Source organism: Mytilus edulis, chromosome 3 (assembly GCF_963676685.1).
Source record: "Mytilus edulis chromosome 3, xbMytEdul2.2, whole genome shotgun sequence".
Lineage (NCBI taxonomy): Eukaryota > Metazoa > Mollusca > Bivalvia > Mytilida > Mytilidae > Mytilus > Mytilus edulis.
This window is the reverse complement of record NC_092346.1, coordinates 58522217-58594305: the sequence shown is the minus strand read 5'-3', so window position 1 is coordinate 58594305 and position 72089 is coordinate 58522217. Positions and strand designations below refer to the sequence as shown.

The 72089-nt window shown below is 31.7% G+C and overlaps 3 protein-coding genes across 3 annotated transcripts in view; 1 reads left to right on the top strand and 2 right to left on the bottom strand.

Annotated features, from left to right (window-relative positions):
* LOC139514901 (neuronal acetylcholine receptor subunit beta-3-like) overlaps positions 1-3670 on the bottom strand; it is a 13774-nt gene extending 10104 nt beyond the window's left edge. The window contains exons 1-2 of the mRNA XM_071304494.1: positions 3447-3670; positions 1459-1616 (exon numbers count right to left, since the gene is read on the bottom strand). Of these exons, the coding sequence (XP_071160595.1) occupies positions 1459-1616; positions 3447-3564 (276 nt within the window). The 5' untranslated portion in view covers positions 3565-3670. The remainder of the gene's footprint in view (positions 1-1458; positions 1617-3446) is intronic.
* Positions 3671-14061: 10391 nt separating this feature from the next.
* Positions 14062-31082, bottom strand: LOC139515335 (neuronal acetylcholine receptor subunit beta-2-like). The gene is made up of 7 exons (XM_071304900.1): positions 30930-31082; positions 25701-25776; positions 19041-19201; positions 17463-17507; positions 16888-17012; positions 15466-16001; positions 14062-14635 (listed from the first exon to the last, which is right to left on the bottom strand). Exons 1-7 carry the CDS (start codon positions 31080-31082, stop codon positions 14214-14216), a joined length of 1518 nt encoding a protein of 505 aa, XP_071161001.1. The 3' UTR covers positions 14062-14213.
* A 2766-nt stretch (positions 31083-33848) lies between these two features.
* LOC139515334 (neuronal acetylcholine receptor subunit beta-3-like) lies at positions 33849-69310 on the top strand. The gene is made up of 6 exons (XM_071304899.1): positions 33849-33963; positions 57424-57584; positions 62823-62867; positions 63279-63403; positions 66631-67166; positions 68198-69310. Exons 1-6 carry the CDS (start codon positions 33849-33851, stop codon positions 68599-68601), a joined length of 1386 nt encoding a protein of 461 aa, XP_071161000.1. The 3' UTR covers positions 68602-69310.
* The last annotated feature ends 2779 nt before the right edge of the window (positions 69311-72089 follow it).

Below are 72089 nucleotides of genomic sequence, written 5' to 3'. Positions count from 1 at the left end.
CAGTGGCGCTCAAATCAAAAAGTTTAAAGGCCAAATAAAGTTAGAAGTTGATGACCATTGAGAGCATAAAACTTCGAAACGTTAGGCAGTAAACAATAAACAGCTATGGTCATCAATTTCTGAGGTTGAAAATCCTAAGTATTTCGAACAAATCAATGTTTTGTAAACAGTTGAACTATAAAAAAAAAGTGTTGTCAAATCGTACAGTTTTGACTAACCGGTTACTCAGATTACTGTACGACCGATTAACCGGTTAACCAGTAGTTTAAGTTAATGTCCCAATGCCTTATCTATAGTACCTTACAAATGTAAGTTTTTATAATACAATAAATTGAAATTTGTCTTTTGGCATCTTGAGGCCCTGGCGAAGTTTGAATGTTTATAATCTAATACATCGTATCTGCTGAGGCGTTTGTAATAACTTCAGATTAAAAAATAAATAAATTCTTGATTTCTTTATGTCTCAGAAAATAAAGTGGAGTGTTTAGATGATTAAGCCTGATACTCCTATCATCAAGTATACATGATTAATTACTTTCATGTTGAGTTGGTATTTCATTTCAACTATGACTAAGCCTTGCACGATGGAAGGTTGCACATTCTGATGTAGGTCTACGCTATATTAGATCAAAAATAAAATAATGAAGTAAATTGTAAAACTTGATTGGACTACTGATTTAAAGTTACTGTTTAAAAAACAATGTTTACTAATTATGTTTACTTAATATCTTGCCCCGTGCTAATAGACAAGTTGTTTAAGTTCCAATTAATTTTATGTCGTTTGGATTAACAATAGCAATCAAAAGACTGTATAATTGGTCGGTCAAATTATTTACACGACAATATTTTTTATGTAGAACAAAAGTATTTATTGATTTTAATACACATTTGTAGAAAATCTATTGCATTAGAAAAAAGTCCAGTTAACCGAGCACCGTTTTTAATATTCTATATGCAGTTCTTCCAAGTAATCGGTGACAATACTAATAAATGTATGACCGTTAGTTCATGGCAACACAGAAGTGTTGATGACTGGACTATTGATACCTTCGGGGACGTACCCTTTACCATTAAATGTCATTAAAAAGTAAAATAAAAATTGTAAACGAAAAATCCCTAAGCATATGGCAATTTCAAAAACTGAAACACATCAAACGGATGGATAACAACTATCATATTCCTGACTTGGTACATGTATTTTTTTTATGTAGATTAAATCTGGTTTAAAAGCTAGCTTAACCTCTATCTTGTATGACAGTATCATGAAAATTACACTATATTAATAACGATGTGAGAACAAAAACAAATGATAATTGATAATAAGGTAAAAATGACAAAAATAGGGGTACCCCAGTCAACATTGTATTATAATCTTAATCAGTTCAATATCAAACAAATATGTAACAAAGAAAAAAATGCATGTTACTATATAATGTAAAATAATTTAAAATCGCATACCAAGTCGTTTACAGTTAAAAGACTAAACCTAACACCAACTTTGACTTGTTGGCTTGGTCTTTGTTGTACTGTATAGTTAGTAAACAACTCGGTCCTCAGAGTCTCTTCTAGTTCAATACTATAATTGTGTGGTGGAGAAATCATAGTATGTACAACACCTGTAATTTATAAAAATAATTAAAATATCAATTTATGTACATAATATAGTGTAACATCTGTAATCTGTGATTCATATTTTATACACAAATCTAAATTAAGAAAAAAGTGAGATGCAAAAGAAATACGACAATTTCAGACACAAATCATGCTTTATTTGAAGTAGAAATTGAACTACATGGGCAGAAAAATAATCGAAATTAAACTATTGTTTTTGCACCAGGTGCCATATATTTCGTAATCAATGTATTTGCAAGTCAAAAACCTAAAACAAAGGTTGACTAGCAAATCAAATAAAAATGGGAAAAAGTAAATCCTTATTATGCTTGAAGTTTTTTTGTTGTTTATCTCATTACTCTTTTTTCCACAATTTTTTTTATTACCCGATTCAAATTTTTTTGAAAACAATCATGTTATTTTTAAATGTTATTCTATTAAAATTCTGTTTTGTAGGAAGTATTATACTTCTGGCTATAATGACTTTAGATCTGTTAATGGTCAGATAATTGAGACATTGTATTAATTCAAAAGTTGGCAATTGAATGATAACAGATGTTGAGAATACTGATTTGGATTATTGGTCTAGACCAAGCACGTCACTCACGTAAATAGTTAAACAGATTGAAATCCAAAATAAAACTTACACATGAATAATAAGTACTTGTTCCTTTCTACAAAAAGCATATGTATAATATTCTGTCCCCTATTTAATCGGAATTGTAGACATCTGTGGTCAATCAAACATTTAAAGACGATATATAAAATACTGGTAGCTATACATGTCTTATTAGTTGAATGTTGTACCACTATGGGAACGTGTGATTTTCAAAGATATCTCAGAATGGTTCTACAACTTGTTAACTTTCATTGCTTACTTCTGGTCGATACAATTAGTTCATTCAGAATCTAATGCATTCTGGGAGCTATTGTCAAAAACGTTCACCAATATGTGTGATTTGTTTAAAACGTTCTAAACAATGGAAATTCAACCAATGACGTTACTTTATTTTCATTTTGGTGTACACACAGTGAGATAACCCATAGTCTTTTAGATTCGAAAAAAGGCGATTTGGTCGCTGGAATAGATCATCTGCTTGACTATGGTTTTGAGTTTTTGATTTTAAGATTTGAAAAGCAAATTTCAGATTTGAATTTTCATTGGAATTTGGTTTTTCTGTTATTTTACATTTTTTTAATATCAATATGTATTACTAGGCAAAAAGTCATCATAACGAGTTGAAAAAATATTTCTATCACTTATACGAGCAAATGCTTAAAAATATAAAACAATTGTTATTACAATTTTAAAAGGAGTATGTTTTATCAATAGTTTAAATAGCAAAACATTACAATTAATCTTTATTGCAAAATTACACCCATAAGGGTCAAGCAATACAATCAAACAATTTTATACAATACCATGTAATACAATACAATATATAGAATAATAGAACATATTAGAGTCAGTAAGATGCATCGTAAGTCGCTCTAATGAAGAAAACTAAATTTGGTACCTTAGCATCACTAAATAGACATTTATTGTTGAATCCTGACCGTAAAGAGGACACAAACAATTGAATTTTGAGCAATTGTTGATACCGCAATTCGTTAATGTTCTTCTAACACAATTGTATCATGAAGGGCATCTAGCAAATACGTATTCTCAAACTAGTGAAAGGAACGGTCTTAAACAATTTTGATATGTGTTGAAAACATCAGTGTGACTAGAACACGAAACTCGAAAGACACCAATCCAAATGGTGTTGATTTTGAGCCAAGGAGTTAATTATGATATTTACCTTTTTAATAGAAAACAATCCAAATATACTTACCAAGAAGTATGAATGTTATGAAAGTATGTATTTCCATGATCAATCGTATTCGGTATATGAGGTCAATTGGAAAAAATAGTATTTTAGAATAAGCTATTGATTGTAAAATTCTTGTCATAAATTATATACGTTTCACTGATGTTTTTTGCAAAAAACATAGTATTTCTAGTTCACTTGCTCGTTATTTACCAGAAACATTTCAATAAAAGTTATGCGTTATATGTGAAGGTTTGCCAGGAAAACAAATACTTATCCCCTGATACACATCTGTTCGTAATAAGTTAATGAATTATTGATTCAACGACTAATGTGACGGAAATTTCGATTAAGATAGATTGGGTTTTGAATAAATATTAAAAAATACTATTTATTTTTATTGTAATTGACAAATAAAGTTCAAGTCTCACATTTCATCACTAGCACGATTTATAAATTATAAATAGCTAGTTACATAATCAATATGATTTGATTTTATTGATAAGATTATTGGTACATGTTGGAGTGTGCTTTTCAATAAAAAATCGGCATTCCCAAATATTGTGCACTTGAACCTTATTCATATGGGTAGATTCGTATAGGAGTTTCTCCGTTTTTCAGGAGGAATAAATAGAAATTTGTGTTTTTCGTAAACTTCACGTTCCGTTACATAGATGATGTCCTATCAATTATATCTGAAGTTCTGACTCATTAGCACATTTAAAATGTTAACAGAGATTTCCAATAAATTGACATACGTACGCAACTTGACGTATGGACCTAATGGGATGGGTTATTTTCAACCATTGATTAAATACGTCGCTTAAACAAAGTATTCCAAGACTTTTAAAATCACAATTTTTGTCAATACATGTTTTGTCTTATCATGACGAAAAATGATAGAAATTGCATTTTAATTTATCACGAGGTTTTCCAGATTCCTGCCTTTATTTCACTTTCATGAGATCACGTATAAACACACGTATCCCATAACTATAAAACGTACGATTCGAATGATCTTTCATGGTTTTGATTAGGAAAATTATTTTTCAATAAATATACTTTGAAGATGAACGCCCCATAATACTTGTTTCTGTCTTCTTTTTTTTTACAATTTAACTATCTTTTTATTATATTTCTTGCGGGGAAAATATTTTGGAGGATATGTTGCTAACAATTCCAGAAATCTCGAAAGCAGAATTTATCAGAATTTGTCTCCTTATAAAAGTTCAAAAGTCAGATAAAACTATCGCCTCCATTTAATTTATAAACACAAGTATTTTTGATTTATTACAAAATGTATTGATAAAAAAATCCCTATTTAAGTTTTTTTTAAATAAATTTATATGATTAGGGATTTTTTGGTATTTTAAAACATGTTTAACGGGAATGCTATCGGAGTCCAAATACAAAAGATATTTCCAGGGAATTTATGTGATATCCAATTAAGTGTATTAACTTTTATATTTAAATAAGTTAAAGAGGGTCACCAAATTCATTTTAATGAATAAACTATTCCAAATAGGAAATGTGTAAGGTAAGTAACATTGAACAACATAATATAATAAGATGTCGTTGTCAGGTGCAGATCCAGGATGCATTCTTTTAAAAATATACAAGGTAGATACAAATGTCTTTTTTTCAGTAACAGACAAAGTGTAACTCGCAAAAAACTGATCCAAAAAGAGGTCATAACTGTACAACTGATATGATGATTGGTTATCTTTACAACGAACTTGTTACTTAGGTGGACAAAGTTTTGAACAGACACTAGGCATTCCTACATATTATGAAGTACTCTTCTATCTTGTTTAAAAAAAGGAGACTTATTAGTTCTCCCATTTATTTCATTCACACATGTTGACGAAAGCTAAACGTATAAAGTTAAAGGTCCTAGTGGATCTGACATTTAGTACTATCAAATCTGTACAAAAGCATTTGAAGGAGGTAAATAATTCTGTTTTTTTTTCAGAACCTATCTGAATTCTAATACCTAACTGAAAAATTAAAATTAAGCCTTTAACCAGAAGTTTCATTGATATATTTTGATTAAATGAGCACTAGAAATATTATTTCTTGATAAAATTCTACAACTCTGAATAGTTTATAGACAGTAGCTTTTAGCCATTGTATGATCTATCAAGAGTACGATCATCTAAACCAATTTTGCGATTCATATTTTCAATAAACCATCCACTCCCTACTGGCAGTGACGTGAGGCTTTAAGTGCCAAGATTCAAATTATTTGCCTCGATCACCAGAAATTAAAATTTCGCTACTGTCGATTGATTTTGCCACTAGATTAGGATTTATATCTAGAAATTGACTTTAGGGTCGGTTGAAAACAAAACTTTACGACGAAAGAGTTGATTTCAGCTTCCCAATAGTGAAGCATTAGAAAGCTGAAATCACCACTTCGTAAATTTTACGGACGCCATCACGAGTTGGTTCACCGTTATGGAATATCTGTTATATATATGATATCGGATATGTTCCTTATGTCGTAACTACAAACCCGATCCCTTTTCACGAATGTGACCTACCGAATTAGACTTTTTACCTTTATTTGTGACATGTTCACCTATTGTGTCTGCTTGTTTTGTTCACGCATCATTATGAATATTATCAAATTTGATGCGAATGTCATATAAGTCAGAGGTTTAGCGCTATAAAACCAGGTTCAATCCACCTTTTTCTACATTTGAAAACGGCTGTACACAGTCAATTCGTTTTTTATGTGTTTTATCATTTGATTTTCCCATGAATAGGGACTTTCCGATTAGATTTTACTTTTTTTATCGACAGTTGGATGCTGAATGTCCAATAACAAATACTTCTTGCATAATTAACGTGCACATAGCGTGACTAAAAGAGTCATAGGATTTAACCTCCTCATTCTGAACGGAAGGTACTGAGTAGTTGTACATCCCGCACATCTAAAAGGACTCCCCACTTTGGTACTTGTTTAATTGCCGATAGCAACAAGATCAATAGTGATCATATTTCTATCCCCTTGATCACTTTCGAGAGGTTACTGTCGAGACGAGTGTGCGACCAAAGAGAAAATTATGAATCTGTAAGATACATATACATGAACGTTTGTTAAAGAGTACATTTGCAACAAGAATGTGTGGCCTTAATACATATGATTCATATGATAATATATCCATGTTCAGTGCACCATTTCATCTTGGTCAAACTCATAGTTGGCATATGATTTTAAAGGTTCAATATTTTGAACAGAACGGAAGAACGGCAGGATGTACAGATCATATAATATAATATTCCCATGCTATCATACGTTGGTCATAAAACTAAAACGATCATCTTACTAAACAAACATTTAAGTAAATAGTCCGTCCATGTCTGCTTTTCATACGTATTTGTATAATTAAACGCCAATTTTTTTTTAGAAAAAAATAATAGTTTAAGAACATTGACATAAAATTGCGCCTACTTTTGTATGGGATCTTTCTAAAATCCATGGATCATAATAACTTTAACATAAGACAAAATTTAAACAAATTAACCGATTCAGTAAAGTGTTATTATAAAATTATTCCTGCAAAAGCGTCCTCATAAATTCCCTTTGATAAAATTCTACGGAAAGGTGACACAGAAATCTGCATCAGTGATCTGAGTTTTAACCTTCGACAAAAGTATCTCAAAATGAATTATAGAAGAATGCTAAAAAAGAAGTACAGACAAGTCGTACACCTTTTACATTCCGACGTGTTTGAACTTATCTTATAACTTAAAAATGAGAATATGATCACGCTTCAGATTCCAATATTTTTATATGTTCAAACTTAATTTTGATTTATGATCTTTAAGAATTCATCGATTAAGAGATAAATATATATATGTCAAGTGAATTGACGAAGTAATGATTGGTGTATTTGATTACTGGTATCTGAATTATATAAGTATTCCCTTTAAGGTTGTTGTCAATGAAATCAGCCAAAATAATAGCAAAATACGTAAAAAATAAAAAAGTAGTTCGTGCTAATTTTTCAAATAACATCTATTCCAACACAGTAATTGTAATCAACGAGTCAAAAATTCTATGATCCCCTCCGTCGTTCTCAGGGGTTGAATTTGAGCTTTTTTTTAGTGTACTGGCCAGCCGGACCAGTGAACTCAAAAATCTACTGGTCCGGCTTCAAATCTACTGGTCTGGCAAAAACTAGGCAACACTCAAGTTCCACCAATGCGAGAAGGCAAATCAGGCTGAATATTCGAATTCTCAAAACAAGCTTTCAATTAATTCCTATTAAGTGGACTAGTGGGGTACAAACAATACCGTCCTCCCAACGACGTATTCATCCTAGGATAATATGGTATATTCCTAACACCATATTTGTATGCTAATTCTAGACAATGAGCAAAACAGTGTATACCTTGTACTGAAGGTTAGCAATAACCCCATTGTTTTTCCCATCATTACATTCGCTCCGTCCCTCCCAAATCCTTATTAATTTGATTACCATCTGAATATTCCTGCAGAAATCATTGAAATACTGATAACTTTCACTTCCCCCTCGGCATCTGCTCGACTTGGGTTCACAACTGCTAGAAAAGAACTTTTGGTTATGCCATATAATTTCTTTCTCAAGAATTCAACTATCAATAGAACCATCACAAATAATTGAAATACATTTACTTTCATTTATATGATTTACCACTTTTTGAGATTCCACTTTTTTCAATGAAATTAACAAAAGTTACAACTTGCTATTAGACGTGGCATGGTACTTTTCCATCCCAAATTCATTTATTTAGTTTTGATGTTATATTTGTTATTGTCATCGAATTTTGTAGAATGTCTTAACGTTTGTAGTTATACATCTTATTATTTTTTTCTGTTGTATTCGTGTGTTATGGTAAAGATAATTGATCATAAAGTTCATTTGATAGATTTTAGTCTGGATCAATGAAATTTACACTATATACTTGGTTTACAGTTTGATTCGGAGGAACACCGACATAGCTAGATAGAGGGGGGGCAAGGGGGGTCCCAATAACAGCAAAACAGCAAATTGATTTGGCTTATAACAGATAACAAGGAATTAAAATGGACAAAAACAGATAACAGTAAATGAAATGTTAAAATAAGTCGGGTCCTTGACAAATCCAGTATTTCCTATTACGGGTTTAATCCTTTGTAATGAATTCCATTTTCTATGAACATGTTTTTAAAATTATGTATCTAGAATGTGTTTACTACTCAATATATTTTTATACGCTCGTTTACGAGACGTATTATGGAATACTGTTGTCCGTCTGTCGTCAACATGTCGAACATAATTCTCCAACACTCTTTAACCTATTAGTTGCATAAAACTTTGGGAAATTGTCTATATCTATTGACTTGAGCTCCCCTTCGTTTTTTATAAATTTCAGATTTTAATTTTCTGAGTAATTGGGTTTTATTTAATAAAAATGGTATTTTTTTTCTTCATTTTTCTGATAATATCTCAAAAATCCTTTCACAAATTTGCAAGGAATTTTAGTTAATTGTTTATATCTATTAACATAAGCTCCCTTTCAATTTTAGATTTTAAGTTTCCGATTTAAGGGGTTTGTTTTATTAATTAAAAAGGGGGGATTTTCCATTTTTCGGACATTAACACAAAAACGTTTTTTTTATACATATCTGATATCATCATGACAAAGAAGTTATCGAATATTTCAAAAAGGGCGACTGGCATATCATGCGCTCATGGCGTATATGTTTATTTGTTATAGAATACTTTGTTCAGCATTTATTGTTATACAGTTATAGAAACTCACACATGCTTGTAATTTAAATAGTGTTACTGTAATAAAATTAAGAATTGAAATGAGGAATATGTCAAAGAGACAAAAAAGATATCTAGTAAAAATTCAAGGGCAGTTTTGGTATCAACGCAGGTCCAATTGCCATAGTTCTTGTGTTTGTTGCTACTAAAAAATGACCTAAAAGAGTTTGAATATATATACTAATAAATGCCCATTTAATGAGGTATGTGAATTTTTCTTAATAAAACTATGAGGCAAAGTGGTATATAGGGTATATAAAAATCAAAAGCACCAATTATAAGCATGCAATTTATCAAGTACCTCGAACCAATGTTCACACTCCAAAAGTAATTTATTCCAATATTTTCAAAGGCTTAATTTGAACAATTTTTTATCAGGCTTTTGATTGCACCAAGTGTACTAGTAAGTAAAATACATAATTTAGAAGGGGAACAATGGATTGGAGAATTAAGAAATAAATGTTTGTTTGTAATGAGCTATGTGCAGCTTCGGAACCCAGTACATGGTTGGAACTTTCATTGTACAATGTGTTTGATTCTGCTTTGAAAAGAATCACATAGCTGAATCTATATACCATAGTATATAAAAGGCTAACTGGTCCTTCATTGAGATTCTTGTCAGATATTCCTGGCCATATGTGTTCCTTTAATAAGATAATTCTAAATACATGTTCCAAAAAAAAAATGGAATTTATTACAAAGGAATCAAAATATTTACTGGAATTGTCCTGGACCTCACTTCTGTGATGGGTATATGTTAATGGAATCCTTCTCCGAATAAGGGACCAACATATTAGTAGTGGTAGACCCCAATGTCCAATGATCTTCAATTACTACCGAAAATTTGCTCCAAAAAAAAAGTGCTAACAATTCAATTTTCAATAACAGTTAACAGCAAATACATTATCACAATAACAGATAACAAAAAAACTAAAAGCCCAATAACAGCTAACAAAGAATAAGACAATAACAGCTAACAGCAAATACATTTTCAGAATAACAGATAACAAAGAATTAAATTGCCCCATAACAGCATAACAGTTAAACCCCTTGCCCCCCTCTAGATAATACAATTGGTTGTCTAATTGCTGCTATACAATTTGATATTAATTAGTATTGTAATTTTCACTGGTAATAAAAAGCATTAGATAGGTCATACAAATCTTATCTTGAACTTTATCTAATTTCTTTCTTAATTTTTGGGAACTCGTTTTTTTTCATTCAAATGTGACGTCACTTTGAGCGTAACACTGGTTAGGCTAACAAGACAGTGAATTTTTGTATTTTGTCCGTTTTTGTTCTGTAGCTAGTCGTCACTTCAGTTTTATCCTGTATATCTATTGTATAGTCATTTTATACTGTTTGCAAAGGTATGTTTTATTCTAAATTCTAAATAATATTAAAGGATATTGTTGTCCCAGGTGGATAACCCTGGCCGTGTTGGTCGAGATTTATAAACTTTGGTCCTCGATGCATTTCAGCTTTGTACTTGTTTTGGCTTTTAAACTTTTTTTCTTCTGGGCGTCGCTGGTTAGTCTTGTGTGGACGTGGCGTACGTCTGGCGTATTAAATTTGTAACAAAGTACCTTTTGTTGGCTATTAATCGTTTGTGTCTCTGTCCTATATTTTCTCCCATTTATTTGTATTGTAGTCCTGTCATGTAATGTTGTCATTTTAATGGTATAATTAACATTGCCATTAAAGCGGGAGGTTTTGCATGCCACAAAACCAGGTTCAACCCACCGGTTTTATCTTAAAATACCCTGTATCAAGTCAGGGAAACGGTCATTGTTATATTATAGTTCGTTTCTGTGTATGTTATATTTTAATGTTGTGTTTCTGTTGTGTCGTAGTTCTCTTAAATTTGATGCGTTTCCCTCAGTTTTAGTTTGTAACTCGGATTTGTTTTTTTCTCTATCGATTTATGAATTTCGAACAGCGGTATACTGCTGTTGCTTTTATTTGTCATTTCTGTATATCTGTCTAATATCGACACCATTCATCTCGTTAAGTTCACAAATCCAAAGAAAATCTGTCAAAAAAAACAAGCGTCTTTTTTTAGCAACAGCATATACATTTCTAAATATGTTCACTAACCTTTTGAAAATTTTTGATTTAAAGTTTGAATGATTTTCCCTGCATTTGATTCCTCGTATGCTTTACTCTTCTTTAATCCTTATTCCTGTAGATTTTATGTGCTGTTCTGATTTTTCTTGAGTAAATACATAATCTAACATAAAGTTTGAAGATCCAGTTACAAAAATACATTTTTTATCTGGGTCTGTCACTGCAAGTTTTTCACATGTTAAACAATTCAAAACATTGCGATCGACTACATAATTTTACCATTCGCGATCTTTTGCCCAGGATTTTTTATATTTATGTGTCCTTATGTCAATTTCATAATCTTTATTCCGATCTTCCTTTTGAATGCCATTTATTTTTAAAAAAATTGTCCGCCGGTTTAATTATTTCCACAAATTTCCACATTTTGTGTTGTTGTTACGGACACTCACCCGGATATTAATTAACTTGAACTATTGTAATACTCAGTACCCCCCAGTATCGTGTTATTTATTTCGCAGGGATATTTTTCGGTAAACAAACCGAGAATTAATGTAGAAAGTTAAAAATACCAAGTACACAAGTAATGTAAAGGTGAATAAAAATAGTGAAACATGTATTAGCTTGTTAATTTCTTGCAAGTAAGAACGAATTTTGGAAATTCACGAAATATTTCTTTTTACATCTGACAATAATTGTTTTTACTAAAGAAAAAGATTCGACAAAAGGAACGATTCTAGCCTCTTCTAATTGTGTACTTTCCATTTCAATTAAGCGACATTCAAACATCACCTTCATATGGAATATATATTTCAAAGTTACTACGATCTTGCAGAGCTTGCGTCATATGGTAACTTTGATATAGAGTTGCTGCTTATCAAATATGCAATGGGAAACAAGTAGTCCTGATGTTTTACGGTCGCCAACACAATTCGTTGACCGTTATAAAATGTCTGTGTCACAAATAACTACGGATAAATGTCTTTACCACAACCACGTCCTCTTTCTCGATGTATACATCGACGAAAGAGACTCAAGATGATCAACATGACGATCCCACATGTGGAATAAGATCTTCTTACCTTTCCGTAGCACCTGAAATCACTCTTAATTTTGTTGGGGTTTTTGTATTCTTTAGTTTTCTATATAGTATTATGTGAACTTGTTTGTTTTTCTGTCTTATTCTGTTTTGCCATCGCGTTGTCGGTTTTTGGACATATTATGAGTTTTCTGCTAGACATCTTCCGCTTTTTCTGTTCAAATTCCTCCTGATTGAATCTTTCTTCAACAAATAGTCTACATCTTTCATGAAAAACCCCCCAAATTTTACCATATATAATGATATCAATATCTGCTGTATAAAGATTTCAGTCATTGAAATATTACGTTCATAATTACCGGAAACCGCCCTGCAAATACATGGATATCGAGCCATTTAAAAAATTATGCAGGATTCAACGAAAAATCGACGTTAATGAAAGAAAAATGAATAAAAAAAGAAAGAAAAAGTGATTCTGTTTATCTAACATTTTTGTATATGGAGCCAGGAGAAAATGTTGGTGTCTAAGATAGACATGATATAAGTTATTAATAACGTTGGAGTCTGTACGACTAGATTTAGGTGGTAAATTTTTTTCAATTTTCAATAATCTAGTTTGTTCACAGATATAGTTTCGTCTAATGATCTGTATGTATCGTTAGAAAATCTTTGAATCCTGTTCAGCTAGTTTTTTTTTTGTTAAGTTCAGCCAGATACTGCGATGAAATATAATATTTGCAAGCAATTATCTATCAAAACCATGATAAACTATAATAAAAAAATTTGGCCAACAGTTTCAGTAAATTTCAATTTTGCGTACGTTGAAATGTTTTATATTGAGGAGATAATTGAATCTACCACACACGATAAAGTTACAGCCACTTTATAGAAATAACATTCAAAGAAAGTAAACTCATTCTAGTTCATGCGATCATTTGAAAGTGTAGTTTACAGAGTAACGATATCAGAACAATGAACATGAAAGTTGTTTGTTCATAACTTCCATAGAGTATATTTAATCACAAAATATAATACTGCTATAATTATAAGCTTTGTCACAGATAATAAATATCGTTTTAGTTTGGATAATATTAATGTCTCCTGTAATGACATGGCCACAATGACCATATCTACAGTGTGAAAGTAGCCTGACATCAAAGGGGCAAACAAAAATTATAATTTGAAGTTATAAAAAAAAACCCACAGGCAACACAAAATAAAAACACCGACCAGAAGACCTCCAAACATAACAACAAGTACATAGAAAACTAAAAATTGAGAAAAAAAACATCCTAAAACCTAGTATGAACTAAGATGTTCCGGAAGAATAAGCACCCGTGTTGCTCATATAAATGAACCTTAAATTGTCGCACTTCAAAGATCTAGGAGTGGTGCTTTTTTTTTTAGATAATCGTCGTGTGTGGTGTATTATTGATTTTAATGCGTTATACACAGCATTTGTTTAGATTAGCTATATGAAAAACAAAATAATAAAAGCTAAATCCATCTTTTGCCAACTTAATTTCTTAATAATTTATAAATTTATAATCTATAAGGTTTACTTCATACTATACCGATTGAAAATTTCCTGATAAAAAAAATAGATGAATAAATTACCCTCTGATTTGTTTCCATAATGAAAGAGCAATCCGAAAAATTTCTGATAAGCTGTCTAATTCAAAGATAGGTAAAAAGGCGTCAAAAATATTTCACATTTAATATATCACCAAAATAAAATAAAAAGCATTAATATTTGTCACAATCCATTGAAAAAGATATCAGGGCAGTTTTCAGGACATCAGTTTTAAAGACATAACACATTTTTTAAGTACCGAATGTTTTAAAGTGTTCTTTTGCCACTCCATTATAATTAATATTCCCACATTACTAATTGTCTGCAGTATTATACCCAATTATTATTACTAAAAATAATGCAAGTGTAGATATAACGATGAGGATCATATAAATATTGTAAAATACTTTGTCCATTATTTCTGACAATTTTTTCCATGTAAGGTTTCGAGATTCGTCCTCATTTTCTGTCTCGATATCAGGATTATTTCTCTTCTCTGTAAGTGGTATGTCATCTGTTCTGGTTACATTTAAGTCCGATCCATTAACATTAACTGTGTTCCTCTTACAAGCACAATTTTGTTTCCAACAAGCCATTTTTATCAAGTATGTTGATGTAAATTTCTTCACCCAGTCAGGGATTCTTTCGTCATCTGTGCGCATGTGTAGATTTATTACAAATGTAGTTAAACACACAGCAATGGTAGCAAGGAACAATATGAAAGCAAGGTACATGGCTGAAATGTGATGAACAATAAATAATTAACAGACCATACAAATAAAATCAAGATATGTCTTTGAACTTTCATGGTGAATCATTTTAAAATATGCGTGCAACAATCTATTAACATACTTTCTTGCTTATGATATCAATAAAATGCATAATTGCCTGAGTGAAAAGAAGGCCATCGTCAGTGTCCAAAATTTTAACAATACTAGATGTTTTTGCAAAACAGCTTCAAGCCAGAGGTAAGACAGGTAACGTTTGGAATATTGATGTAATATAAAAATACAGAGGTTTGTATGAATGTATGACAAATAATAGCCCCTCAATCAAAGTGCTAGTACGTCATGTTGATGCCTTTTGGATGAAGGACATCCCAATATTATCGCACGCTTACATGTTTAAGATCTCCACATTCTTTGTGTGTCTGTTCAAAGTCATGAGCCTTTTAATCCTTGGTCAGATATACGCTATCCAATGGTTGCCGATGAACGCTGTCTTTTTGTTTTTGATTTATTGTTCTAGCGTAATTTGTCATGTCGGGACATTTAAAAGGTTATTTTATAGTATGAATATCGCTTGTTGTTGATCGCTGCGACCTATATTTGTTCACATCATCGTACTTTGTAGTCTGTTTGATGGATGTCAAATTGACAATACCACAACATCGCCTTATTATAATATATAACAGTTTCTTTTCTCCTAGATATATCCAAGTCAGAGTCTTTCTATTAACCTAAAATCAGACAGTGCATAAATATCTAGTTTCACCTATTTAAAGAGTACAAATGGGTACTTGCCTTGGGGTTCATTTTTTTTGTTAAACCTTTTAGCTTTACTTACATAACAAACATACTGTGACAGATGTACTGGGTATATTGTCCGAAATTAGCGTAAGATACACAGCATAGGATAACAGAACGGTTAACGAAAATCCAATCTTTTCACCGGATTCAACAGGCAGTTTGAACACAAAAGTTATCAGAATAGCCATCAGAGCTACTGGAAACAAAGTGTTCACCACATGAAACAGAAGACGTCGCTGAAGTCTGATCAAGAACGAAACTGAAGAGAATGCATTACCATCTCTAGTTCGTGCTTCCGATTTAAAACTTTCTGCAGAAAGCAGATCCCATTCCCCATTTTCAGTATAAAAGCTTATATCGATATTCTGGTCTTTGAAAACCAGTTCTATTTCAGCCTTAGTATATGCCCAAGCACTGACTTTCAAATAACATTCTTGTGTGTCCATAGGATAATATTTGGTATCAGACTCACAACTGACTTTGTATACACCAGCTGGATTCCATATAACTCTGCCATCTTGTGCTATTCTCATTGGCACTGACTTATCACTGATTATCGATATCCCATCAACGCTATATAAAATGATAAGAACGCAATACAGAAACAAATGAAATATCCTCTACAATATTAAAGCATGTAGATAAAGGGTGACCTTTGAAATATGCACACGTAGTAAATCAAATAATAAAATTTAAGAAAACTATGTATAAGTAACTTTTATTAGATACGGAAAAGTTTTGTAATTGTTTTAATTTATTTTGAGATTTTGTTATTTTTTTTTGTTGGTTATTTATAAAATATTTAGGTACTCTCATATACAGTGTGCCTGTTTTATAGAAAATAACGTTTTGTAAATTCGTTGCGGCCATTGTGTTTTTCTTGATTAACCTTTAACAAAATTGCTCAAACGAAAAAAAAAAATGAAATGCAAGGGTGTAAACATACCTAACAATTGAATAATTACTAGTATATGGCTATATGTAACCTTAACAGCATGATAGCTTAATCGATCTAAGGTCAACTTTGCAATATGAAGTTGAAATCTGTGAAGTTTCTTTATCATTTCTAATCTTTCAGCGGAGGATTTTAAACAGGTATGGAAAAAATCACAATAATACCGCAGCAAGTCCTATTATTGAGACTACAAAACATATGTCAAAAGCAAGTAAACCACCCTCCCCCAGACGCTCATATGCATGTTCTATTCAAGTCAGAAACCAAAATTGTCATTTCTCTTTTGTCATATCTTAAATGTATTCACATTTTCACCGATTTGTTGGGCATTGGAGCTTGGCATACTTAATATGGACCATATGTTGAGAAACGATAAAAGGACTTATAATTCATTATATTAGCATGAAATTGAAGTTTCCAATTTCCTCAAATTTTTCAGAAAGCAGTTTGCATTCACAAAAAGTATTGGTCTGTCTCACCTAATTAGTAAATGAAATCACTTACGCATTCTCTATAATAATTGCTGGTCTCCAAATATGCTCTTCTGTGGCAAATAGAAACTTAATGTTTGAATAATCTTGCGATGTTTTGCTTGATCTATCCCAGACCAACCTGGTATCTTTCCAATCCTAAATAAAACAAACAGTATATTATATTAACTCTTATTTAAAAAAAGAAAATATTTCATTAATTTTCTAATATAAGATTCCGGTCAATTGGTTTTAAAAACAAAAGGATAAATAATTGTATGGTTATGTACATGTTTTTTTTTTTTTTTTTTTTTTTTTTTATAGTTTTCATTGTTTTCATTACCCATTACAGTCGTAGGGGAAATATATTTGGTGTTCCCGAAGCGCGTTACTGAATTTACCGTGACCATTGATGTGCTGTTTGTATATCAACATCCGTTTTCATTAAACTTATTTATTTCTTCTTTCCTCAATTTTCGGATTTTCTTTGTTCATTTTTTCTCTTATCTTTATTCGCTATTCTGTAACCCTCGATCCATACTCCAGATACTGTTTGATACCATTGAACTGACAGAACAGATACACACACATTTCTCAGTACAAACTTACAAGAGTCAAATATCCAGATAATGACAAGGTCTGATCTTTTATATTCTGAAATTTAGAGGAAAAAAGTGCATTTGTGTAATTAAGTCTCCAGTAGAATAAGTTTTAAAATGTCAACTACTAAGTTTCTCTAAAAGAAAGAACATAACGTGTTACTATTCTTTGCTTCAAAAAAGGATAAAATTACATGAAAAGATAATAATTAGATACGTGTTTAATTGACATTACTAAACGTATATCTCATCTTATTTCTATTACTTTACACTGTCAGTTTTACTCAAACAAACACTTTTTGCAAGTTAAATAATTTTTCTGTCTTTTGATATTTTAGTTTCACACTTCTGGTTCCCTTTTCTTGTTTGGCTATACGATTTGACCTTTTGGTTAAATAAATCAACTTTTGTATTACTTTTTGTATTATTATTATTATTATTATTTGTTTTATCTAAATATTTCAGATTCGAGCATCACGGAAAATACATTAATTGTCAAAATGCGCAACTTCTCCAACAAGGGTATTAACATTGACTTTACACTATATTTCAGTAACTCTTACATCGGTACTTCAGTTATTCTGTTTCTTGTCAATCTTTCCACAAGATTTCATATTGTCTTTCAACAAGATTTTGTTTTATGTTCTTACACTACCGCAATGGGTTATGGAGGGTTTGGAGCTAAATACTCCGTTTTCTTAATGTGTCTGTCCCCAAGTCATGAGCCTGTTATTCAATGGTTGTCGTTGGTTGCTGTGAGTCCACTATGTCTTCCGATTATTGTTGTAAACATAAAACAGCAGTAACTTTTTTTTACTTAATTGTTTCACATTTTTCATGGAATGGTACTTTATAATTAGCTGTACGATATAGGTATAATTTACAGTAGAAAGCTGTATGTTAGACTATTTGTATGTATATCCAGTCCCATTCGTCTCTGGTGAATAGTTGTCCAAATGGCAATCGTGCAACATCTCTTATTTTAATTTTTATAAATGTTCAAAAGTAATATTTTCTCATAATTGCAGATAACTTTAAGTTTCATATTACTTTTATATTTTTCTTATTTGTCTTGACGCAGAACGTATTTCTACACACTTTTAAGTCGAACCAAGAAAATGTTACAGTTTTGTTCTCTGAAATAAAGCGTATGGTAAAAGTGTTAACTTTTTCATTATGATCAATATATAGTTTTTTTAGTTAAATTTGTTTTGCTTTTTTTGGGTGAGAAAATGGTGTAGCTAAAGTAAGAATATGTTACATGTAGGTTTGAAGAGTTGAAAAAAGACTGATCTAGTCCATCAAAGTTCTAGGTAAGGGATATTTGACAATCTGCTACCTGAAAACATTTATACAATTGCTTAAAATATCAATAAGTTATTGACAGAATCAAGTTGCAATAACTCTAGACCCATTTTTCAAATCAATCATCTTTTATGTAATCAACTGGTTATCAATTGAAAAATCTTTGAGTTATAATTCGCAATTATTTATCAAATACGGTGGATTTATTTCAACAACCAAAATTCTCAGTAAAGACATCAAAACATCATAACTTCTGCTATAAAGTTTAAAATGAATGTCATACCAAGTCATTGACTGTTAAAAGATTGAACTTAATGGCAACTAGGACTTTTTGGCTTGGTCTTTGTTGAACTGTATAGTTAGTAAACATTTCATTCCTGAGTTTCTCTTCTAGTTCGATACTATAATTCTGCGAAGGATGAGGAACAGCAGTCTGAACCACACCTGTAAATAGTTATATATTAATTATAATAACAATAATGATACATCTACCCTTTAAAATAAATGAATATATAAATAGAATAGAATACATGAAAACAAACTGTGCTATAAAGACATTTATCTTACCTCCTATACATTTCTAGGAATATGATTGGTAAAAAGCAACCACGCGGAGACCGTGTTTATTCCATATTAGGGTTCTATATTGTGTTAGCAGGCGGTCTTATTACAATTCACGGTTAGTAGTGGTGTCCCTTTATAAAAACGACACGATGATTAGGAAAAATCTTAAAGGTTTCAAAAGACGAAGATATTGATGATGAACAATAGAAATAAATTCATAAAACTCATTTAAAGCAAACAAGTTGTTATTGTTGGCAATTATTTTTGTAAAGAACAATTCTTTATACTAACGATATTAAAGACTTGATCACTTTTATATGCCACTAGTCAAAATACCACATGCTAAGATAGTCGGTAAGATAAATTCGTTAACTTAAATACATGTAGTGTGCTAGTGACCTTTACGATATATATGGGGTCAGTATATTCCATATGGGGATTCGAGCTTCGCTTTCACCCCATATGGAATTTACTGACCTCATTTATATTGTATTAGGTCACTAGCATACTATGTAACTAATAGTATATGTTATAGTTATTGACCAAGCAAGTCGGTATATTGGATTTAATCTGCACGGCTTAGGTGACCATAATTAACCCGAACGACGTAGGAGTTCGGTTTAAAGGGTCACACGAGCCGTGCAGATTAAATCCTACATACCGATTTGATTGGCCAATAACTGTTTTAACACATGACGCCATAAATTTATGTGAACGTTTTAGAAATATGCGGACGATATTCCGCAATCCACAGCTCCTAGAAAATTTCTTGTAGAGTAAAGAAAGGGAAAATGAACCTTTATGTAGCGAGCGGTAGGTAAGTCTTTATTTTTTTTATATTTAGACTTCTTCCTAAGTTGTTACATTATTTGCGATTTAATTGTAGATTTTTTTCTATCGTTCCTGTTAAATTTATTCACTAATTTTTATTTAATAAGTGACGATTAAGACTTTGACACATTGTGTTCTTTCAAATCGGTGTATAAAAAATCATAACTGAAAGGGTTATTGAGTAAAGATTAATTGCTTTTCTTTCCCTCAATGATATCCTTAGAGTAAGATAAACCGAGGATGATGTTAGTACATTAATTTAGAATGTTATATAAACAGAAACAACGTTTCTCTTTCCAATCTTTTACTTTAAATTTTTCTAAAAACTAAGGATTTTCTAATTTCAGGCATAGCTTTCCTTAGCCGTATTTGGCACAACTTTTTGGAATTTTGAATCCTCAATGCTCTTCAACTTTGTAATTGTTTGGCTTTATAAATATTTTGATATGAGCGTCACTGATGAGTCTTATGTAGACGAAACGCGCGTCTGGCGTACTAAATTATAATCCTGGTACCTTCGATAACTATTTACTCCCCCAGACCCCAAATTGAAATTCGATCCCAAAATAGACACTTTTTAGGAATAAACATGCAAAAAGTCGTAATGAATTCCATTGAGTCTAAAACGTATTCAAATCAGATTTCAATTATTTGAATATTCTTAAATACATGATTTCTTTTTTGGCAGACACTACAAAAAAACCAATGTTATTATCTGTTCTGACTTTAAAATACTGATTTAAGATTTTATTACATTGTGTACACAAAATGTAATAAAATATTTTATGTCCCCGTTTAGATAAAAAAAAAAAAAGGAAGGAGAAACCTTTCTTTTTTCATAAGGGGCCTCGTTTGCTAAGAAGTCTAAGTAGTTATTCCACTGTAATCACTAGACAGTCAACACTGAGGCTTTGAGGGCGAACTCCGCCCGTGCGGGGGTTATCGACTCCAATATTAATTTATTAGGATTGTCAGTTTTCCTATCAAAGGTGGGTGGTTTTCTCCGGAGTGGCTTCCTCCACCAATAAAAACTGGCCGCCAAGAAATAGCCCAAATGTGGCACTTAAAAGTGGCGTTAAAACACCAACAATCAATCAATCAATCATTTTTCCTATTTTGAAACTACGATGTTTGTACAAAGTTTTTAATTAATCAACTTTTTCGTAACTTCAAGGCTGATGGCGGATTCGGTGGTTGGAGTTAGGGGGGCGAATAGGTCGTTCACCCTTGGAATGGACAACGTAACGTTTTAGTCTCGCTACAAACGTTGATATTTTTTTAATTTTTAGAATAACACTCCTTTCAAAATCCAGGAAACGCCCCTGAAGGTAAGAATAGATTTGAACTATGCAGTATATCTGAGGTAGTTAATGCACACCTTAGCTGTGCATTATTCAGATTATAGCACAGTAAGAACAGAGAGATTTTACCTATGTCATGTGTTAAGTAACATATATAGGTAGTCTTACGAGGGCAGAGGATAGTAATAAGAAAACGATTCTATATACAATAAATACATTATATTTACGCCAAGAAAGCTATGTATATTCTATCACTACATCAAGTATTATAAGAAATTTCTCCATTCGATCCAGTTAAATTTTCAAATGTAAATGTCATTTATCGCTATTTTGTGCATTTTTCCTTTGATCTTTTTTTGTGATAATTTTTCATATCATGCTACTCGCTTGAGATGGAAAATAATCGCTAGAAACTAAGCAGGCACGTGGCGTTGCTAACGAAATTGACATGAAATTGACAACGTCGTCATAGGTAAAATAGCGATAAAAAGATTATCAGTGATCATCTCAACTCGATTGCCTTTTTCGCTTCCGCTGTCCCGGCTCAAGCGAGAAAATCATTCTCGTTGAGATGATCAACGATAATCTATAAATATCGTATTGTTCAAGATTTGGCGATAGAATCTATATCTGTAATGATATTTGGACGATAAGCAGGCACAATCAAATCTTCTTTTCCAATGATCTGCAAACAATTATGTTCTTTCTTTGTCTTTTTAATTTATCGATAACGTCCATTATCTTACAGGTTTCACCTTCGATCATCAGTATGGTATATAACCAACAAAAAAAAACAACGTTTATTTGCATACATTTTGATAAGAAAACTCGTATCAAAGCAAAAGAAACATGAGAGTTATATGATGAGAACATTTACACCAGAATATTACTAACGTTCTTTATTGCATTCTCCAAACAGGAATATTATAGGCGATAAGAATTAGGAAGAAAATTTTACGAAATGTCATGTTTTATAGCATTCAACTGTTTGATATGAACAAATAAGTACTTCGATAAAACAAACACCACATATTTGTATCTTGAATAATTGATATTTCATGTTCGATATTTGAAAGTTATTCATAATCACTGTAATGACATATCGTTATTAAACTATTATGTATTATTCCAATACGCCTTTCCCGGTATGTCACATAATCAACTGACGTATATTAACTTTTGATGCGTTTTTTTGTTTATTCAAATATAGAGATGAATTTAATAATAACTGTTTTTCAAAAACGAAAACAAAAAACACAACATTTTTCAACAAGTTATACATCCTACATTTAACAATAATTTTATCAGAGATACTATATTATGATTCGGGTTACGTAGCTGCTGTTCTGGTCAAGCTCGAAGTGTATCATTTGTTTTTATAATACTTTACGTTAAAATGCCAGATTTTCATTGGTTCATATGAGGGAGACAATTTACTCTATCCCATGGCTCAGCGGTAGATAATTTTTTTAATGTCATCTTTTCGTACGGAAAAGTTAAAAATCGACAATTCAAAAGACAACGCAATGCAGTTACATCAATGATACTAAAGACTAAGCTTAAGTTTTACCTTTTTTTATTGATTGTCACTAGAAATACAAAAAAAAATGTCTTGCTTCACTTTTGTTATTTCTGTACAAGTGTAACGTTGTTTTGTAAACAACTTCATATATCTTTTAGTTTAATTTTACAGACCAATAGTGACAAGACATTTATTATTATAAATTAAATAACACATAGCTGAGAGGGTGAAAGAGCAGAATGATTATGACCCCTCGAAAAAACATTGTCAAACTTGGCTCCGCCGTGGTTCACAATGTTTTCTAGGGGTAATAATCTGGTTTGTTTTCAGCTATGTGTTATTAAAATAAAGTCAATTATGTCTTAATTAATCTTGTTAATTTAAAAGTATGAAGATTTAGAATGATTGCAAATGAAACAATTATTGAATAGAGTTCAAATGACGTGATAATAAACAATTATAGAACTGTTTTGACTTCAACAATGAGAAAAACTAATACATGATTATCAGCTAAATGAGGCACCAAAATGAAATAGGTGAACAATCAAACAGGAGAACTACCGGCTGGGTTGAATTTATAACAAAACAATTAATGAAAACCAAATATATCAGACATTAATCAACGACAACCACTGAATTATGTTCAAATGATAATGAACTTGTGTTACAAAGAAGCCATTACAACGAAACGAAGTAAAGTTACAAACAGAAACTATGCAATCATGACCCGCAATGCGATTTCAAACTCAGTCAAAATATCACAATCAGGAACAAACTTTTGTGATGCCTAAAGACCGAAGACCACAAAAAGCATATCGCTAGTGAGTTGAGAAACAGACAAATGGTACCAATTCCATGATGATGGACGTAAACAAAAAATATATTGACGATTTCAGTCGTTCTTTCCCATAAATCTGGTGGAACAACCCTGTAAATAAGTCTGCTAATCTTAATATGCACGAGTTTAACGTATAAATCTTTTTTCTGTTTCCTACATTCCTAAATATGAAACTTCAGTTGGTCTATTTAACTACAGTTAAAACTCGACGAATAACAGAATGGAACCATCAAATAGCCACCAACTTTCCTTCTATTTTATCTTAAGTGAATGTGTATTAATGAAACTCAAAAGAAAATTTCGAATAAAATACAACGAGGTAAAAAAAACTCTTAAAGACAGATATGATTATAGATGGGTGAAAGTATATTGTCATTGTTTTAAGAGGAATATTTATGTGATTACTGATATACCGGTATATATAATATATCCGTTTCAAATTAAAAATAGAACAAAATCTGAACTCACCAAGAAGAATGAAGGTTATAAAATAAGGTATTTCCATTATTAGTTATATCTATGATATGAACTTGACGAAAAATATTATTGAAAAGTAACTGTAAGTATATTGATAAAAGTATAAGTTCCAAGTTTGTTTAAATTATCAATAAGTTCATTTGTATTTAGTTTGTCAACCGCATTTCAATACGAAAACAACATTTGTGTATATTTGAGTTTAAAGTATAAACAAAAGATCAAAGATTCAATCCTGTTTCTAGATGAACAAATGGTTCATATAACAACATGCTGTTGATTTTCGAAGGTAACGTTTTAACTACTAGTACTTTCAGTATAAAGACGAAAACGACAAACTATTCGTACAATAGGGTATACTTATATGATGCTAGCAATGATTACAGTCTATGATATAAAAACATATAGTTTTAGAAAAAATATCATCAGATGTGTGTGGTCACATTGATATGATAAAGATAGATTATGGCAGCAATTATAATTAACCAACAATTAAATGTCATCGATCGATTAAGACGACAAAAGAAGATCGCATGAACTTCAAAATGAGTGACAGTGTGTGCTTTTGTAAGTGTAAGCATCTCCTGCTATGAGTCAAAATGTCACGATCTTGACACAATCAAGAAAACTACAGATCAGACTTATGATCTTATATCTTTTAAGACATTATACTGCGAAACACATCCGATCTGTTAACCAGCTGACTTTAAACATTTCAAAGTGTCGATTTTAGTTGTTTTTCTTCATAATTCATGGAAACAGTAATGTGTTAGGGACACATTAGTGTAAATGAAGTCTGAACAGTGTAAACATATAAGGACATAACTTATTATTTAATAGACCAAAACGCCGTACGATGGTAGGAGAAGGGAAGTTGACAGAATGTCAAATTGAATATACGATTATCTAGCAATAGATTTCAGAAAACAATAATACGACAAGTTCTAAATTCACTGAAAAAAAATGTGAATACTTGAACAGAGATAAGGAAAGATATGTCATCAACACCAAATTCATTAAATGACAAAAAATTCAGATATAACAAAAGGTAAATACTGCTGAATGCATCAAATTCTCAATCATTAGTTTCTAAAGTGAGCTTTTTTTTTCATTTTGTTTGTTGTTATTTCGTAATTAACTGTAAATGTAATTTTTTTCTGACATTTTTTTAGGTTCCACAGATGTGCTGATTTATTGAAGCTGAGTTAATGTTTTATTCTATGTTTCTGAATAGTAAGCAGCATTAATTTCTTGTACTGATGTATTTACCTTATTGAATAAGTCAATAAGTTTCCAACCAAACAAATATCATGGTCTTTGAATTAATGATTTCAAATGTTTAAAATTAGAAAAATTATTAATTTCACTCGAAAGTCACATCTCTAATCAACAATACATTTTATCCAAAAATACATTCTTCATCACAAAACCAAAACCTCCTTATGGTCTTGTGTATCCTCCCCATACAAATATAGTCCATCAGGTCATGCTAAAATTGGATAATAAGATATCGTACACAATGAACAACTAAGAGAATTTTTAGCTTCCAAAGGCTCGAAATATAGAACTTCCCAAGTCATCAACTTAAAGAACATCAAGTTACTGATGGATGCAGTAGTGGAATGTATCAGAAAAAAGGTAAACGCAATCTAGATGAACAAAAACTGGACACTTTATCTTAACGAATCATAACTGTTCAGTCATGCATATTAAGAAGAGCATTCAATTCTATGGTCAATGATTACACGGGTTGATGACTCATACAGAGGCCCGAGGTTGTATGTGATTTATTCTTCCTTCATGAAAAATATATTGTTGGTGCAGTAGTTTAAATCTAAAATTATTGATTTGCAAAAATCAATATTTGAAATGTCTCAATAAAAGACCTAGTAGGTCATAAATTAACCCTTCTATCCATTGGTGTAAACATGAAAACGGAACAATAACAATTGCATTCTTTATACTCAATAGCTTCAGTTCCTTTTTTTAAAAGGTTCATCGTAAGGAAGCAAGATCTTGTTGATAAATATTCCGTATCAACTTCACAAATAATACAGTCACGATATATAGATTCTGGGAACTGACATTGTTTAATAACGTGTTATAGTATGATTTTATTTATCTATATGAATATTACTTTTATTGTTTAGTCTGTCTTTGGTGATATCCATTTGACATGACTCTGTACTTAAACATCCCGTCATTACATGTTATTGTACTATTGTAAAATCTTCCTTTTTGTGCTTCTGTTTGTTTTAATAGTGATTAAGATTATAACACAATGTTGACTGTTGTACCCCTATTTTGACATTTTTACCTATTATGTCTGTTTGTTTCACACATCGTTGTCAATATAATGGAATTTGATGCGACTATCATACAAGTGAGAGGTTTAGCTAGCTATAAAACCAGGTTTAATTTCTTCATAATAAAATGCCTGTACCAAGTCAGGAATATGACAGTTGTTATCCATTCGTTGATGTTTGTTTTTTTGCAATTTGATTAGGGACTTTTCTTTTTGAATTTTCCTCGGAGTTCAGTATTTTTGTGATTTTGCTTTTTACAAATGTTCAATCCTCATCAATCGATTAAGACGATTCATATCAAGTTAATCAACAAAAATAGACGTCATAAAGAATAAGAATTTGCAGTATTGTATAAAAATAAAAGGTATCAATCTTTCTAATCCTTAAAAGAGGGGCGAAAGATACCAGAGGGACAGTCAATATGCATAATTATATCTACGATATTTTAGTTTTACCCGGAAATCAGAAATAGAACTAAATGGCCAATGACTCCCTTTTTTTTCATTTTTAAGAGAATGTATATTAATCATCTTTTAACGTATAAATAAAATTCTAACTGTACTCACCAATAAGTAAGAATGATACAAAATTATGTATTTTCATTTTCAGCTATACCAACACTATGATGCCAACTTGACGAATGAACATTATTGAAAAAGATATAGTTTTTTTTTTAATATAAATACTTGTTTCAAATTTGCTCTAATAGTCAATGCAAATCATTTGTATTTAGTTTTTTTTAGCATATTTTAATAATGGAACGAGATTGATTTAGATTTTAGTATAAAATGTAAACAAAATAGCCACCTTAATCACTACCATTGCTGGATAGATTGATGGTTCATCTGATAATGTAATGTTGATTTCCATCAAGATTTCCGACGGGGATTATTTAACTGATTGAATTATTTTTAACATTTAGATCAAATTGAGGTAGCTTTTCGGACAAAAACTGGTATGCTAATATAAATATAACCTCTTTTCTGGAATGAGTATCGCAAGCCTTTTAAATAATTCTAATAAAAGATTCAAGTCTATAATATATTGCATGTAGTTTAATTCTTCAAAAGCATTTGTAATATGAAATAGGTAATACAGAAACATGTTCAGTGAAATTGATATGGTAAAATCATATTGATAAAACGAAATGTTGGTAATGCATCAATGAGACCGCAATCAAACGACGTCAAAAAACATAAGACGAGATGATATTTATGATTCTCAACAATAATAATAATAATCTTTATTTACCAAAGTCAAAACAACTATAGTCATACAACATTTAAACTGCACACAGTATACATAGATAGCATAAGGTAGTGTGAAACATATTGCAACATGTTAGATCTCTAAGATTATTAGAACGCATTGATTGTATATATCTTTATATGTGTTATTAAATTTGCTGTTACAAAATGTTAAAAATTATTATAAATTAAGGAATGTATCTCCCTCATGCAAAGCTCTGATCCCTTACACGGATTTGGCTATACTTTTTGGAACTTTTGGATTATAGCTCTACATCTTTTATATAAGCTTTGGATTTTACATATTTTGGCCACGAGCATCACTGAAGAGACATTATTTGTCGAAATGCGCATCTGGTGCAGAAAAAATTGGTACCGTTAATGTTATTATCTTACCTCCTATACATTTCCAGGAATATGATTGGTTAAAAGCGTCCGCGTGCAAACCGTGTATATTTGATATTAGGTTAGTAGGGAGGCGGGGTTTATCTCATACACGGTTAATAGTGGAGTTACGTCCCTTTATATTCCTTATTAGGTAAGAAGGGGGCGGGGCTTATTTAATACACGGTTAGTAATGGTGTTATGTCCCTTTGTAAAAAACAAAACGGTACTGAGAAAAAATCTTAAAAGTTCAAACAGACGAAGAAATTGATGATTCAGATTGAAACAAATTCATAAAACACATTTAAACCTTACAATCGTTATTGTTGGCATCTGTTTTTGTAGGATTAATGGAAGTATTTTCTTAGCGCTAACAGTATTGAAGACTTGCTCGTTTTGAGAATCACTAGTCTTAATTTCACACGTTAAGATAGTCGGTAAGATAAATTCGTTACATAGTGTGCTAGTGACGTAATACGGTATATATGGGGTCAGTAAATTCCATATGGGGATTCGAGCTTCGCTCTCACCCCATATGGAATTTACTGACCCCATATATACCGTATTAGGTCACTAGCACACTATGTAACTAATAATACATAGAAGGTTTTCTCCAATAAATTTTACTTCTTAGAATGCAAAAAAAAAAAAAAACCGTCAAAATCTATAGCTAAATCATGACTTCTAAGTCTTATTTTGGCAATACATCTCTTATAAACATCTAATGTTGGTTTACATAAGTAATATTATAAAAAACATATTTAAACCATATATCTATAAGTTGAACATTTAACTAAATTACTCAATTTTCTGAAAAAATAACCATATCGTCAGCGTAAATTTACTTCTTTTATCTCATAAGGAATGGAGTAACTATTTATAAAAGCCATTTCACAATCGTTGACATACATTGAAAAAATATAGTCGATAATACTTCACCTTGCATTATGCATCATTCACTAGTAAAATAATCAGAGTATAACCCATCAATGCTTACACAAGTCTTTTTTCAAGGTAGTTTTTGATGAAATTGAAATCCTATCAACTTGAAACTTAGTACACAAGTTCCCTTTCTAATTGTAAAGTCAAATCAGAGTGTTGACCCAAAATGTAACAGTCCACAGAACATAGAATATGATGGTGGGAATGAGACACCCGTAAACTATGGACACAATCTTGTTTCAAAATATTTGAATAACATAACTATTCAAAGTGAAGTGCGCTAGATACCTATTACAAATGTTTAAGCGCCGGAAAAATCAAAAAGGTCAAAAAGTAAAGCCAAACCCGTAAAAGTAATCAGAGCAATACACGAGATAGATAATTTCTTAGTTTCAGTTGATTTGTAAAGGATTAGGTCCGGTAAGGCCCATTTTTGGCCCAAAAATATAACAGTTTTACAAAATTGTTAAAATTTAAACTTTTAGTTATTTATTGGACAGTTGAATGCTTCTGCTACATAAACATGGACTGTTTTTGACAATACAATGCACATATATCGGGTTGTAGCACCATTAAGTCATGCTAAATTACTGAAATCTTCAAAATTCTATCATTTTAGTTAAATTTTAGACGGTTTCCGTGTAAAACGAAAGTGGCCGCATTCGTGTTCATCCTTAATATTGCAATGTAAGTTGTATTTTATGATAATACATAACATATATAAAGGTTGTGGATGAACACGGATGCGGCCACTTTCATTTTTGACAAAAACAATCTGAAAAGTGACGTTTTTTGGCATATTTGAGTGATTTTTCATATTTGAGCTTCAATCGGATCGTTTTTAATGACGTAATCAGTTAAAATCTTTCACATAAACTAATTGAATCAAGTGAAATAGACACTTAAGTGTTTAAAAAGTGGTCAAAATCTTTCTTCAGATGAAACTGAAATTTGAGGCCCAAATGAGTCCTTACCGGACCTACTCCTTTTTTAAATTGGCAACTGTCAATAGCACAATATCCGTATTATCTTGCCAGAGCTGAAGTACTGGCTACTGGGCATGTGACACTCTCGGAGACTAACAGCCCAACAGCAGATTTAAAAAATATGCTTCTAAAAAATACAGAACTTCAAGGTATAGTGAAAAAGTGGAAAGTCCACATAACCTGACAAAACTAAACAGTCACAACGATAGCATGACCTACTCGTAGTAATGACGTTGACGATACAAATTTAAAGCAATAGATGTGCATTTTGAAAATTTATGTCTCTTTAGTCAATGTTGAGACATTGTTTTTTGAAAAATCCACAATTTATAGAAAAGCTTATGAGCTAATAAAGAAAAAAAAGGACAAAAAGAAAAACCAAAAAAGGGTTAGAGTTAGGTTTAATCATTGACAAGGAATAAGAGCTATGCACGAAAGTGATTATTCCCTAATTTCAAATGATTTGTTATTTTTGTATAACAACAATTTTCTATAAAATAATATATGCTAGGTCCGAGATACTCTAGGAGACTGACAGTCTACCAGCAAATGTATCAACCTAGTAATGACAGATTTTGCGACTTTAGAACATTATAAGATTAGTAGTTATCTACAGAAAGCACACGAATAGAAAAACTGTTTCTGAAGTTTACTACCGTTTTTTTTGGATACGATGTCTGTTAACGGGAAATCGCACTTGATTTTAACTAGAATATGTAAACTTTGCAAACAAAACTATAGCACTTAAACAAGACGGTTTACATATATAGAATATACTATATAAAGATCATTGTTAGAAAACTCTCTCTCTCTCTCTCTCTCTCTCTCTCTCTCTCTCTCTCTCTCTCTCTCTCTCTCTCTCTCTCTCTCTCTCTCTCTCTCTCTCTCTCTCTCTGAACTATGTTCATCAGTTGATTCATATCTATACATATTTTGAAGAAATAAAATCCTTTGTTGGCGTTTTTACGCAGTGTAGTAGTGAATTACAAGCGTTAGAATGAAAATGCAGGTTATAATTGAAATCAGGATTATGTATACATAAAAGAAGACTTTGTCCAGAATCCTAGCGACGATTTGCCATGTAACCTTAATATTACTGACTTCTCCGCTATTATTTTTTTCAGTAGTCTCGTTAAGTTGAATCGGAGCAATGCTGTGCCTTTTCCCGCAATAATTTTTTTCAGTAGTCTCGTTAAGTTGAATCGGAGCAATGCTGTGCCTTTTAAAATTCATTGGTTGAGATTTTAAATCGCTGTGAACATTTTTTGTATTCTTTCCTGACATTTTGGTATAACATTGTTTGGTAATTCTTTGGAGCCATTCTGGTATTTCTTCATCTTCGGTTTTGAAGTGAATTCTCTGGATAACTATTGTTAACAGTATAGCTAGTACACCTAAGGTTAGAACGAACACCAGGTACAGAGCTATAAAATAAAGAAACATACCATGGTATTCTTACAACTTTCTGTAATACATTGTTAATAAACTCATGATAGATATTACGTATTGAAATTATTCAAATGCTGAATGAATATTTTAGTCTGTTAATTAATTTTTGGCATTAGTGCTTAACATTCTTTTGCTTGGATTGGTATAATCAAAGTTCCATTTATTGTAATACCAATTTTAAAACATACAAAACATTTACCAAAAGCAAAGTCCGTTGTTTGCTAGGGGATACCCAACAAAAAATTCGAACAAAAAACAAACTTTCATCCCAAGTATATGGTATTGATTCCGTGAAGGTTCAATCAAATTATGATTAGGGGTTTTGGTTTCTGATACACATGTGTATTGTAGCGTACAGAAATGACAAAATACATGACCATATCAGGCATAAGAAGCAGTATATGGTACAGAAAAAGTTGAGCTACAATCTGTAATAAACAGTTTTAATCTTGCAAACGAAAGAAATTAAAATTGATATGCAGGTTTGTTTTAAATTGGAGGTAGAATTTTAAAGCAGATTGTTGGCATTTCTATGGAAACCAACTATGCGCCTCTCCTGGCCGACCTTTTTTTTAATTTTCATATGAGTTAGAGTTCCTTCAGACCTTGTAAACAACAAAAAGATCAGATGAGATAGATCATTTAATTTTTACATCCCGGTATATTGATGATGTTCTTTCCTTTAACAATCCAAGCTTTTCCTGATTTGGTCCTTTTGCCCTCCTGAACTAGCGATTGAAGAGACCACAAATACAGCTTCCTTCGCTTTGTTTCTAGATGTTTAACTCGAATTTGACAATAGCGATAATCTCAGCGGGAATATATGACAAAGAAGATTTGTCATTATTTTGTTGACGTTGACCATCATTTCCTACTCTGTAAATCCCATCTAGACACTTCTTAAAAGTAATTACACCCTTGACCCAACATAATGAATAACATTGATTGAACTTTAATAAACTCTATCATAGATACCAGGACTAAATTTTGTATATACGCCAGACGCGCGTTTCGTCTACAAAAGACTCATCAGTGACGCTCGAGTCCAAAAAAGTTTAAAAAGCCAAATAAAGTACAAATTAAAAAAGTTAATATTGTTTAAGACGGAAGGGAAGACAGTTAGGAAAATATAGTGTGTACTGCAGTATGTTTCTAGCACCAACCACAATACGTTTTGCTGTTTGATTCCTATGTATAGTCAAAATAAATATATTATGAAAGTACTTTTCTGTAGTGATTTTGGATATTTGATACATTCAAATCAGTCGATGATAAGATCTGTGTAATAAAAAAAAAAATGTTATAGTATTTTTTCATAGAAATCAATGTATTATAGTGTAGTATGTTGCCATTTCATGAATATGATTCATAAAACATTAATACAGATGTATACGTTTGATAAATTTACAGCACAATATTACGTTTTTGCTTGAGCTCCATTTATGATTATTTGAATTTAGATATAATAAGATGTGATATGAGTGCCAATGATACAACTCTCCATCCAAGTCATAATTTATAAAAGTAAACCCTTAATGGTCAACTTTTTTCAGTGCTTTGTTTGTATTGTTTTTAGGTTAGTCGCTTTTGTGCCTCGTACTGATTTTCTGAGTTTGGCAAAATGCAATTGATATTTACTGTGTGTTCTTATGATGTGCTGTAAAACCGCTATCACAGGTTAGGGAATGGTTGAGGGTTCCCACAAATGATTATTATAACACCGCCACATTGTTAATGTCCCTGTGTCAAGTCATGAGTGTGTAGTATAGTGTTCTTTCAGGTTATATTTTGTTTTTTCGTTTGGTTTCTCCTTTGAATTGTTTCACTCAATGGGGTCTTTTATAGCCGCCTATACGGTATGTTTTTTTTCCTCGTTGTTGAGAGCTGTATAGTGGCTTATACTAGTAATTAATTACAACCACTTCATTTATAATTATTATAAATAGAAATTGTATGCACGTATTTTTGTTATAAAGAATAAAACAATTGACAAACGTTTTAGTGTTGGGGAAATATTCATATCTTTAGAAGGGTGTCTTTAAAGTCCTTTAATACATGTAGCTGTAGTTCACATTTTGAAAAAAAAGTATTCTAATGTATACGTACTTCATCCTCTTTCACTGGTTACGCCTGCATCATATTAATATAAAAGTCAAAAGTATTTCATGTTTAAACCAAAGTGAATGACAAATCTACTTACACAGGTAAGAAGTTGATACAGAGGTACTAGGGATTTCGTCAGATATAATGGTAAGGTATACTCCATATGCTAATAGAACAGTCAATGAAAAGCCAGTCTTTTCACCAGAATCTACTGGGAGTTTGAATACAACTGCAATAAGAACTGCCATAAGTGACATCGGTAAAATGCTGTTGATGATATGAAATATTGGTCGACGACGTAGCTTTATCGAAAAAAATAGGCTTGAAAAACCCGTTATTCCATCTGTGTCTTGTTCACCATCTGTACTTGCTAATGTCGAAATCAGCTCCCACTCACCGTTTTCAGTGTAATCACTAATGTCAACAGCTTTATTTTGATCGATTCTTAGAATTACTTCTCCGGTTGTATAAGCCCATGAAATGAGTTTGATTGTACAGTCCTGAGTATCGAAAGGATAATATGTGATGTCAGATTTACAAGACACTTTATAGATACCTGGAGGGTTCCAAAATATCTTTCCGGTTTGCGAAATTCGCATTGGAATGGAAGGATCAGTTAAGACACCGATGTCTTGTATCCTGAAAATAAAATTTTCCGTTTGACTATTTCTTTAAGAGTTAAAGGATACTTATTCATTTATAATATGAAGATATAATCTACAAAAAGTAAATAGTAATTGTGGCTAAATGATAAAGAGAACTAAAATAATAGCCAGAGAGGCGAAAAATACTAAAGGAACATTCAAACTCAGAAGTCGGAAATAAACTGACAACGCCATGACCCCCCCCCCCCCCCCCCCCACAAAAGGCAAACAACAGTACACAAAACACAGCATAGAACAACTAAGATTGAGCAACACAAAACTCCACCAAAAACATGGCATAATCTAAGGGGTTCCGGAAGGGTAAGCAGATCCTGCTCCATATATGGCACCCATCGTGTTGCTCATGCAAGCACAGACCAGATAACTCTTATTCGGTAGGACGTATTCGGTGACAAGAGGACGGAATTGTGGTTAAGGCAATTGGAACGTCATTTGTGGAACAGATATTTCATAACGGTCAATCATTTTGTGATGGCGTCTGCAACTTTTACCAAAGAATGATTTCAACTTCACCAATTGGAATTCTTGGATTAATAGCTTCACTATGAGCAGAAACCCTCTATCAAGGAAATCATGATAGGAAATACAAGTCCTGGAATATTGTATCAACTGGGAGATACATACTCCATATGCAGGCGCTGCTGCAATATTGCTACTTAGAAATGGAAAGTTCACATAAATAAGAAACTGAAATCATCTCTTTTGTCGTAAAGGTTTGTTTAACCGATATTTCATGTCAATTTCTATATGTTAGTCAAGATATAAGGCAAACTTATATGTATCTATTGCATCCTTTATATCAAGTTCTGGCAAGGAAAGCTTATTGTATAATTCTAATAAAAAGAGTGCACCAAACAATGTTAATTTTTGCATATTTTTCAATCCATACAAATATTGATACATTCATTTGCAATTTCAGGTTACATCCCCATACGTATCTACTACCATAAATAAAGCACTAAATTCCGTCTCATGCTTAAGTATAATCCACTTATTAGTATGCTACAATAACAGTCAACGAACACCCACCATTTCCATCACAATTTACCGAAAGTTAGTTTAGATACAATCGAAAAAAGAATGGCCACCAGTGATTCCGGAAACATGGTGTTGATGATATCAAATGTTCGTTGACGACGTATTCAAATTAGTTTATGATGTCCTTTAAAGCACAATTGAATTAAATAGCTGAGAATATTTTGGTGTTCATTTTTAAACAGGGAATAACCATTATTTTTGTGCTACAATTCTTGATTAAACTTGACACCTGACCACTTTTTTCTGTAGATCATGCATTGTCTACTTCAGGTTTAATTTTAGGTTTAAAAAAAAAAAAAATTATAATTCAAGCCCAACAGCTTCTCAAAGCCGAAAAGTATATTTATTTATTTCAAATTATGTAGAACATCTTTGGTGGTAGAAAAATGGTTGCACGAACCTAAACAAATGTGATGTCGAACGTCTTGATGACCAAGGTATATATATGATCTCTATTCAATAACACTGAATTGTATTATAGTACAGGAGAGCTAATTATTTTATTCATTACATGTTGCAGAAAAGTATTGGACAGATGTTCATAAGAGAAATTCACTACAGAGATCTTTCAACATCGTGCTTCAACCATGAGCTGGTAGAAAAAAAATGCGGAAAGGTATTAAATTAGGAGCTGTGTATTTTTTCATAAAAGCGTTTCGGTTAATTTCCATTCAAGTCTTTTTACTGTAAACATAAATTTTGTTAACGACAAGATAATGGCACGAATTTAAATTATTGTTTTCTTTTTGGTGTTACAACCAAAATGGCACGAATTTAACCTATTGTTTTCTTTTTGGTGTTATTTAGATTTTCAGACTGCAATTTTTTACCGATATAAATTTAAACGCCATGGTCTTTGATTGTTTCCGTCAATTATTAGGGCAAGAAACACAAATACACGTTTTGGGTTATTTTGGTTCTGAACTCCACTTAATTACGTGACTCATACTTACGAATTTTTTATGACGAGTGTAGGTTTCCAAACATAAGTCTCAGAACTGAACAAGTACTGTATACTTGTAAAATCTGCAGAAAATTTCAATGGATCAGTCCAATTTAGCCGATTGTCATCCCATGTCTTAAATTAAAATAAATGTAAGTTGTTAGATATAAAATTAATACAGAAAAGTTGTGCGAATCATATTTGATATAAGGATTTAAAATTTTAATGCCTTTTGTCCATTTGGTTCAAACATGAATATCTTAATATGGGTAGGTGGTTGTTAACTGTTGGGCATTTAACATTTGTGTTGATAAGTTTGGTTTCTCGCTTTGGTCTTGTCGAAATACCACAGCAAGGTTACAGACGACGAAAATTTGACGAGAAAATCGTCTTAAAAAAACGTTTCATAATAAAGAGAAAACTTTAAAAACTATTGTGTTTAAAACATTGTGTTGATTAAATTTTTCCTAAATTAGATTGACTTTTAGGTATGCATAGTCAAGACAATAACATTCTAATGTGATAGAAATATATATCCTGTTTAAACTAGAACAACACACAACGTCGAAGTAGTATGTTTGGTAAGGGCTCTATATCTTTAACATCAAACAATATATTCAAAAAAGAAACGCAACAAACATATCTTTTCTTCAAAATATGAGTTTTCTAATACGTTGATTGATAGAGACGTGAAAACAGGACCATGTTAGTATTTAAAAGACGTATATTTTGATTTAAACCCAATAAAAGTGGCTTTTGGTCACACTTGACTTTTTATGCGAGTCAACATGCGTAAGGCTGAAAGGCTGGAAGGCTTACTGGAATGAATAGGGCAGTTGCTCGTGCGAATCATGTCTTATCTTGCGAACAAAAAGACACCTAAATCAGTCGTTAAATTGTTTCTAGAACCTGCTTCGATATGCCAAGACTAGAAACATTCAAGAGACGTGTTGCAGATAAGATATGACCGTACATGTGTCTACGGACGCCGGAATAAGGTTCGCAAGGAAGTGCGTTCTTGATGTCGACAATTTTCGCAGGGTTCCTTTCAAAAGCCTCCCTACTATTGCCTTGATTTAGCAAGGTATTTTTTTATATTTTTGTTACGTTCATATGCTATGATAGGCACTTGGTTGAAGATTTCACTGCATTGTATGTCTTTTTGCAGAATGTTCCAATGTTTTTTTTAAGCGGAATAAAACACGTGCAGATAATAGAATCAAAGTCGAAGTTGAAACAAATGTAGCGTTTGTACTAACAAACGACGAACGACAAACTGTAGACGCATTTTTAGCGAGTGCATAGTTTTTTCAAAGTTTCTATAAACTTTGCAAACGTATGTTAGAAACAAATGATCAAAACATGTGCGCGCTTAGCCGTTTGTGTCGTTTGTGTTAGAAAGAAATGCACTCTCAGTATTATTACCAACATAAGTATTGCGGTTGTCCACACTGCTAAACAAATGATTCTATGTTGAAAAATCAAGATATTTTTTCACATGTTGCATTTCTTTTTTAGGAGGCACTAACCAATTTATTTTAGTGCAGGCTACCACCAGGTGTTCGTTGTGGGGTAAAGGGGGAAAGAGTGTGTGTAAAAGTAAAGGAGAGTACTTATCAAATTAGTATACTTACCATAGATAAATGTCCCGAAACTGTAAGTTCCTGCTTTTTTATATCCTAAAAGACAAAGCTACATCTTTCTATATATTTTTATATTGTCACTATATTTTTGATGAACTATGAAACTTTTGTGTTCTCAATCTTGTTACTCCAATAAAAACAATTATGGGCAGATATGTGCGTGTGCATAATCCCGTAAAATTTTATATAATTGTTCACTATTAACTTTTTTTTTTATTATTTCAACTTCGTAATTTGATAGCAACTTTTTTATTACCATTTTTTTAACATCAAATGTAGTCCATGTTATGATTTAATTGAAATGTGGGTTTACGCCAATAGGATAGCAACCCAAGTACACAAAAAAAAAAAATAAAAAAAAAAAATAACACAAAATCATTTTAGGGGTTATATAGTAAATATGGTCTTCACCAACAGACAGTTGTCAATACCATGTGTTAATCTCAATATCCTAAAGGCATGTTAAAATTTATCAAAGACCATCAAGTTAGAATTGCCTTGAACTTCTAATTACCCAAATGACAAAACAAATTAAGCCAAAATTGAACCTGAGAGTTACCTTACCAGATTGTTTACTGTTAGAAGGTTTAAAGTGATCATAATAAAAATTGTTTCGGTTGGTCTCTGCTGAACCTCATAATCGTCAAATATTTCATCTCTTAAACTTGTTTCAAGACCCGTACTGTAATCATCTGACGCTGGAATTAGTCCTGTAGATAATAAAAAGACTATTTATTTGTTTGTAGAAAAAATAGAGAATGTTAGAAAATTTAAATTGCAAAAATTTAGTTGATACGTAAAAGCTTAAAAAAAGTTCAAATGAGTTACAATATTTAACAAACACAAATTTGAAAGTATTAATATTTAAGTCCAATTAGGAGCATGAATATCTAATAATAAGTAATCGTACAAAAATAAGCGAAAAAAAAATTCATGAATACTATAAAAAGATAATAAAATCAGACCGACACTTACCAAATTTGGTTAGTAATAATAGGAGTATCATTATGATGGTACGGAAACATTTGCAGACCATCTTATAACCACGTATAATTAGAATCAACACTTTAATGACCAATATATTCACATGTCTAATGGGGATTGCAATTTTAATTGAAATAGATGACCACTCATGGTCATCTGATCAAATGAATATTTAAACAGCATGGTTCATTATTAGAGGTCAATATAGCTACTGCCAGTATATGAATATAAATAATTCAGTATCGGAGACTATTGTTAAATAGTATTTACATCTCATGTGTATAGTTTGAGAGATAGATGAACACAATATGCATTTAGTATTAATTATAATGTACGATATACATAAATGGCGACATTCATTAACGTCAAAGAGCCATCAACATATAGACAATAGTTATCCCAGATACAATAAGAATCCCTCAACAATGAACGAAAATGATGAAAATTTTCTCTAAGATATTACTCAAACTTTGAAAATATGAATTTATCACTCAGTCCTATAAATATGAAAAAGGAGTAGAGGCAACAATGTCCGCAAAAGCAATATGTAGAGATAATAAATTGTTTGTAAGTAAGGGGAAAATGTGAAGTTGTTTAACAAGCTACTAAGTATTATGTAGACTCTATTGTGACACTTTTTGTCGATTTTGACCGTGTAAGTGAAACAGATACGTGAATTATTGTTTTATCTATTTAAACCGGTAAAATATTATTCAAAACGTCCTTGAATGTTTACATTTCCTTTCAGTATTTCAGCTTCATGTGGAAACAATGCGATTCTATAGTTTCGTCTATTTAGCAACATTCCAGAGAGGCCTGCATACGGAGTATATATCTTCACAATTCATACGATATTCCCGAGCATGTGTATCCTATTATGATTTTCTTGATAGAGAGTTGATGCTCACAATTAAGGAAGCTGTTAAACCACTGAGTTCCAAATGGTAAAGTTGAAATTATCCCTTCGTTAATACGGACGCCATCACGAGTTGGATCATAGTGATCGTTATGGAATATCCGTTTCACAAATGATAGCGAATATGTCCCTAATGTCATAATTACAATCCTGTCCCTTTTCACGAATGTGACCTACCGAAATAGACTCGTAACGGGGTTTGTACTAGCATGAGCAACGCGACGGGTGCCACATCGGGAGAAGATTTACTGACCTTTCCAGAGCACATGAGATCAGTTATTAGTGGGGTTCGTGTTGCTTAAGTCTTTAGTTTTCTATGTTGTGTCTTAAATACTATTGTTTGTCTGTTTGTCTTTTTTCTTTTTTAGCCGTTCACATGACAAAGGACCAATAGAGGCGATGGCTCAATGATAAGGTAAAAACAATAATCTTATAGTTTAAAGTTATATCGATCGCCGTAAATAAAATAATTGTTGCTCCCAACCCACACAAGACTAGACTCTTAACCTGGCACATCTCTTCGGCTCATCTGGTTCCCCTATGGAGCTATGTATGAATTGTAGTTATAAAATCAATCCGGTTATTTAGGAAACGACCATTTAACTTCAAGGTTGTGGGGTGCGGGTATGGGTGTGTGTGTGTGTGTGTGGTGGTGGGGGTGGTGGGGGTGGTGGGGGGTGGGGTATGATTTTTCCTAATAAAAAACATTCTGATCCCCAATTTGATGAAAATAAATATTCTGTTCAAGCAGAAGACAAAAAAACATTCTGAATGTAGATTCTCCCCATACCTTATAGTGTTAAATTTTGAAGAAAAAAATAATTTGATTGATAGTGTCGAAAAACTAAATAAATGTGTTTGCCTTTGCGCGAAAAAGTATTTTTGACTCAGAGAATAACCCATACCCCCTCTCCACTTCTTAAAGTTAAATGGTTGCTCTCTCATGTATTATCGTAGAGCTAGTCATTACTGGGAGAGTGTATATGCAAAAGAAAAAGTGCCCTAACCTTTATGATGAGAAACCCTCTTCTGAACAACCCTTTGTTTATGAATTGCATTACATTTCTTTTTAATGATATAAAAAATATTATCAAGTTTCACTAAGATAACAACTGTACCAGTAGTGTCAGAATTTTGCAATTCAAAAAATCTTTCGATGTCTTTTTGTTCTAATATTAATCATAGTATTACTCTTAAAAAAAAATGACATTTAATTGATTACCATTTTCTCTATCATGTGTTGTTACAATGAGACAATAACATTTCTACTGTGCTGCTCTATGTTAACATGAATTATCAATGATATGGTTATAATGACGCTGATGAAACGCCCGTCTGGCGTACACAATTTTGATCCTGGTATCTATGATGGTCATGATCTATGATGATTTATTGACATAAGGTACTGTTATTTATACAAAATGATTGCCAATGCGTAGACTCAAATGTACATGTTATTTTTTGTTTTTGTTTTAGATACATATAAAATTATTATGATTTTAAGAAGGATTCGTAAATGTAAAATAGATAGAAACAATAATGTCACAGAGATAAAAAGAGAAATACAATAGAGAAAAATTAGACATAATTTTAATAATCTTCGTCATATGACCTCTAGTTAAAAGCAACCATGCAACATGATATTATTATAAAATAAGGAAATAATATTGATCTATCTCAGAATAAAGTTGAGAATGGAAATGGGTAATGTGTCAAAGAGACAACAGCCCGATCAAAGAGTAGAAAAACAGCCTAACACAATTGCATCTACTCCCAATTAGTTTAGAACATAAATGTATAGCCCTTTCCTGACAACAATAGTGCTGTTGATATTAGTGTTTACTAAAAATAACAAAAACATTTGCAAATATGAAACTTTTGGCGAAAGTGCTATAGATTCAGACCATTTTGAGAAAATTTTACTTGTTCACGATTGTGCTCATTGTTGAAAGCCATAAGATTACCAATAATTGTTAACATTTACGTCATTGGATCTCTGGTGGAAAGTTATCTGATTGGCAATCATACCACATTTTCTTATTTCAATAATAATAAATGTTTTAAATCAGTTTACTAGCTCGATAAAAAATTCAAAATATTCCATCGAATAAAGTTAATGACAAAAAGTCATTATTAATGCACTCAGATAATGGATTTTTGAATTACCAATATAAATTGAATTGTGCAAATAGTCTAAGATAAACAATTACTACTTATTGATGTAGTGCTATGTCATTTTGTAATTATTTCATCAATCCTCTTTAAGTTTATCAATAGTGGTTAGACAATTGAAAAAGTCAATGCACCCAAACATTAACCTGAATCTGACTCCAATTAACGTTCAATTAGGAAAATAAGAAAAAAACAGACTGCATTGAGTTCGTCGACCTTGAATCCTACTGATTTTACTAAAGATAAGTGAATTAATTCCCGGTATCAATTATATTCAATTTTTTATTCATAGTTTATAATGTTTAAAAACTTAGCTGTCCGTCTTATGAGTTCTGACGACGATCCATGTTATTATCTTGCACTTCTCTGTAAAGTTGGTCTTCTTTAAAAGAGGGACGAAAGATATCAAAGGGACAGTCAAACTCATAAATCTAAAACAAACTGACAACGCCATGTCTAAAAATGAAAAAGACAAACAAACAACAGCACACATGACACAACATAGAAAACTAAAAAATAGACAACACGAACCCCACCACAAAACCAGGGGTGATCTCAGGTGCTCCGGAAGGGTAAGTAGATCCTGCTCCACATGTGGCACCCGTCGTGGTGCTTATGTGATAACAAATCCGGTAAATAGTCTAATTCGGTAGGTCACATTCATGAAAGGGAAGGGGATTGCAGTTACGACGTAAGGAACATATCCGATATCATTTGTGAAACAGTTATTCCATAACGGTCAACCAACTCGTAATGGCGTCCGTAAAATTTACGAAGGGATGATTTCAACTTCACCATTCGGAACTCTTGGTTTAATAGCTTCCTTGTGAGCAGCAACCCTCTATCAAGAAAATCATGATAGGAAATGCAAGCACGGGAATATCGTATCAATTGGGAGATATATACCCTGTATGCAGGTGCTGCTGGAATGTAGCTACTTAGAAATGGAGAGGAGTACAGTTTGTTCCCATTGGAATGACAACAGTCTGTTGGAAAACACTTCCTCCGAACGTAACAAATATGTTGTCAATCAAGATTTCAAGCACCTTGATAATATCAGTTTCAGAGAATTTTTTGTTCGAATCAGAGTGATCCTTTACAAAGTAGGATTTATCCCTTCCTAAGACAAGATACTTGTATGTACGTTGGCCATTCTTTTTTATGAAGCAAAGCAATACCAACTCTTTTAGTTTGTCTTTTAGTTTGGAATGTGGAATACTTGTGTAAAGAGTAGGAAATTCAAATGTTTTAATACTGTTACAAGATGAAAGAGAGTTAGATTAAATGTACTCTAAAAGATCTTTCGATTTTTTAAGTACTAGTATCCACATCTGACTCACGCCACCTCTAGAATAGGCAGTTTCACATTAACTTTGAAGCCCGTCTTTGATTGCTGATAAAATAGATTTAATAATTTAGAAAGAGGTTTCGTGGAGCACTTGTAAGACCCAGCAATATACCGTTGTTTGTAAGGACACTTATGTAGTTTAGGTATCCAATACAGTGATGAAAGATCAAGTTCTTCATCTTTGGTTGAAATTCAAAAGGAACACAGAACAGACCTATGATTATCAGGATTTCCTCTTTGGTAAGTGTCGTGAGGGTATATATTGAGTTTCCAAGTGAATTGTCAATACCTAATTCGTTTATCAAGAAGTTAATGTAATGAGTTTTACACACAAAAACGATGTTGTTTGGGGCTTTATCTGCGGGGACAACAACATATTTGTCATGGAGGTAGGACAGATGTTTTGCAACATTTGGGTCTTTAAAGATTGACGTAGTAAGGGCATTGATAGACCTATTCAGTGTCTTAATTCTGATTTGTATCAACGACCTCACTGCCTTGATCCATTCGGAAAGAGTGTCTACGTCTTCCTTCTCGCGCTTAGCCCATTGCCTGGCATAATCCTCAACTGAATCCATCAAAATTTTAAAGTTGTATTTCCAATTGATGGATTTAGGCTCACGATATTTCGGACCTTTCGATGACACATTTCGTAGAGAAGTGTTATTAACAAGGTTGAGGTCACCGGTAATGACGTGGCCAGCAGGATTATATGTGAATTGAGAACTAGCACAAGTGCAATCAGGAGGTTTAGACTTGAAGTCGTCAATATCAAGATCCTGCAAAACGTGTTTGTAATTGAAAATTTTAGTTGCAATAGGTTTGGTATAGGTATAAGAAATGATTGGTACAGAATACATTGACCTAATATTGTTTTTATACCGCAACTTAAATAAATACATTGATAGCTTTTTAAATCGTAACACAATTGTCAAACTCATTTGTATCCCTTAATGGACTCCTGATTGTGGAGAAAGTGTTCTATGATGGAATTGACATTATACAAAATATAGCTATGTTACTATATTTAGGAAATAAACTCAACTACTTGTAGTATAAACAATAATATAGCACACACGATGATGATCTAAAAAAAAGCAACACTCCTGTTCCTTTGAAGTGCGACAATTTAAGTAAGTATAGAAAGATGTGGTAGGAGTGTCAATGAGACAACTCCCCATCCAAATAACAATTTATAAAAGTAAACCATTTTAGGTCAAGGTACTTATATGAGCAACGCCACGGGTGCCACTTGTGGTGCATGAACTGCATATACTTTTGGAACCAGGTTTAAGGATGATTTTCTTTCTCAATTTTTTTAGTCTTCTGGTCGATGTTTTTATTTTGCCCCGTGTGTTGTCTGTGCTTTTTAATAACTTCCAATCATAACTATTGTTTGCCCCCTTGATGTCAGGATACTTTCAATATTGTAGACTAAAAAGTTATTTATCATCTGTGACTAAGCTTATGATCACACCTAGTTTTTTGGTGGGGTTCGTGTTGTTTGTTCTTTAGTTTTCTATGTTGTGTCATGTGTGCTGTTGTTTGTTTGTCTTTTTCATTTTTAGCCATGGCGTTGTCAAGTTTGTTTTAGTTTTATGAGTTTGACTGTCCCTTTGGTATCTTTCGTCCCTCTTTTATGATAAAAGCAGTATTATAGTATGAAATTCAAAACAGTGTAGCTGTGGCCATTGATTGACCCATCAAAATCATCCATTGACTGGGACAATTTACGTGAACGTTTGTCTGTAACAACCACTGTTCATGACGTACCTACGATAGACATTTAAACTGTGGGGTCAACAAAGGTTTCTTAACGCCTTTAATTATAAAATAATTCGAAAAATTAATCAGGAATAACCATTGTGTTTTGATTTATATAATTGATATAAATCAAAATATCGTGTTATTTCTGATTAATTTTTCGAATTACTTTATTTAGGTGTTGAAAACCTTTGGTGACCCCATAGTTTAAGTGTCTTTAAAAAGTACATAGTGAGCATTGGTCGTTACATACAAACATTCACCTAAATTGTCCCAGTCAATGAATGATTTTAATGTGTCAATCAATGGCCACAGCTACACTGTTTTGAATTTCATACTATTTGTTGATTAAAGTATACTCTTTAGAAGTTAAGGACAAACTACTTTCATTTTGATTGTTCTGGTATCGTTACTCTTTAACCCATTTCTCTGACGTCAGTCTATTGTTCTAACAGTGGATTATTTTTCAAGAATCCACTGATTTCTAAGTTAACTTATAACATAACTTTTAACTTTTAACTTGCGATATTTTATCCTCTCAAAAACGAGTGACAAATGAAAGGTTCGAACTCGCGCGTATTTTCGTCATTTTAGTCTGTAGCCTATGCATGCTACAACTAGACCACGAGTGCTGATATAGAAATATATTTAAATAACACCCTTATAGCGTATATCTGTCAATAAATGTCAATAAACTGTAGTTTTGTCTTTTTGTTATCGTATAAAACATATAAACACTATAGAATCAAGGAATTGTAAATATTACTTGTTAGGACAATTCCTTGATAAAATAAATATCCATGTACACATTACAATTATAACTTTTAACGTACAAGGCCTTTCCCTTTTCATTTTGGCTAATGCTAACTTGTGGTTTTAGTATTATAATGATATCATACCATCACTAAGTTTTTCTTTGTTTGATTATGGATGGTCTAAATATATATATATCAAAATTTAACTGATTCTAATGTGAATAAAGTGTAATAAGCAACGACTGTAGAACTGCTTCTTTGTCTGTAAAACCAGAAAAAAAATCGTCAACTTTATATGAAAAATGAAATATAAATACCTCTAAGATTAAAAAAAATGTTTTGGTAGAGAACATTTGATTGTTCTGGTATCGTTACTCTGTAAACTACACTTTCACATGACCGCTTGAAGCAGAATGTGTTTACTTTCTGTTTAATGTTATTTCTATAATGTGGATGTAACTTCATCTTGTGTGGTCGATTCAATTCTCACCTCAATATAAAACATTTTAACGTACACAAAATTTAAATGTAATGAAATGGTTTGCACAATTTGGTTTTATTGTTTATCATGATTTTGACAGATAATTGCTTTGCAAATATTACTTTTAATCACACTATCTGGTTGACATCAACAAAGAACTTTCGAAAAAGATATGATATATTTTCTTAAGAATACATAAAGATCATTAGACGAAACGATGTCTGTGAACAAATTAGGATATTAATATTAGAAAATTGAGATGAAAAAAAACTAACGTGTCCACCTGAATCTAGTCGTACTGACTCCAACGTTACTATTAACTAATACCATGTCTATTTAAGACTCAAATGTTTTAAATATAACGGAATACAACTGTTATCAAAGTGAGGGGCTTCGCGCTTTAAAACCAGTTTTAATCCACCATTTTCTACATTTGAAAATGTCTGTACCAAGTCAGAAATATGACAGTTCTTGTCCATTTGTTTTTGATGTATTTTGTCGTTTGATTTTGCCATGTGATTATGGACTTTCGAGTTTTTCTGAGTTCAGTATTTTTGTGATTTCACATGGCTCCATATACAAAAATGTATAATAAACAGAACCACTTTGTCTTTCCTTTTTAATTTCGTTTTCCTTTCATTCACATAGATTTTTGTTGACTCATTCTATCTTTTTTTTAAATTGCTCGATATCCATGTATTTGCAGGGCGGTTTCCGGTTATTATGAACGTAATATTTCGATTACCATTGAAATCTTTTTACAACAAATATTGATATCTGTAAAGCCCCAGGGGAAGATGAGATTGTCAACGAATATATAAAAAGCACGGTGAATCAATTTTTGCCTATTTACCCTGAGTTATTCAATTTAGTGTTTGATTCTGGAATCGTTCCAAATTCATGGCTAATTGGTATCATTAAACCGTTATTCAAAAACAAGGGGGATCCACATAATTTGGATAATTACCGAGCTATTTGTCTTACATCGAATTTAGGAAAAGTGTTCACCTCTATACTTAATTCAAGACTTAATGCTCTGTTAGACGAGATCGGGATTATAACTGATGCCCAGGGTGGTTATCGTAAGGGGTATTCTGTCAAAGATAGTATGTTTATCATGCATGCTTTAATTTCAATATATTTGAGTTTGGGAAAGAAATTATTTTGCGCTTTTGTAGATTTTAGAAAAGCTTTTGACACAGTTTGGAGGCAGGGACTATGGCAAAACTATTAAAATATAACATTGGTGGGAAAATTTTCAAAGTTATATTGAGCATGTATACAGATATTTAGTCTTGTGATAAAACTGAAGAACTAAAAACAGATTTTTTTTCCGTGTGAGGTAGGTGTTAGACAGGGAGAAAAAATGTCACTCTTTCTTTTTTGCCTTATACCTGAATGACTTGGAGGAATATCTGGATGAACACTCTGTGGATGGTCTAAAATTTATGAATGAAAAATTTACAGAGAATCTTGATGTGTATATGGATGTTTTTGAGCAATAAATGAAACTCACTGTTAATGTATCAAAAAACAAAGATTGTAATTTTTTCAAAGAGAACGTTTAATAAGAATGTTTCTTTTAAACTATGTAATGAAATTATTGAAATTAAAGATTCATATGTTTATCTTGGTCTGCGGTTTAATTACAACGGAATTTCTTTTAAGTTCGAAAAAAATTGGTAGAACAATCTCAAAAAAGCACTTTATGCTCTTTACAAGAAGATACAAACTATCTCAATTCCGATTGATTTACATGTAAAATTATTTACAAACTATCTCACTCCGATTGAATACAGTTAAGATTATTTGATGCATTGGTGGGTTTTGTTTGTTCCTATTTTGACCTATTCCTCGGAAATGTGGAGGTTTTAAAATAAAAATAATACTGAAAAATTACATCTACAGTTTTTTAAGCGCAGTCTGGGGTGCGATCATCTACGCCAAATGGTGTATAGGGAACTTCGAAGATTTCCACTTGAACTGAAGATCAAGTAAAAAATGATATGTTTGGCACAAGCTAGCAACAAATGATAAAAACTATCGGGTAAACTGTATAAGTTACTTTGGTACATGCACGAGCAGGAAGTTTATAATTTCAAATGGTTTAACTATGAAAAATCTGAGTTTAATGATTGTGGCTTTTGTGAATTATATAATATTCCGGGGCAAGTTGATTATAATTATATTAAAATTAATGTAAGGCAGCGTCTCCAGGACCAGTTTATTAAAAAATGGTGCTCTGATATAAACAACTCATCAAGGGGGATTTTACTTATACTTTAAAGAAGAGTTTTGCTTAAAACCATATCTGTTAAAATTAAGGCGGGGCCATAGAGTAAGTATATGTAAATTAAGGGTATACAATACAAAGTTTTCCCATCGAAACAAAAAAATTGAGAAATGTACCACGAAATGAGAGAATTTGTCCACTTTGTAAAGCTGGTCTTGGAAATACTATATATGTAAATGTAGCAATTGTGAAGTTAAGGATTTAAGGGAGAAGTTCATACCTCCATATTATTTTAAATCTCCAAATGTAAAAAATGTACTTGACATGCTAAAATATTGTAATAGTAATGTGCTTTCTAAGCTATCAATTTTTATTCAAAGGTAGAAAAGATGCTTGTCTAATTTAAAACTGTAATAAACACAGACTTATATATATAATTATTTCTGAAGATGTATAATTTAAAAATGTATACTGTTTGTATTAGACATTTGCGGAAACTGTCATATACCTACAATTAGGATTACAATTACACTTACAGGTAGCATTAAATCTTGTGCTTTCTCAAAGTCTTAAAATTAACCGTCTATAAAAAAAGAATATGTTACGATAGTGATATTTTTTTTTTTAGTTAACCAACACTTTTTTTAAAATATATTTGAAGCAATGTGCTAACATTAATTATTGTATAAGATGTTATCAAGGTTGAAGATGCTGTAATTGTACGAAGTATGATAAAATGAATAAACATATTAATTTTAAAAATAAATTTCACACGAGACACACAAAATTTCGCACATTGTCGCTGCAGTAGCTAGATTGGGACATTTGATGAAAACAAATCAGCAATACTTTGTGTTAGGAAAGGTGCAATCAACCATGGAGTGTGTTAGCATGTTTATGCTAAGACATACGTTCTCTCTTTTATTTTGTTTTAAAGAGAATGAGGAAATACAGCGGACGGGAATTTTTGAGCTATTTATTCTTCCTGAAATTTCACTTGACGTTCGGTATAATTTTGAAATCTTTTATTTTTCCTGAATAGGACAAACACTTTTGTCTACGTTTTTGGTTTCAATAGAAAAAACTATTCGAGAGAAAAAAACGAACTTCTTTATCTTGGAAAAATATTTTTAGACTGTTCACCAAACTCAGTTGAAATGTAAGAATAGCTGTACTCAAAGAATTAAAACTTTGCTATCTATGTTTTCAACAGCAACAAACAAAAAATGACAAACGAGTTCCAAGTTTTTTTTTTATTCAAATATTATAATAGAGATCTTTGGAATCATTAAGTATGGACGGTTTTTTATTGCGGTGTCGATAATTATTCCCTATGAACATGGGTGGGACTAGTATGATCGAAACATGAGCTTTAACCCCTGTTCAGAGACTGGTACTATTTTCAGGGAATCGTTATATAGAGCGCACTGACGATCCAACCATTTTCAAAAGGGGATTCCAACCCAAGATAAAAGGGGGTCCGATCATATGTCCCTTTTCATATTCATTGATCGACAAAAAAATGGGTAATCCATCACCCAGAACAGCCTGTGAGCTCTCACTGCGAGGTTGTTAATTTCAACCCAAAGTTAAGACGCAAATTTATTCAATTGATTGTTAGGGATAAAAATGCAAAAGTGTAGTAGACGAAAAGAAATTGTAAAAATAAATCACAATTTATTTAGGTCGGTTAGGTAACAGTTTCAGATACAAAGTTGTTATCGTGCATAACAAAAACGATACCAACATTACTAGAATGAAATTCAAAACAGTGTAGCTGTGGCCATTGATTGACACATTAAAATCATCCATTGACTGGGACAATTTAGGTGAACGTTTGTATGTAACGACCAATGCTCACTATGTACTTTTTAAAGACACTTAAACTATGGGGTCACCAAAGGTTCTCAACACCTAAATAAAGTAATTCGAAAAATTAATCAGAAATAACACGATATTTTGATTTATATCAATTATATAAATCAAAACACAAAGGTTATTCCGGATTAATTTTTCGAATTATTTTATAATTAAAGGCGTTTTCTTACCTTTGGTGACCCCACAGTTTAAATGTCTATCGTAGGTACGTCGTGAACAGTGGTCGTTACAGACAAACGTTCGCGTAAATTGTCCCAGTCAATGGATGATTTTAATGTGTCAATCAATGGCCACAGCTACACTGTTTTGAATTTTATTCTATTTTAAATGAAACAGTATGTAGAGTATCGTCTGAACAATATTTTTGCTGGTTTTTGTATACTAACCATTCATTTGTATTAAAAGTACCCGGTTTCGCGGGGAACATCTATTGATAGTACATGTGTGATACTAAACCGCTTACGGAAAGGATAGTGCCTAATATTCATATGATGAAGACAAAATCAGTTTAATTGAGGTCTGGAGCAGGCATGTCAGGTAACTGCTAGTAGTCTGTTGTTATTTATATATTATTGTCATATATTTATTTCCTCTTGTTACATCTTCTGACATCGGACTCGGACTTCTCATGAACTGAATTTTAATGTGCGTTTTGTTATGCGTTTACTTTTCTACATTGGCTAGAGGTATAGGGGGAGGGTTGAGATCTCATAAATATGTTTAACCCAGCCGCAATTTTGCGCCTGTCCCAACTCAGGAGTTCTGGCCTTTGTTAGTCTTGTATGATTTTTAATTTTAGTTTCTTGTGTATGATTCGGAGTTCAGTATGACGTCCATTATCACTGTACTAGTATACATATTTTTAAGGGCCCAGCTGAAGGACGCCTCCGGGTGCGGGAATTTCTCGTTGCATTGAAGACCCATTGGTGGCCTTCGGCTGTTGTCTGCTCTATGGTTTGGTTGTTGTCGCTTTGACACATTCCCCATTTCCTGACTTAATTTCATATATAGCACACATCTATCTACACTTTCTATATAAAACATTGATTTTAAAATATTCCAATAAGTGCGGTTCTGATGGTAAATCCAGAAAAGAGCTTTGGACTCATGAAATTTAAAGTGTTGCATACATACTTTTTTTTATAGAAGACACCATTTGCTATTTCGTATCTTTATTGTTGGGTTGTTTTTTAATTTTGAGATGACCCTTTGTTTTTGTCACTTGTAATCGTAAGTCTAAAGTGTAATACTAGGTATAGACATAATTTCCGCAAATGTCTATTATGAACTATGTTGTAATTTATATTGTGTATAATATGCTCCTGTTACACAGTCTTTCGCGGCTGAGTTTTCATTAATATACTATGAAACTATGAACTATTTTGTATTTCATCTTAACATTACTTGTGTACTTGGTATTTTAAACTTTCAACATAACTTCTCGGTTTGTTTACAAAAAAATATACCTGAGGGTACTAAGTATAATATCAAAAGGAAGATCGGAATAAAGATTATGAAATTTTCATAAGGAACAGCAGATAATCGCGAATAGTTAAATTATATAGTCGATCGCAATGTTATAAATTGTATAACATGTAGAAAAACTTGCAGTGACAGACTCAGTTAAGAAATGTATTTTTGCAACGGGATCTTCAAAACAGCACAAAAAAAATCTACAGGGATAAGGAATAAAGAGGACAGCACACTAGGAATCAAAGGCAGGGGAAATTATTCAAACGTTAAATCAAAACATTTTCAAAAGGTTGGTGAACATATTCAGAAATGTATATAAATGTGTATAAAAGACGCTTGTTCACAGATTTTCTTTGGATGAGTGAACTTGACGATATGAAAGGTGTAGATATTAGACAGATATACCGAAATGACAAGCAAGTTGTAACTTTTGTTAATTTCATTGCAAAAAAAGTGGAATCTCAAGAAGTTGTACATTATATAAATGAAAGTTATTTTATTTCAATTATTTGTGATGGTTCTACTGATAGTTGAATTCTTAAGGCAGAAATTATATATGTTCGCACTTATAACAAAGTCATATCAAAAGTTCTTTTCTAGCAGTTGGTAACCCAAGTTGAGCAGATTCCGATGGTGAATTGAAAGTCATAAGTGATTTTATGATAATTGCAGGAATATTCAGATGGGAATTAAATGTATAGGATTTGAGAATTATGTAGCGAATGAAATGACGGGAACAAATAATGGAGTAATTGCTAAATAAAGAAGATGCAATCGTCAGTACAAGGTATACACTGTTTCGTTCATCGTTAAGAGTTAGCCTACAAAGATGTTGTTAAGAATATATATAATACTATACTTATCTAGGATGAAAGCTTCGTTGGGAGGACTGTATTGTTTTTACCACACTAGTCCCCTTAATAGGGGTAAATTGAAAGATTGTTTTGATCATTTAGATATTCAGCCTGATATGCCAGCTCTATGATTGCATCAAGTTATCAGGACCAGTAGATTTGAGGTCGGACAAGTAGATTATTCAGTCCACTGGTCCGTCTGGCAAGTTCACAAAAAAGCATAAATTCGACCAATGAGGACGACGGAGGGGATCATAGAATTTTTGGCTTGTTAATTACACAAATTTTATTGAAATAGATGTTATTTAAAAATTAGCACAAACTAATTTTTTTTAATTTTTCACATATTTTATCTCAAATTTGGGCTGATTTCATTGACTGAGCATTACTTCGTCATTTCACCGGACCTATATAGTTATCCCCTAAATAATTAACTCTTAAAGCTCATACAACAAAATTAAGTTTGAACAAATAAAAATAATGACATCTGAAGCGTGGTCATATTCTCATTTTTAAGTTATATGATTTCAAACACGCCGGAATATAAAAGATGTACACGACTTCTTCTATTATTTATTTCAAGATTCTTCTGTCTAAGGTTAAATTTCAGATCACTGATGCATCGTTTCGTAGATTTTATTAAATGGAATTCATTAGGACACATTCGCTGGAATAAATATGATTACACTTTAATTTTCAGTAAATTTGTTTATATCTTGTCTATGTATCAAGATCCATGGATTCTAGGAAGAACCCATACAAACGTAGGCGCAATTTAAAAAAAACTTATTAAATAGGGCCTTTTTGATCAATACATTTTATAATAAATCAAAAATACTTTTGTCTATAAATTAAATTGAGGCGATAGTTTTATCTGACTTTTGAACCTTTATACAGAGACAGATTCTGACAAATTCTTCTTTCAAGATTTCTGAAAATGTTAGGAACATATCCTTCTGAATATTTTCCAGCAAAAAAAATAATAATAAAAGATAGTTAAACTATAAAAATAAAAAAGACAGAAAAAAGTATTAGGGCGTTCATCTGCAAAGTATATTGAAAAATAATTTTCATATTCAAAACCACGAAAGATAATTTGAATCGTAAGTATGATAGGTATGGGATACGTGTGTTAATACATGACTTAATGTCAGTGAAATAAAGGCAGGAATCTGAAAAATTTAGTTATAAATTAAAATGCAATATTTCCATCATTTTTCGTCATGATAAGTCAAAAAACGTACGGACAAAAATTGTGATTTTAAAAATCTTGAAATACTTTGTTCAAGCGACGTATTTAATCAATGGTTCGAAATAACCCGTCCCATTAGGTCCATACGGTGAGTTGTGTACGTATGTCATTTTATTGGAAATCTCTGTTTACATTTTAAGTGTTCTAATGAGTCAGAACACCAGATATAATTGATAGGACATCATCTACGTAACGGAACGTGAAGTTTACGACAAACACAAATTTCTATTTATTCCTTCTAAGAAACGGAGAAACTCCTAAACAAATCTACCCTTATGAATAAGGTTCACAATATTTGGGAATGCCGATTGTTTATTGAAAAGCACACTCCAACATGTACCAATGATCTTATAAAAAAAAGTCATATTGATGATGTAACTAGCCATTTATAATTTATAAATCGTGCTAATGATGAAATGTGAGACATGCCCTTTATTTGACAATTACAATAAAAGTGAATAGTATTTTCTTTACTATTTATTCAAAACAAAATCTAACTTAATCGAAATTTCCGTCACATTAGTCGTTGAATCAATAATTCATTAACTTAACATAACAGATGTGTATCAGGGGATTAGTTTGTGTTTTCCTGGCAAACCTTTACATATTTAAGCGCATAACTTTTATTCAAATGTGTCTGGTAAACAACGAACAAGTGAACTAGAAAGACTATGTTTTTTTCACAAAAAACATCAGTGAAACGTATATAATTTATGACAACAATATTACAATCAATAGCTTATTATAAAATCCAATTTTTTCCAATTGACCTCATATACCGAATACGATTGATAATGGAAATAAATACTTTCATAACATTCATATTTCTTGGTAAGTAAACTTGGATTGTTTTCTATTAAAGGGGCACTATCTGTCAAATTCATGGTCACCGATTTCATTCAAATTCTTATATTTGATCTATAACAATGTAAAACATTTATCCAAACTATCAAAAGTCTAAAATAAACAGTTTACGGAGCATGGGGTAGATAATATATAGGTTCGTTTCGTGTGTATTTTAGTCCAGCCGCCATCTAATTACCTATCGATTTGACCTTAGATGACCATATAAGCGATGTAAACATAAATAAAGATATGAATAGATTAAACCAACACGTGCAATTTGATTTTTATAGGTCTATTTGATTTTATTTTATAGATTAAAAATAGATGTTTCTCATTGTTTTTAATCGTATAAGAATGATTTTATGTTCATCGAATTAGTAATCAAATGATTTATTGTAGTTTCACTTTCATTGTTGACATTCTTTTTCTTTAAATAACCAGTATATGTACAATGCATGCGTTGTCAATCTCTAGCTAGGGGTTAAATTGAAGTTCACATGAATACGGATTTAAAGAGGTCGACTCATTCACTTGCAAGTGAATTACTAATTATCAATGTTTCTTGGCGTAATTTGACAAAATTTACCCTTTTTGGCTGCAAAAAGCGAATTGTTATTTCACTATTTCACTTTCATTATTGATTGAATAGAAAAAAATCAAACTTTAGATTTTTTATATATCTCGTAGCTAGTGCCCCTTTAAGAAGGTAAATATCATTATTTACTCCTTGGCTCAAAATCCACAGCATTTGGATTGATGTCTTTTGTGTTCTTGTCACACTGATGTTTTCAACACATATCACAATTGTTTAAGACCGTTCCTTTCACTAGTTTGAGAATACGTATTTGCTAGATGCCGTTCATGATAAAATTGTGTTAGAAGAACATAAACGAATTGCGGTATCTACAAATTGCTCAAAATTCAATTGTTTGTGTCCTCTTAACGGTCAGGATTCAACAATAAATGTCTATTTAGTGATGCTAAGGTACCAAATTTAGTTTTCTTCATTAGAGCGACTTACGATGCATCTTACTGACTCTAATATGTTCTATTATTCTATATATTGTATTGTATTACATGGTATTGTATAAAATTGTTTGATTGTATTGCTTGACCCTTATGGGTGTAATTTTGCAATAAAGATTAATTGTTATGTTTTCCTATTTAATCTATTGATAAAACATACTCCTTTTAAAATTGTAATAAAAAAAATTTCATATTTTTTAACATTTGCTCGTATAAGTGATAGAAATATTTTTCAACTCGTTATGATGACTTTTTGCCTAGTAATACATATTGATATATTAAAAAAATGTAAAACAACAGAAATACCAAACTCAAATGAATATTCAAATCGGAAATTTGCTTTTCAAATGGTAGAATCAAAAACTCAAAACTATAGTCAAGCAGATGATCTATTCCAGCGACCAATTCGCCTTATTTTCGAATCTAAAAGACTATGGGTTATCTCACTGTGTGTAACCAAAATGAAAATAAAGTAACGTCATTGGTTGAATTTCCATTGTTTAGAACGTTTTAAACAAATCACACATATTGGTGAACGTTTTTGACAATAGCACCCAGAATGCATTAGATTCTGAATGAACTAATTGTATCGACCACAGAAGTAAGCAATGAAAGTTGGAGAACCATTCAGAGATATCTTTGAAAATCACACGTTGACATAGTGGTACAACATTCAACTAATAAGCCATGTATAGCTATCAGTATTTAATATATCGCCTTTAAATGTTTGATTGACCACAGATGTTTACAATTCCGATTAAATAGGGGACAGAATATTATACATAATATGCTTTTTGAAGAAAGGAACAAGTACTTATTATTCATGTGTAAGTTTTATTTTGGATTTCAATCTGTTTAACTATTTACGTGAGTGACGTGCTTGGTCTAGACCAATAATCCAAATCAGTATGCTCAACATCTGTTATCATTCAATTGCCAACTTTTGAATTAATACAATGTCTAAATTATCTGACCATTAACAGATCTAAAGTCATTATAGCCAGAAGTATAATACTTCCTACAAAGAAGAATTTTAATAGAATAACATTTAAAAATAACATGATTGTTTTCAAATAATCAAAAAATTGTGGAAAAAAGAGTAATGAGATAAACAACAAAAAAACTTCAAGCATAATAAGGATTTACTTTTTTCCATTTTTGTTTGATTTACTAGTTAACCTTTGTTTTAGGTTTTGGATTTACAAATACATTGACTACGAAATATAGGGCACCTGGTGCAAAAAAAAAGAGTATAATTTAGATTATTTTTCTGACGATGTAGTTAAATTTCTACTACAAATAAAGCATGATTTGTGTCTGAAATTGTCGTATTTCTTTTGCATCTCACTTTTTTCTTAATTTAGATTTGTGTATAAAATTTGAATCACAGATAACAGATGTTATACTATATTATGTACATAAATTGATGTTTTCATTATTTTCATTAGTTACAGGTGTACATACTACAAATTCTCTACCACACAATTATAGTACAGAACTTGAAGAAACACTGAGGACGGAGTTGTTTACTAACTATACAGTACAACAAAGACCAAGCCAACAAGTCAAAGTTGGTGTTAGGTTTAGTCTTTTAACAGTAAACGACTTGGTATGCGATTTTAAATTATTTCATATTATATAACATGCATTTTTTGTTTGTTAAATATTTGTTTGATTTTGTAGTGATTACGATAATGATACAATGTTGACTGGTGTACCCCTATTTTTGTCGTTTTTACCTATTATTATTTGTTTTTTGCTCACACATCGTTTTCAATATAATGTACTTTTTATGCTACCGTCATACAAGATAGAAGTTTAGCTAGCTTTAAAATCAGATTTAATCTACATAAGAAAATACCTGTACCAAGTCAGGAATATGGTTATCCATTCAATTGATGTGTTTCAGTTTTTCAATTTGCTTAGGGTTTTTCCATTTAGAATTTTCCTCGGAGTTAAGTATTTTTGTTATTTTATCTTTTAATGACATTTCATGGTGGATGGTACGTCCTCGAGGATATCACCAATCAAGTCGTCAACACTACTGTATTGCCATGAACTAAGTGTCATAATTATTAGTGTTATCAACGGTTATGCAGAAGGACCGAATATCGAAGAGCAAAAACGCTAATCGGTTAACCGGACGTTAACAACACTTTGATTTGTTCAAAATACTTAGGATTTTCAACCTCAGGAATTCATGACCATGGCTATTTGTTGTCTAACTTTTCGAAGTTTTATGCTCTCAATGGTCGTCAAGTTTTAAATTTTTTGATTCGAGCGTCACTGGTGAATCTTTAGTTTTGTAGTCCAAAAAGCGTGACTGGTGCAACAAATTATAAGCCTGGTATCTTTCATAAAAAAAAATTATAACAGTTTTCTACTTTTGTACCCCGACGAAATCTGTTCAACTTCATAGAATGTTTGCAGTTCTTTTCACTTTATCCGTTGATTAATAGCATTGACTTTTTCACTTTTTGAATTTGCCTGGGAATTGGGTATTTTTGTTTTACATGCATTCATTTTTGGAATGTTTTAAAACCTCATAGAACTGAATCTCAGAATTTCCTATTCGGACCAGCGTAATCTCTTTTATTATTGTTTCATACTGCAACATTACGAAATGTGCTGGCAGACATAATTGTTGGCAATAAATAAACATCGCATTCCATTTGTTTTCGACGAATAAATCTAAATCATAAAGTGACAGACGCAAAAACAACTGAATAATTATAATAGTCTACTTGGCATTATAAAGACAAATCAGATAGGCTATTGCTCAAAGAGATAGATTTGAGAAACTGTTAATGAAACGATTACGTACCTCAACAACGGAGAAATGTACAAACTAGAAGAAAGATCACAGGGACCATCAACATTAAGGAGTTGAAAGTTGATTATATGGAACAAAAGTACCAACAGTTTGACAATATGTCTTTGACTTAAAGGTCACATTGACAAAATCTGTAAAGACAAAGTTTGAAAATGACAAAGTTTTAATTTGAAAAAAAAATTTAAGAGAGAAAATGTGTAGCACCTGTTGAATGTTGAATATATTTCAAATGATGTTCTTTTATACTATGAAATTTTGTTATTATATGATTCATCACAATACAGACACACAGTAAGTTCTTATTTGTTGATATACATTATGTTGACTCCAGTACGAACATAAATGATAATAAGCAGACAACTGAATATAAGTCTTATAAGCAACAAAAAAAAAGAAGTTGTACATTAGTTATGACTACAATAGTTATAAAACTGAGAATGGAACATGGGAATATTTCAAAGAGACAACAACCCGACCACAGAGCAAAAACGGCCGAAGACAAAATCTCGGTATTCAACGCATCGAGAAATCCAGCATTCTAAGTCTACCTAAGCTTGCCCCTTAAATGAAATGTGTACTAGTTCAGTGAAAATGGACGTCATACATAACTTCAAAACGTATAAATGAACTAAAATTAAAAAACATACAAGAGTAAAATTGAGAATGGAAATGGGGAATGTGCCAAAGAGACAACAACCCGACCATAGAGCAGACAACAGCAGAAGGTCACCAACAGGTCTTCAATGCAACGAGAAATTCCCGCACCCGGAGGCGTCCTTCAGCTGGCTCCTAAACAAATATATACTAGTTCAGTGATAAAGAACGCCATACTAAACTCCAAATTGTACACAAGAAACTAAAAGTTAAAATAATACAAGACTAACAAATGCCAGAGGCTCCTGACTTGGGACAGGCGCAAAAATGCGGCGGGGTTAAACATGTTTATGAGAACTCAACCCTCCCCCTATACCTCTAGCCAATGCAGAAAAGTAAACGCATAACAATACGCACATTAAAATTCAGTTCAAGAGAAGTCCGAGTCTGATGTCAGAAGATGTACCCAAAGAAAATAAACAAAATGACAATAATACATAAATAACATCAGACTACTAGCAGTTAACTGACATGCCAACTCCAGACTTCAATTAAACTGATTGAAAAGTTATGTCTTCATCATATGAATAGCAGGCACAATCCTCCCCGTGAGAGGTTTAGTATCATACCATCATGATATATATGAGAAGAACATAACCCGTGTCATGCCAATAACTGGTTTATTTAGAATAAATATGTTTAGTTCCGATGCAAAGACCTTATAAGTGAATCAATATTAACGCCAAAATATGCAATCTTTTATGACCTGACAACAGTATCGTAACTATTTCCCTTCTTAATAAGTCTATTTAAAGGTTTTGTTAGCTTCTTAGGTGAATACTGACATTTTTGTGCTTTATAAAGAATATTTCCATAAAATATTGGATGTGAAATACCTGAAGGTATAAGAAGTCTGCATGTTGAGCTATATTTCCGAATGATGTCCTTATACCGATGATAAAATTTAGTAAATGTTTTGACATATTGGGTAGGGTTAAACATGTTTTATAAGAACTCAACTATCCTCCTATACCTCTAGTCAATGTAGAATAAAGAAACAAACAGCAATACGCACAGTAAAACCTAGTTTAAAAGAATCCCGAGCCCGATATCAGAACAAGCAAAGAAAGAAACTAAACAAAATGACAATGATACATAAAATAACAAAGGACTACTAGCAGATACTGACATGCCATCTCCAGACGATTGAAAGATTATGTCTTAATCATATAAAAATTAGGAATAATCCCTCCCGTTCGGGGTTTATTATTATAAAATATATGCGAAGAACATTACCGGTATCATGCCAACAACTTTATAGATAATCATAGATAGCAACCTTTTTGATATGTCATTATAAAACATCTACTCCATACAATAATGTTCCTGCAAACTTTAATGTACTCCTCTAAAAACTCAACATACTTAATTTGATTTGATTCGCACCTACGTAATAACTGATATAATAAATAAAGGCTTCAGTAGTATACCGCTATTTTAAATTCATCAATCGATTTCATAAAAGACAAATCCGGGTTACAAACTTGAGGTGGTACCCGACACCTTCACTTAAATTTATTTGGCTCGTTTAATTTTCATAAAATTTTGACAAAGTATTTACTTTGACCCTTTGACAAAAATATAAAAAATTCAAAATTTGAATCAACCATTTTATCAGAAAAATTACACTAGTTATAGAGCAGTTTGACAACCACTCATTTTCATGATTATGAAGCTTAATATTCCCTTTACAATACAACGTGATTAAAACGTTTAGCTGATTTTACAGATTTATCTCACTGTAGTGTTAGGTATTGAGGATGCTTACTTGTCATGTTTTTGAATTTTTGTCAGATTTTCGAAATCCTCTGGTTTTATCCATTTGAATGCCTAAAAAAAATTGCCCATGGACCCCCATTTTTCTTTTTATAAATTGTTTACATGTATTAATTATAAGCAATTTGTTTAGTCCTGGTATCTATGACGAGTTTATTTGTAAAAGTTTTTTAAAATTTTATTTATTATTTAATAGTATTTGAGAACTTTAACTGGTTAATGGTAAAGTGTAGAAAAATCAAGAAAGAATATTTTCCCGCCAAAACTCCAATGGGTAATATCTCGAAAACAAGCACATTGACCCCCCCCTTTTGTTTTGCTTTTTTATTCCTCAATTAATCCCCTATCAATATATACTAGTTTTATGGAAGTTTTTTTATTTTGAAACGGAGCAGCAAACATCCTTAACCTTAAAACTAAGGGAAACACATAAATTATAAGAGGGGAACAACGACATTAATATTAAATTAATCATTCTTACTTCTTACTCTGAATCATGTAGCATTTGTCCCCAAAGATGATAGTAAATGTCACTGGGTTGGCTTTTATAATATTTCTACTTAAATTTCATTAATATTCTTAATTTCATTAATGAAGAGTTTTTGTCTACACCTATTTGCTTTATTTGATAAGATAAAAGATGGGCAAACTAATTTAGGAATTGATAGAAATTGTCATTTGTTATTAACATGACAAAGATCCCAGTAAAAAAATAACCATGAAAAATTCATTTAATTCATATTTCATTAAACAACAAAGATGTTGTTAATCGAGCCATAAATAAATACAAAACCTTAATGCCGAGTCTCATCACAGGTGAGATTATAATCGCCATAATAACTATAATATATAAAGTTACAATATTTACTAAGTTTATATGATATCTAAGTTTCTTTTATTCAAACAAACTAGCATTAAAAAAACAATGACAAACCATGATAGGAATGCTGAATTTATATCACTGTTCACTGAAGGAATGATTGTTAAAACAACTTTAGTTCCCCAAGATTCTAAAAAACGTTAACACTGCAGTTTAAGCAATATTCTGTGCTATTTATTAAGATGAGTATGACCGATGGATTCTCAAAATCATAATCAAAGAGATGTATGCCGCTTTCCAAATAGAGCCATTATTTGTGAACCGCAATTGCAGTTTTTAATAAATCTTTACTATAAATAGTTGACTGTTGTAAGGTCAGCTGAATGGATATTTAGAAAGTGAAAATTAAAAGTGCCCAACATATACTGGATGCATGAAAGAAAATAATATTTTTTTAAGGATTGCTTAAGATAGCATGTACTAAAAAATAGCTTCTTTCAGAGAGATGGTAATAATAAGAAATAAAAATAAAAGGTTGCACCTAAATGTTTATTTTCTATCGTATGTGCAATTGTTTTCAAATTAGCTATAATAAATTTTTTGTAGATAATAAGCAGAATAATGAACATTTACTCTCACAAACATCAAAATGCCTTCTTATTTTTATATGCATAAAAATGTATTCATTAGAATTTCGATTTTGAAAGTTATTTAACTGAACGTTTTGTCAACAGGAATGTATGTTGTTTTTGTTTTAATTTCAGAACATAAAAGACCAGACTTTGTCATTATCTGGATACTTGACTTTGGTAAGTCTATACATCAAAAACTACCAGGCTATACTAGAGGTTAACATACGATCTTCAAAGTTAAACCCTTTTTGTCCAACTCTAAATTGCCAACTAAAGGTAGGAATAGATTGAATATGGATTTCCTAACAATGTCAAAAATTTCAAATGGTAAAATAAATCAAACTATGACACAGACATCTATTGGAGCGATTTTGTTGTGTTAACGAGAAAAACATGTACATTAGGAGGGTCTTAAATAATAATTACTTGACGATTCAAGCAATGGCACAACTGTGTTATATGTAGGAACGAATTACAATTTTATCATTTCATTTATCGGAATCTTTTTTTTGTAGAATGTTTTCCTTTTTCGAATTGGATAATTGTTTAAATTACACAATATAGATTCTCTCTTTTTTCTTTGTTTAGGATTGGCTGGATACAAGATTATCATGGCAGGACACAGACAAGACATCACAAGATTATACAAACATAATTTTTCTTTTTTCCTCAGAAGAGTACATTTGGAGACCAGCAATTATTATAGAGAATGCGTAAGTCGTTTTATATGCAATCAATCATTTGTAGCAAGCATATTAATACTTTTTTATTTAGTATTTCGAAATACAAGGAATGAGGTAACACACCTCATCGTCTTGATATAACACAAAGAGAGATCTTAATAAAAACTCGCCTTGTTTGATAAAACAACAAAACCCAAGAAGCATTACATTAATTCTGATGGCTATATTTTACATCTTTTCTAAAGTACGGAAATGAAATGTTTTCAAGATTTTAAGATTTTTTATTTGTTACCTTAACATCCTGATATTCTAATCAGTGTCTTAATGAAGAATTAGTGCAATGATCACCACTGTTTGCGTTTAACTTTAAGGTAAAATACATTTTTCGATTTAATTATCTCTCAGAAAAATATATGGTTTGTCCGTAACATTTTCTTATTTACTATGATGAGTGATTGTGACACTTCCCACGTAAAAGAACTCTTGTAAAGTTTAATGAATGTCGTATGTTCGGTAGTCAATTGCTTCTTACTGGTTGCTTTGTACTTAAAATAATACGTGCAATACATAATAACACAGGTCATATTTGGGACTTAGGACTATTCAAGGTCATTGTTTGAACCTAAGACCATCCCATGATAACACCAAATACATACATTACAAAATTATAAACCTCCTCGTGGATTCATTGATTGTAGGGAAAGGTAAAACTCCTGTTTTGTCTGCACATGACTGGTTAATGGCGCTCGTATAATAGTTGAAGAGAATTAAACGCTTAAAATTCTGAAAAATTATTTTAGATACGATTACAGACTATACACATATGCTTATTGCTAGGCTGGTGATACCATCAGATAACAAAAGCGCCTTTGATGCTCCATATGTTTTAATTAGTTTCAATTTGAAGTTGCGAACCTGCGTAATTGGAATTGTTAATGTATGTCTATGACCAAATTTAGTAACTTTATTAACACCTTGAAAACAGATTTATGAGCGTTAACCCCTTCCTTTAAATCTAGGACGTCAGGGTAGCATTAACACGTAAATAAAAAAGTAAAAATCAGTTGAATAAGACTTTACTTATATGATTGGTACGAAGCACAACAACAAAAAGTAAAACGTAAATACCTAAAGTTATCCTGTTTCAAATATGAACCTGTTTGCATCCTATGGATTTTAATTTACATAGTGAAGTTAGTACTGTATCTTTAAAATGAGGAATTAGTATATAACAAGATTTCACTTAATTTTATGATGTTATACCAAATCAATTGCAACTGAAATTTTCAATTACAAACACGTTTTTCAAGATATCAAAATTGACGACTTCGAGTCCACTCCGAACCTCCTGATTGCACCTGTGCTAGTTCCCATTTCACATATAATCCTACTAGCCACGTTATCATCGGTAACCTCAACATTGTCAATAAGACTTCCTTGCGAAATATGTTATCCAAATGTCCGAAATATTGTGAGTGAGCCTAGATCTATTAATTGGAAACACAACTTCAAAATACTGATCGATTCATTCGAAAATTAAGCCAGGCATTGGGCTAACCGCAAGAAAGAAGACGTATATACTCTTTCTAAAATGATTAAGGCTGTGAGGTCGTTGAAACAAATCAGAATTAAGAAACCTAATGGGTCTATCAATACCCATGGTACGTCAATCTTTAAAGACCCAAATGTTGCAAAACACTTGTCCTACCTCCATGACAAATATGTTTTTGTCTCCGCAGATAAAGCCCCAAACAACATCGTTTTTGTGTGTAAATCGCATTACATAAACTGCTTGATAAATAAATAAGGTATTGACAATTCACTTGGAACTCAACATATATCCCCAAGACACTTACCAAAGAGGAATTCCTGAATAATCTTGGGTCGGTTCTATATTCCTTTGGACAAATATAAAAAAGTGTTCTTACAAGCAATGTTATATTGCTGGGTCTTCCAAGTGCTGCACAAAACCTCTTTCTAAAATATTAACAGCAATCAAAGCCGGGCTTCAAAGTTATTGTGAAACTGTCTATTCTAGAGGAGATGTGAATCAGATGTGGATACTAAAAAATTCAAAGATCTTTTTAAGAACATACAATATAATACTCTTTCATCTTGCAATAGAATTAAAACATTTGACATTTCTACACATTACACAAATATTCCCCATTCAAACCTAAACTTAAAGATAAATTGCAAGAGTTTGTATTGCCTTGTATCATAAAAAAAAAGAATGGCCAACGTAGATACGGGTATCTTGTCTTAGGGAGAGATAAATCCTACTTTGTAAAGAATCATTCTGATTCATACAAAAAAATCACAATTGTGAACTTTCACTTTCTATGTAGCAACATTCTAGCAACGCCTGCATACGGGGTATACATATCGCAATTGGTATGATATTCCGGCCTTGTATTTCCTATCATGATTTCATTGAAAGAGTGTTGCTGCTCACAAGGAAGCTATTAAACCAAGAGTAACAAATGGTGAAGTTGCTTACCATTCCGGAGCACCTGAGACCACCCCTCCCGTTTTGGTGGGATATGTGCAGCTTAGTCTTCAGTTTTTTATGTTGTGTCATGTGTGCTATTTTTTTTTCTGGTTGTCTTTTTCTTTTTTAGTCATGGCGTTGTCAGTTTTTTCTTATCTTTGAGTTTCAATGTCCCTCTAGTATCTTCCGCCTGTCTTCTATAAAAGGTGCCGACATCCAAATATATCAAAATTTTCAATTGAGAAATTTAACGGCCTAATTTATAACAAAATGATTTCCGAAAAAAAACAAATATAACAGTCATGAACCAACGACATCCACTGAATATAGTCTCTTTACTTTGGACTGGCACATTAAGAATGTGGCAGGGTTCAACATGTTTGTAAGCGGTGGTCAACCCTTGATCTAACATGGGACAGTGGTGTAACAATACAAAAAAAGAACAACCTATAAAAATCAGTTGAAAGGGGTTTACTCATCAGATTGATACAATAAAATCAACGGTACCAATTTTGTTGCACCAGATGCGCATTTCGACAATATATGTCTCTTCAGTGATGCTCGTGGCCAAAATATTTGAAATCCAAAGCTTATATAAAAGATGAAGAGCTATAATCCAAAAGGTCAAAAAAGTATAGCCAAATTCGTGAAAGGAATCAGAGCTTTGCATGAGGGAGATACATTCCTAAATAGTAATACATATAAGAAAAACAGAATTGACGTGGACGGATACTTATACATATACTAGTACTACATTTTTATATAGGGTTGACAGGATATCTGTTATCAGCGATAAGTATGTGCCTATGAGAATAGCATCAGATGGTAGAGTTATATGGAACCCAGCTGGAGTATACACAGTCAGCTGTGAGTCTGATACGACGTTTTATCCTATGGACACACAAGAATGTTATCTGAAGGTCAGTGCTTGGGTATATACCCAAGCTGAAATAGAACTGCATTTCAAAAGAAAGTCTGTGGATAAAAACTTTTACACCAAAAATGGAGAATGGAATTTATTGTCTGCAGAAAGTTTTAAATCGGAAGCCCAAACACGAGATGATCATTCTTTCTCTTCTGTGACATTCTTGATTAAACTTCAGCGACGTTGCCTGTTTCATGTTGTTAACACCTTGTTTCCAGTAACTCTGATGGCCGTTCTCATAGCTTTCGTTTTCAAGCTGCCGGTGGATTCCGGTGAAAAGGTTGGATTTTCGTTAACAGTTCTCTTATCATATGCTGTTTATCTTACATTGATTTCGGATCACATTCCTAGTACATCGGTCACTGTCTGCTTTTTATGTAAGTAAATACATTATTACTCAACAAATATGTTAATTCTGAAAAAATGTGAATTGGATAATTTCCCTTTAATTGTTTCAAATCAATTAAATGTTAACTTTATTTTCAATTTGATCTAGACATGATGAAATTCAAAGTAGCTTTATTAGATTAACAATAAAAGAATTAGATTTCCTGTTACTTTATACTTGATGAATACTCATTTGTTCAACATTTCTTCAGAACTATAGTTATTTCTCTGTTCTGTCAAAATCAGATATCAGATACCCCGATAATCGAATTAGAACGAATTTATGGCACATGTCCCGAGAGGTTTTGATACCGACCTCTTATTTTTACAACACGAACGGCTTTCCATATATGGCGGTAGATTTTGTAAGCAAACACTTTTTTATCTTGATTTTTTCCGTTAATTGATTTCATTAATTTTTTTTATATATTACTTTACTTGTGAATTACTATTTATTTTGTTTTACTTAATTTGTGAATTACTATTCTTTTTCAATTCATTTGACTTTATTTTATTTGAATGTTGTACAAAGATTAAAAAAAAAAAAAAAAAAAAAAGATTATTAAGTTCTATTTCATTTGTGTATCTGTTCATCAAAATGTGTTTGTATTCCTAGATGTCAAGTAGGACCGAATAACTGGTTACTACACGTCCCGGGGTGTCTTGGCACCGACCCTATCCTGATTAAATTCACTCGGTTTTTCATAAACATCGAAAGATGTTGGTGTCAGACGCTATACGAGGAATATTGCCACTATATACCAAATTTAATTTTATTTGAATCCAACAAATGTATCTGATGTATAATTTTCACAAACATAGTATCTTTAAAAAAGGATTACATCTATATATTTCTTATTTTAACGCAAAAATACATTTGGTCTACTTTCCATTTGTATATGTTACATCCTTGTAGGCTTGAAAATGTGCTCCTTAAATCTATGCATTAATGTACTTAAAAAAACACAAAACATTTTGAAACATTTTACTTGTCTTTCATCAATTCTTATTCCATTTTCAGCGTTATACCTTGCTTTCATTTTGTTTCTCGCTGCCATCGCTGTCTGTTTGACAACATTTGTGATAAATCTGCACATGCGTAGAGACGATGACATTATGGCAGATTGGTTAAAGAAGTTAACAACGAAATACTTAATAAAATTTGCTTGTTTGAAAAACAGTTGCTGTAGAAAAGACGGATCGGATATATATGTACAAAAAACAAATGATGTATCCGGTACAGAGAAAACAAATTCTCATGATACAAGGGATCAAAGTTATGAATTTCGAAATATTACATGGAAGGAAGTAGCAGAAATAATGGACAAAGTATTTTACAATGTTTATATGATCCTCATCATTATATCTACGTCCACTTTATTCTTTATTATCATATTTGGGTATACTACTGCAGACAATTCATAATATGAGAAAGGTAGCATTCAACATGTTCAGTGTAATTAGTTTTCGTAAATGTGATTCGCAGAATATTGTCAGTCTTTGTTAGCTTTAAAAAAAAACAATGATTATTTGGATTTTTAAATAAGTTATGTTGTAAATCTATGATGTATATAAAAAAGAAGATGTGGTATGATTGCCAATGAGACGACTGTCCACAAGAGACCAAAATGACACAGACATTAACAACTATAGGTCACCGTAAGGCCTTCAACTATGATCAAAGCCCATACCGCATAGTCAGCTATAAAAGGCCCTGATACGACAATGTAAAACAATTCAAACAAGAAAACTAACGGCCTTATTCATATAAAAAAAAGTGAACGAAAAACAAATATTTAACACATAAACAAAGACAACCACTGAATTAGAGGCTCCTGACTTGGGACAGGCACATACATTAATGATGTGGCGGGGTTAAACATGTTAATGGGATCCTAACCCTCCCCCCAAAAATACAAATGGACGTGACCGGGAACTTGTACATCCCGACAACAAAAAGACACTAGGAACAGATCTGAGAGTACTCGCAGTTATCTGACAGCTAGTTCAAAGCCACTTAGAACTAATAAAAAAAATCATGCATCTAAGACTAAATTATCAACCCGTTCACATCCAACATCCAATGGATTTAGTGTAAAGATGTCATAAACAGTTAGAGAAAACATGACCTTGTGCAATGCCAAGTTACAGGTATCGACAGATTGTAGATTCATTAATGTATATATGTACATAACATACTAATATTATTTAGTTTGTTTTTAATTTACTGATAACAAAATCAATATTTATGTCGTGTACATGTTATTATTTTGTACAAACATTTTGTACAAGTAATTACTTGTATGATACCATCATACAAGTTATTACTTGTGCAAATACAATTTTACAAGTAATTACTTGTCCAATTTTTATTGAGAAAAAGATAATAACTTGTACAAATCATTATTCTACCTTGGCCGATTTCCTGACTACAACAAAACTTTCCCTTTAAACAGAAATTTATTATAAGTGCATCAGTATAAACTTGAAACATTTTAGAAATTTTTATTTAATAAATATGGTAGCCAATTTGTTCAGTTTAGTAGGGTATTAAACGATTGAAATGGAAAACAATAAATAAAATCTTCTAATTATTCAGTATTCACTTGTGAAAGATAAAGAGATACTCTAAGTAATGTAAAGGAAGTCAAGTTAAGTTCCAAAAAGACAGCACTTCAAAAAAAATTCTTAAGATGGCATGCTGTTTTGAATGTAGCTGGAATTAAATTAATAAACTCATTTGCAAAGGAGACAAAATTATAATTATTGTAAAGTTGATCAACTTTACCCTCTGATTAGAACAGCACACTCTGGAGTTAAAATTGTTCATGGAGGCATACAAATAATAATTATAAGGAGTTAAAAAACCAATTTGGCAATATAAGCAGAGACATTATCCGGATTTTCACTTATATGTGTGAATATTTTGAAAAGGTCGCTCCTCAACTATCATTACTACAGTCTTAAATGCATGTAGTCAAGTCAAAGTCAAAGATGTTACTGTCAGGTAGACCATGTTGATTATCAATCATGTACTATCAGGATCACTGTACCAAATTCAGTGGACTGCGCCTGTAAAAGGCAGAAGGGGCTTACCAACTCACTGCCATTGTTTTTACTTTTTGGAGCTCCACATATCCTGCATGGTTTTAATTGAAGGGAATTTTTTCTTTGGCTAGAACTTTAATTTATGTGTGATAGACAACATTCACCTCAAAGTCACATGTCCGTAAAAATATATAGAATGCTAACATAAAGAGTATAATGATTTCATGAACACATGAAAACAACTCACCACAGCCACTTGTCTCAGACAATTTTCAGCGGTTGGAAAAATTATTACGATTGCTATTCTTGGGTAGGATTGCTACAGATGATTCCGACAACAAATGTAGGCATGTGATACACCTTGGTAAAGATAAATCAATTTAGATTTGCAATATAACAAGTTTTAGTGGGGGTTAACAGCCTAGAAAGCGGCATATAACGGAATTTCGTCAAGGCCTGACATTTTTCGAAAATGCAAGTTAAGTACCTTGTGTTATATTAAGGTATATAGGAAATTTTTTCTGAGAAAAGGGCCGGTGCAACTGACACTGGTCTGAATGATTAAGAATTGTGCATATCCATAAAAAAAAACTAAAAAAAAAAAAACAGGTAAATAAATAATTTTTAGATAAAACCCAACTGTCAGAAAAAAATTTGAATGTTTCCCGCCATTGGAAAATAATAAATCAAAATTATTGGAAGAAGAGTTTTATTTTATTTATTCCTTTCAATGACTCTTTTACTTTGCACCAGTAATCCGTATTTTTAGTTGCACCTAGTTGTTCAACCCAATATGCTCAAAGTGTCATGTTGTTGAAGTTATTACGTTAAAATCAGATAGTAGGAAGGAACAAATAAAACTAAAAGATAGCGAGTTGTACAAGTTATTATCTTTTCCTCAACAAAAACTGTACAAGCAATTACTCCTACAATTATATTTGTACAAGTAATAACTTGTATGATGGCATCATACAAGTAATTACTCTTACAAAGTTTTTGTACAAGTAATAACCTGTACAAAATAATAAAATGTACACGACATTTATACCAATAAAAACAATATTCAATGATCTTATTACAGTGTTGAATTGGTGACCTTTTAGAATAAGTTTATTTAAAGGAGAGATAAGTTTACAAGGATCATTTCTAAATTTCCGGGCACGGTTAACAACATTTCGGTTAAAATGAGGGTGTGTTATCCCGTTTGAAACGAGTTTTCTATAGAAACAACCAAACTTCAAAACCAAATTTTTATATCTATGGAAAAATTTAGTAAAGGTTTTAAGTAATTTATGGTAACGATATCCCTGGTTTAATAATTTACCATTTATACATAGATTGTGTTCGTTAAAACCGAAAACGTCACAACAGACACGGGCATAGCGAACAAGCTGTGAGATATAAGTGGCAATGTACCAACTTTTAAATGTCCTACCACATTCAGTATTCAAGAGCTATCAGCTGCTACTCAGATTTTGTATAACGTCACCAGTGTTTAAGCCTTTTCTTTATCTTTGTTTGAAAATTTGCTTGTTTTACAGGGATTAAGATTATAACACAATATAGACTGCTGTACCCTATTGTTGTTGGTTTTTTTTTACATTTTTACCTATTATGTATGTTAGAACGTCGTTGTCAATATAATATAATAAGATGCGATTGTCGTACAAGTAAGAGATTTAGCTAGCTTTAAAACTATGTTCAATCTTTTATTTTCGACATAAAAATATCCTGTACAAGGTCAGGAATATAACTTTTGTTATCCATTCGTTTGATATGTTTGATCTTTTGATTTTGCCATTTGTTTATGAACTTTCCTTTTAGAATTTTCCTCGTAGTTCGGTATTTTTGTTATTTTACTTTTT

Coding starts and splice junctions, on each gene's coding strand:
- LOC139515335 (XM_071304900.1), bottom strand. CDS start 31,082: ATGTATAGATATGAATCAACTGATGAACATAGTTCAGAGAGAGAGAGA. Junction 19,202..25,700: donor TTGGTTTTGTGATGAAGAAT/GTATTTTTGGAT, acceptor AACTATTTACAG/GTGTGGTTCAGACTGCTGTT. Junction 17,013..17,462: donor TATCTGGATATTTGACTCTT/GTAAGTTTGTAC, acceptor TGTTTTATTTAG/GATTGGAAAGATACCAGGTT.
- LOC139515334 (XM_071304899.1), top strand. CDS start 33,849: ATGGTAAGGTATACTCCATATGCTAATAGAACAGTCAATGAAAAGCCA. Junction 63,404..66,630: donor GCAATTATTATAGAGAATGC/GTAAGTCGTTTT, acceptor ATTTTTATATAG/GGTTGACAGGATATCTGTTA. Junction 67,167..68,197: donor GGTCACTGTCTGCTTTTTAT/GTAAGTAAATAC, acceptor TTCCATTTTCAG/CGTTATACCTTGCTTTCATT.